This window comes from Panicum virgatum, chromosome 8K (assembly GCF_016808335.1).
Source record: "Panicum virgatum strain AP13 chromosome 8K, P.virgatum_v5, whole genome shotgun sequence".
Classification (NCBI taxonomy): domain Eukaryota; kingdom Viridiplantae; phylum Streptophyta; class Magnoliopsida; order Poales; family Poaceae; genus Panicum; species Panicum virgatum.
The window spans coordinates 29,607,950-29,680,038 of record NC_053143.1 but is presented as its reverse complement, the minus strand read 5'-3'; the positions used below and the strand labels follow the sequence as shown (position 1 = coordinate 29,680,038).

The following is a 72,089-nucleotide window of genomic DNA, read 5'->3' as shown; positions in this document are numbered from 1 at the left end:
CCTCGAAGACTGCCCCGAAGGCGCCCCCCTCGTGTCGGCCCGGTGGCTCGAGGCTGCCAGCACGGACGACTCCTCTCCCGCCGCAGCCTCGTCGCCACGGATCAGCACCTGGGGCGCGGGCGTCTCCTCGCCAGCCGCCGGCGGGGAAGACTCCCGTGCCGCACCCTCGAGGGCGGGATTCGCCGATGACCCCACTACGGCCCTCGGATCCTCTGGCGCCACGGTCGCTCCCTCTTCTTCGTCCCACAGGTAGAACGTTGGGGGGCTCGCGCCCTCCCCGTCCCTCCTCAGAGTGTGGTCCTCGGCGTCCGAGGTCTCATCCTCGTCCTCCTCCGAGGACTCGGGTGTGGCGGGCTACGGCTTCCCCTCTGCGCGAGCGAGCTTGCATGCCTTGTCACGCCTCGCCTTCCTCTTCCTTTTCCTCTCGGCCTTCGTCTCCGCCGCGTCCTTCCGCCTCTTCATCTTCTCCGCGTGGAGGCGATTGATCAGGCGCTGTTCTGGGACCGGGGGCCTCGAGGTGCCGCACCTCAACCCCTGTAAAACACACCCGAGATAGGGTCAGGAAAAGGGAACTACACGACGCATGACGAGTTCGAAGCCAAAACTTACTAGGGAAATATACCCCGGCTCGGGGCGCATCTTGATCCTCCAAAGATCCACGGGATTTTGGGGAAACTCCGCCACCGCGTACTTTGCCCTCTGGGCGGCGTTGGTGTGGGAGAGAAGCTTGCTCGACGTCATCGAGCCTTCAACCTTGCTCGAAAATCGGCAGGGCCCTTTCCACGAGAGGGATAACCCTCTGCCGGTGGAAGTTCGCGATGACGGCCGCTGCCGTCAGCCCCTTCTTCGCCAGACGCACCAGCGCGTCAGTGAGGCCCTCGAGCTTGGACTGTTGCGCTGGGGGCGACACCCCCCCAGTCGCACTTCGGCAGTCGCTCCCGGAGAACTTTGTTAGTGAACGCCGGAAGCGCGCCCTTGTGGTTCCGAAGGTAGAACCACCCTCGGCTCCACCCGGCGTTGTTCGTCGTCATCTTGCTCGATATGTAAAAGTTCCTCCAGGTCGGGCGGACGTGGAGCGTCAGGCCACCGGCGCGCGCGTACCGCCTCGGCTAGTTCCACGCGTTCTCGACGAAGAGTTCGCCGCGGAACAGATGGATCCAGAGGTCCCAGTGGGCTTCGATGCCGAGGTACCCCTCGCAGACGGCGACGAAGACCGCTGCCTGCAAGATGGAGTTGGGGCTGAAATTGTGCAGCTCCACCCCGTAGTACTCGCATAAGGCCCGCATGAACCTGCTGACGGGAACGCCGAAGCCTCGCTCGTGGAGGCGCACGAAGCTCACGACATAGCCTTGCGGGGGCTTCGGCTCGGTCTCGTCCGGGTGCGGGGAAATCCACGCCGGCGCCCCCAAGTCGGGGTTCCGCGGCAGCAGCCGGTCAGCGACCAGCTGCTCCAGGACCGCCACGGTGGCGGAGGACTTCCCCCACAGCAAGGGCTCCTGGATGTTCGACATATCTTCAATTCGAGGGGGAATGTGGGAGCGAAAGCTCTGGATGGCTAAGGTGTTTTTTCTCCCATCTCTATCTCTCTCTCTCTCTCCTTTCTCTTCTTCCTTCCGCTCTTGGCTGCGGGCTCAGGATGCAGGGAGGCGGAGAAGGCGAAGCAGAATGAAGGCAAATGGCCAGGTGAACCCAGAACCTCCCCTTTCCCTTCATATTTATTCACCTTGACGGGCACATCCGAAGCCTGGCCCAAATCTACCGCATTGAATGCGGTAGATTTTGCTATCGCCGACGGATGGGCCCCACGACCGCGGAGTCTCCCACGCGCGCACGCGGCAATAAATGCGGCACGGTAACCGGCGGGCGCGGCGCGACTGTTGCACTATCCCATCCGTCAGCCGCCGCCCACGCCGCTTCGTCTGCCCGAGGCGGACGCCTGAAAAGGCGCGCCCACACCGTGCCGCACAAATCGGGCCACGTCGCCCGCTACCGGCGGAAGACCCGCGCACGCGTGGCTCGCGGCTCTGCGACGTTTTCATATCACGACGGAATATTCCATCATAAGGTCTCTTTACGCTCGAAGGAATCGCATTTCTAGGCCTTACTGATCAGGGGGTCGACGCCTGGCCCTTCAGGGGGTTCGACAGGCGCCCCAGATCACCAGAGTCAGGGACTGCAAGGATGTGCCGTACAAGCTACCCTCGAACGCGGAGTTCGAGACATCCTACGCAGTGTTCAAGGCCAGTCGAGGGTGCCTAGAAGGGGGATCCCATCGAGGGAGAGCATCGAGCCCTCGAACCCTACCGAATGGGTTCGAGCCTCGCCTAGCGAACCCTTGCGAGCACTTTATAGGACGTGTCTGTGGACCACGAGCCGACCCCTATCGAACGGGGCACGGACGTCCGCTTGAACAACCCGCTAATAGCTCACTGAAGCAGCCATAGCTCGCGGCCCGGGCATGGGTAGCATGGTGCGCTTCACCCCTCCTCCCTGCGGAAGGGCGACGAGGGTCGTAATCGAAGTCAAGGGTTTCCCCTGAACGCCTTCACACGGGCCTGGGCTCGGGGGCTCCCCGCACACCACGGTTCAAACCACACCCTCGAATAAGTCGACAACCGTCCATTGTGAAGCTCCACGTGTCTAACCAAATCCTCCGTTGTTGACGTGAGCTCTCCTGAAGGTTAAGCTGAGCGCCGGGCCACTGTACCAGCACTGAGAGTGCCGAGGCCGACTGAAAGAGTGCCGATGCTGGCTGAAAGAGTTGCTAGACGGCCGCCCCAGTAAAGCTACCCAGTGGGACAACGTTCATAAGCCCTTGGTCGAGCACAAACTCTCCTCCAAGGCCCCGGGGGCTACACCCGCGGGTGCGCTGACGCGCCCCCGCGAAGGTGACTTCACACATATTCGAGGGTCGTAACTCTATGTACGCCCCTATACCCTCGGTAATCCTCCCCGCAGAGGAGAAAGGGAACTTTATTGCTCAAATGCAGATAAAGATTACAAACGGTTACCGGTGCAAAGCCATCGAAAGATACAAACATGTTGCCACCTACGTGGCAATTTTCCCTGTCTTGGGGAGGAGTGAGCGACGAAGAAAGGCACCGAGCCCCTAGCTGACGCAGCAGCGAGGCTGCTAGGGATGCGAGGAATAGCCCCCAGACCAGACGAGTCCAGCGGGACGCTTTCCTCGCAAGTCTTCTTCTAGCGTCTCCTCCACCGAAGACGATGTGGGGGGTCAAGCTGGCGGACAGCGCCCTCCGCACCGTCTCCCCGAGGGCAACCTCGTCACTTGGGGGACGATGCAAAGAACAGCCGCCCAACCTGGCACTAACGCCATGGTCAGGCGCCCCCATCCCCCTTCAGGCTAGGGGACATCGCAGAAGCATGACCCCACGGGCCCAATGCTCTTCTGCTGATCCCACTGAGCCTGGGGGATGGAGCGCACGCCCACTCCGGTCTTCCCCTACCGCTCGCAAGCATTCTTCTAGCGCCAAAAGCCTAAAAAAGCCAGGCCACCCCATCTGGGGGCCGGTCACAAAAAGACAAAGGAAACATTACAAGATTTAGTCAATGCTGGAAGAAAGAGTTGGGAGATTGGGGAAGAAAGGGAACCCCACGACCCCTATTTATAGCTACGCCGGGCACAAAGCTTCAAGCTTGTCAAAGAGCGGAGGCTTGTATCGCCCGTGACGAAGTGGCGCTCCACGAGCAAAAGATGTCCTCGGTCCCCGTGTCGAGACACGACCGAACGAAATAAAGCAGAGCTGAGCCCCTGGACGCCAAGCGGTGCAGCGTCGGCTCTGGCCGGCTGCCCTCGAACGGCACGCCGCAAGGCGACCGGGAACGCCGGGGCCAAGGCCCTACGTGCGGGACAGCGCGACGAAAGCGCCAGCTGCCAAGCAGCGGGCGCCACCGTCGCCCTGGCCCCCCTCAGCGCGCGGACACGTCTTGTCCTTTAAACAAACAAACAAAGAGGCGCGTGCCTCGAAGTACTCCCCCCACGGGCGTACTATCCCGACCGGCGTGTTGTCACATCCGCCGGGCTGGTGCTCAGGCGCGTCTGGCGGGTGCGCGGCATTGACTGATCACGTCAAAAGGGAAACCCCCGAATTACCCTTTGGCCGAACCCACTGATTCAACCAAAGCCTCGGGGGCTACTGTCGGGTATCACAATTAGGGACACCCTAATCGGGGTACGAAGACCACTTTTAAAAACACAAACACCTATTAAGGCAACTAGGCCCACGGCCTCCTTCCAATCTGGAAGAAAGCAAAGGACTCAATGAAGCCCAGCACGCGGCCCATTCACATCCCCCTCGAACCCGCGGAACGATCTCCGCCTCGCTCGAGGGTTCCTCTCGGGCCCGCTGGATAATCTCCGCCTCGCTCGAGGGTAGCGGATCTACCCTCGAGCGGGTGACTCATTTTCGGCCTCGCTCGAGGGCTCCCTTCGGGACCCTCGATCACGCAACGCACCTCCGCCTCGCTCGAGGGTAGTGGATCTACCCTCGAGCGGTGACTCATCTCCGCCTCGCTCGAGGCCGTCTCTCAGCACAAGGGACAAATGGCCCCGCCGCCCAACCACTCGCCGTACGAAGGCATTGCAAGCCAGCCACTCTGCCACGGCTCAAAGGACAGGCGGCGTCAGGCCACCACTCCCACAGTGGATGTGACCGGGGTCCCATTCACTGACTTCGGTCACCGCTCTGCCATCCAGAAGGCTGTAGCGGCACTGTGGGACATGCAACGCGAGACAAGACGGGCCCGGCACGTCCCCCGTTCCTGTTCTGCCGACACCGACCATCCGGACTCACCTCCCACAAGGGAAGGGGTCCGGTAACGTCACGTGTCCTCCCAAACGGAGCGCTTAGCGTACACGGACGGGGCCCCGGACCTCCCCTTTTTAGGAGCCCGGGACCTCCACGTGTCCCCCGGACCTTCTAGTGCGTACGACCGCACTCCGACCAGGGGATCCGGGGCCGTCCCGCACCATTTCTACCGCCGGGACACTACCGGATGACCGGCGTCATCTTCGCTATACCAAGGACGAAATCCGGACGATAGCGACGCACGCCGCCTTCCCACAGTGTACTTCCTACAGTGTCCGACCACTGTACCCCACGATTCAGGGGAGGACGGCGACTTCCATGCCCCACTCATGTACACCGCCCCTCCTTGTGACTATAAAAGGAGGAGGCGGGCTCCCCTTAGCTGGGGCTGGACTCTGGCTGCTGCTGGCTGGTTAGGCTCTCTCTGGACTCTAGTCCGCTTGGTCTCTCTGGCTTCTCTCTTCAAGAGGACATTCAGGGACTACTGAGTACTCATCTCAACCGACTCCACTCCTAGCTGAGACTTGGGAGCTTCTCTCCCTCTCTCGCCTTGCTTGTATCCCCTACTACAAGCACTCCGGGTGCAAAGATAATACAGTGCCCTCGCACACCCCCTTTGCTAGACGTACGGCCCCGCGGCCGGAACCAGGATAAACCGTGCGTTACTGTGATTGCCTCTTGCATCATCATCTGGGACGAGGAAACACGCAGCATTTACTAGTTGGGATCCGGGCCCCCGGGTCGGGACACCGACAGCTGATTTATTAGTATTTTGTGAGAGAGAATAAGTCGAAAAAACCGGCTGGTGCCTGCTTCTGTTTATAAAGACTTTTTTCTCTCTTTTTTTAATATATATTTAACCAGTAGGGGATACTCATCCCCTCCTGTTGCTTCTGAAAAAAAAACAAAGGAGTAATGCAGAGTATGGACGAGACATTGGCCCTGTTTGAAACCGCGTTCTTCGCATTCGCAACGGACTTTCAACGAGATAAGCAGAATAATTCCGCCAAACATCTCGAGACAGACACACGACAGCGAGTCGCATGCGGTTTGGAGTTCTAAAAAGCAGATGAAGAGCCGCGTTCGCGAAAACGCGTCGCGCACAATCGGAGAAACAAACACCGGACGCACACAATCGGAGAAACAAACACCGGAATAGCTATACATCGCGCGCGTGATGGAAGAACTTTTATCACCTGAAGAGTCTGCTCCGCATGCGTGGGCCGTGGAAAAGGGTGCGGCCCAAATGCCCAATGCCACGCGCCACCGCAATGAATCAACAGATGTTGGGCTCCACAGCTTCACGTACGGAGTGAACATTAGAAAACAATAATTTTTAAATTAATACTTCATGTTGCATGCTATGCATGCATGCCGCATGCACATGCATGTAACAGACACATCTTTCTTTCTTTTTGTTTATTTTGTTTATTTGTCTTTTATACTGATTTCCTTTCTATCATTTTTACTCTGGTACATATTTCTTTTATATTAATATGTTCGCAATATTAAATTATTTGTTCACTTCATAGATTAATTTGTTCTGTGATGTTAAACTATTTGTTCGTGATATTTATTTTTATTGTTTATACTATACGCCTAAAAGTTTGTGGTGTGTAATATTTTTTTATTGCATATTATTATTTATTCGTTATGTTTAACTTTTTTATTCGTATAAAATAATTATTGTTCGTGCTCTAAAAATATTTATTTCCAGTAGCTGAAATTAATTATTTAGTATTAGAAAAATGTTTTACAAAAATGTTTTGCAAATATAGGAAAGTGTGGTCTTGTTTTGAAGATCTAGTTATAAAAAAAAATTGATGGTGCAATTTAAATTTAATTTGAATGATCAGCCTAATAGTTATAGCTTTTTTTTAGTTTGAGAATTTGTATGAGGTGGATGACATCAGCATTTTTCGTCTGCTTATGCATGCATGCGTGTATGTTTTTTTTTCGAGGGGCATGCGTGTATGTAGCTGGCAGCAACAACCAAATATTAATGGGCCGGCCCAAAACAAACTACTGTGGAATTATATGGCCTTCAGGTGATGGTATGGGAAATCATCACCTGAAGTGATGCGTAATCGCACCCAAACACGGTCATGTTCACTCCAGTCAACGCCTTTCCAAAAAAAAAACAACCGCGCTCTATTACAGCCCAGTTTTTTTTTATTATTGTTTTTACAGCTCGCTTTGTCTCCTCTCAAAGCTATAGGTGAGCGTGCTGTCGCAACAGCACAACAGTCAACAGAGCACGCCCAATGATAGCCACTTCTGAGCCTTTTTCTGCGTCCTCCAAAGCGAACCCGCCGACGGTCATGATCTTGCGAAGCACGCTCATGCGTACAGTACAATCTGTGCATCCAAAACCATGCCAATTGCTCGATATTCCAGGCTTCTACAGAGGTCAGAGGGACACAAATCACGCAAAAGGCCAGCCCGGCCATCTGGAGGAAGGCGAAGCAAAGGGGAACGTAAAGAAAAACAGGCATCATATCAGAGAGAAGGACAGGAGATGATGGGGAGCCCGATGCTCGAGTTTCACCCCCAAGGGACACACACCGGGCAAAGCAAACCTCCCTTCTTTCTAGAAAAAAGAAATACTAGTATGCATGTCCTGACAATTCGAACGCTTTGGTTGACCCACATGTCAGTGGCGGATGATCACGAGCTTGAAAGGGAAAATAAAAGATAGGATGCATGGGAAGATCCATGTATAAGTGTGGAGACGGTCGCAAAGGACAAGTACGCCTCGAAAGTTAAAACTTGAGATCGACTCAAGGATGCTGCAAAGTCCAAGCTCTCGCCAGGTGGACTTGTAAATTGCAAGCAAAGAGAGTTTGGACGGGGTAGCTAATTAAGAATTCTAGTGTAGGATTCAAACCTCAAAGAATGTACTCGCTTCTATCCAAATTATAATTTGTTTGACTTTTTTAACCTCAAATTTGACCGCTCGTGTCTTATTCAAAAATTTATGTAAAATATCACTTCTTTTATTGTGGCTTGCTTTGTTAATATAAGTTTTTCAAAAACAACTTAAATTTGATGTTGTTTGCATAAATGTTTTGAATAAAACGAGTAGTCAAATTTATGGCTAAAAGAAGTTAAACGAGCTATAATTTGAAACGGATGGAGTAGCTATGAGGTTCATATTCCCGTTCCCGGCCGAGCACACATGGTTTGATCGTCGTCACGTCTCTGGAACTACTCTAGCGTCGTGGTCACATCGGTCGGGGTATACGCAATTAGTTAAGAATCAATATTGAGATCTTGATGTACACTGTCGGTCTAGGATTGTTAAAGAGCAAGTTGCAATCGACTTCAGGGAATATTGTCACTGCCCTCGCAGCCTGCACTCCAGGGCCCAATTTCAGCAGCAATCGCTACCGAACCGAACAGGCCAATATATGTAACCAGTAAGTGTATTTCCAAATAGCGGCAGATATACTCCACAATTTCTCAGCCAAAAAAGAGCACAAGCAAAGTATTTCCCAATTATCTTTTTTTAACCGTGGGTGTTTATCCTTTGACGTAGCAGTAGGGTATCTCAAAGGAATAAAGAGAACTATTATGTGTCTAATTAACATAAAAATTGCAGTACTACATATGTTCTGTGCAGTAGTGGGACCCACCCCACCTTAAAAACTTCATAAACAAACATTACAAGTTATTAAGATAAGATATATGAATATCTGAGCCGATATTTAGTAGTTGTAACATGATACATTGACTTTACGCGGTACTGGTTTAATTAGCCAAGAATTTCTTCTTCTTTTTTCTACTTGATGATGCCAACATTTGTCAAAAGGAGGCAGACACTGGACTGTGAGGGCAGTGTTAGCTACAATTAAATGAACTGTTACATCACTATCCATAATAACTCGTTCACTGGCTACCATTAACTGCACAGGTCGTCCTCTCTCCCGCTCAGAAAAAAGGTCGTCCTCTCTCTCACACACCCTGTTTTAGTAAAAAAATTCATGTCAAACTCAAACAATTAGAAAATGCTATATTTATGTACCTATTTGTACGACTATTAGGTTTCCATATATCCATTGCGATTTACAACAATTTTTTGTAAAGATCCGGAACATTAGGCCGGTATGTATTAATAAGGAGAGAATTGATACAATTTCTGTGAAATTCGGGCCCAAAAAAATGAACATTATTACAAACCGCTAGGAATGAGGGGCTTTACACTAGATGAGAGGTTGAGAGCCACCAAAAACCCACTCACACCTTAGATCCAGGCTGACAGACTCTTGATATCCATCGAGACGACAGATCCACAACCCCCAGGTCAGAACTAGCACTGCAAATGCCAGCATGATCGTCGAGACGTAAGATCAAGAGGCGGCAAGATGGGAGTAGAGAAGCCAAGAGGGGAAAGGCCAGGTTATCACAAACCTCTCTCCTCGTAAAGACATCAAATTTACTTTTAATTTGTTACTAAAGATGGAACACCTTGAAAATTCAGTGCAAGGGAAGCAAATTAAGCTCGGGGTACTAACCTAGAGCCCCACAGTAAAAAATCAAACCTCGAAGAATTTGGCTTCCAAACTTTGAATTTTAAACCACGCCTCGATACCCGCACGCGGTTTGCGCGTGGCCAATTGACGCCACGTCTCTGAAGGACCTACGCTAGCGATCAACTCGAGCGAGATGCTGCCGTACGGTATGCAATCCCATTTGTTAACAGGCAAGTTGTAGCAACAGTAGTCAATTCCCAAAAAAAAATACTACCACATTGTTACATTTTCCCTCCATTATCCTTGAAAGAGACGAAAACGAAACGATTAGTCCATCAACTTGGTGATTGGAATCAATGCCGAACGGCAGCGCCGCCGGCCGATGGCGTATTTGCAGGGTTGATTAACTAACAATATAATTAATCTAGCAGCAAACATACAAGAGGATGCGAATCTCGAGATTAGAAATTAATTAATATTTGGTGCTACATTTGTGTAGTTCCGGTAGCGGCCGTCCAGATGTCATCCGAGTCACTGACAGGTAGGTCCACCGCGGGCGAAGAATCAAGAATAAAAAAGCACATGTTAAGCTGATGAGGTCTCCTCGCCGACATATGGGCCCCACCATAAATCATGGAGTGCCGACGCCCTAAGCAAGGCATTATATTACTTGGAGATCATGATGCAGATACGCTATCATTGTACATATATATAGACGGATTCAAACCGGCATGTGGCAGTTTTAACATGCTAGGTGGACCTTTTGCATATGATTTTTTATACATATTATTATTGTATAAACAGACAGTATATTCTTATATTCTTCAACGATCAAGAGATTACATCCTGACCCGTGGGCCCCAGCTGCAGCAGGATATAAAATTGGATTAGGTTAGATTAGCTGGCCCTGGTTGTGTGCTCCTCGATTAAGCAAGTGCCATCGGTGTGTGTGGCCGGCTGCTAGCTGATGCTGATAGCAACACTACGACATGGGAGATCACAGGAGTCCCTAGATTATCGACAGACAAGGGAAACCCTCCAAAACCTTCAGTCTAGCAGCGTAGAGATGGGTGCAGGCGTGCAGCGACATCGATCATCTCTACTGCTGGCTGCTCGACATACAGATGGATACAGTTGCCCAAGATTGGATGGAGGGAGGGCGGTTTTGGCTCCCTCCCCGTAAACTGCCAACAGTTGTGGTTCACAAGCTGAGCTTGCAATAACTAGGTAACAGTTGGTGTCTCATCTCACCGTCCGGAGGAGGGTGACCGGTACGGAGCCACATACAGCGTCTTCAATTCTTCAGACTTCGCAGCTAGTCACACAGTTCATGGCGAGAGCTGCACTGTTTGTCGACGTTTTGGTGTATACTGTCCTGTTTAGTTCGCGAAAAAGTTTGAGTTTTGATACTGCAGCACATTTCGTTGTTACTTGATAAATAATATCAAATTATGAACTAATTAAATTTAAAAGATTCAACTTGTGCTAATCAGTTAAACTGTGTAATTAGTTATATTTTTGAACTACATTTAATAGTCCATGCATGTGTCTGAACATTTGATGTGACGGGTACTGTAGAAAAGTTTTTGGAACTAAACATGGCCTAGTGGCGGTGGCAATAAGAGCAGTAAACCCTCTTTGTTCGGTGTTTTCTAAAATCAGAAGATGCTCAGGTCCAGGTGGAGTTTCCTTTCTTTCTTTCTTTGTTTCTTTTTGCTTTTGTATTTTTTTTTACGAAGAATAGCAGAGCACTGCTGTATCATTTAAAGAAGGAAGCAAGCAAGTTGATAAAAAGTCTGATTATACAAATAAATTAAGAAACTCAAAGAACTCAACAAAACAAAACCATAAAAGTCTCGAACTCTTCTTTTCTAAAAAAGATAAATTTTATTCCAGTCCCTGCACTTCTATCTCTCTCAGATGATGAGCTTCAAATGGGCCATGCTAATTAGCGGCCGCTCGCCAGGAGGTCTCCGAACGAGCGATTGCCGACAGCAGTGAACTTTCCACTTTTGGAATTTTTTTATTACCGCATTTAGAATATAATAACTTATATATATATAACTGTAACACATAACTTGTTACTAACATTTTTCTGGAATATGATTTTAGCATACTTTCAAAGCATATATAACTTATACACCTAACTTTTACATGCAACTTCTAAACAACATTTGATTTATACGCATAACTTTGTCCTCCCAACTTGTTACATAATAATTTTGTAACAAAATTTTTATGACGAATATAAATTATGCATATAGCTTTTGTTATAACTTGAATTAGAATTGAATTAGACAACTTACACATATAGATTTTGCACATAAAGGATCCACATGAGTACAAATGTTAAATGTTACTATGAAAAAAACTATAGAATGGAAAAAGAAAAATGGAAAAACAAAAGAAAAAAGAAAAAAAAAAGTCAAGTACGAACCTGGGCTACCGTGTGCGGCACGTGAACGGTGAACCCGTCGTCTGTCGCGCGCTAGCAAGGCTCGGGACGAGCGACTGCTAATTCAGCTTTGCGGCTTCAAATGCCGAGTCTAGAGTGACACTTTTCGTGTCTAACGTACAATATGTTAGATTACTTGTGAGGGTGGCGGACACCGCTAATGTCGTTAGTGCTTTGACACCATTTTCTCATTTTTTGTTTTTCACCTTTTCTTTTTCAAAAGAGAAGTCCCTAACGCGAAAAGTTCTCAAATCAAAACCCACATGTCACATTCCAATCCCAAATCGATTGGACGGTACGGTTCATAGAGGAGCTAGCTGATCACACGCTATCTTCTTTTCTCTGTCAAACGAGCACATCACCTTTATTTTTATTTTTTTGGATAAAAAACATTTGGACGTGAGATCTTCATTATAATTTCTAGAAAATGATTAAGAATTGTATCTGCACTAGAAAAATACGCCGGCCAAAATCTGAAAGGCACGGTGGGGCACAACAATCATACCCACATGCTCATATGCTAAGGAATATTGTTCAGATAGAATGAGCAGTTGAGCACCATCATCTATCCTCTGTGCTTGCAGCAGCCAGTCTGCACTTCTGCAGAGCACAAACAAATCCCCATTTGCCCAAGCACAATAAACAAAAGCTGCATTGGTTAACCGCTGCTAAACTTTACATATCACCAAGCATTAGCCTTACAAAAACCGGTAATTGCTAGCCTCTTTTTTACATGTAATGTACCAGCCCTCCATTACAGACACATCATGCCACTCTCCATCCATCCATCCATTTTTCACCAACAAAGTAATAAAGAAAGAAGAGAAAAAAGATAAAAAGGGTAAAAAGAAAAGTTACAAAGAAAAGAAGTTACTACATGAGTCATTAGAGCCCCAAGGGGGGAATAGCAAACAGGCTCAATGCACCTTCTTGGAGAAGAACCCCTTGATGCCGAACAGCCCGCCGCCGCCGGGGCCGCGGGCGGCGCCGACGTCCGCGCGCCGGCAGCTCACCTGGTGCCGGTACCCGATGCACGAGTTCACGCTCAGGTTCAGGCCCCGGACGCCGCCGCCCAGGCCGGGCTTCCGGCCGGCGGCGGCGGTGGCGCCGCCGGGTTTCTCCTTGTGCGTCTGCGGCGCCGGCGCCCGCCTGTCGGCGAACGGCTGCTCCGAGGCGGAGGGCGCCGGCGAGGGCCTGGCCGCGGGGCGCCGGATCTGCCAGACGGGGCTGGACCGGCCCACCGGCACGCCGGCGCGGCCCGGGCTCGCCGCCCAACGCCGGGGAGGGGCGGACGCGGCCTCGCTGCGGGAGTTGCTGCGCGAGCACGGCGCGCTGCTGACCTTCCGCGCGGGCGGCCGCGGCTTCGACGACGACGACCCGGACCCGCCGCCGCCGCCGGCAGAGCGGCTCCGGGAGAAGGGCCAGATGTTGATGTTGAGCTCCGAGCCCCCGCCCGCGCCTCCCCCGCCGCCGACGCCGTGCGCCGCCTGCTTCCGGCCGCCGGCGCCGCCGTCCTTGCGCTTCTCCTTCTCCTTGTCCTCCGCGGTTTTCTTCGAAAAGATATCCGTCCAGCGCTTGGACCCTCCGGTGGAGGCGGTGGCGGGAGGCGCCGGCGAAGTAATGGAGGCCGTAGGCGGGGCGACGGTCGCGAGAATGGACGCCTCTACTAGCTCGGTCTCCGGCTCCGGCTCCGGAACTGGCACGCCATGGTTGCTGCTCCTTCGCGCGTGGGACGACGCCGGCTTCGGGGGCAGAACGGGGAGCGGGAGGAGGACGCCGCCGGCGAAGAGCTCGTCGGCGCAGGACGGCGAGGCGGCGGGGTTGGGGTGGAGCGGCCAGAACTCGAACTCCGGGGAGGAGGACGCGCTGCTGCGCCTCCTCGCCTCGGCGGCGTCCATGGCGCCCGGGCACGAGCTCCCTCAGCTCCGGTTGCTCTGCGGCTTCGTGGGAGACGGCGGTGGAGGGTCGGAGAGGGAGGTGGGGAGGTGGCGAGCAGCGCGGCTTTGTATGGTTGGAGTTGGCGAGGCGAGGCGAGGCAGGAGGAGAGGCCATTAAGAGGGGAGCACATGGGGAGGTGGGCCCCGCGCACGCCCTCCCAATTCGGCCACGATCATAAGTAGGGGGTGGAGTGGGGCCCGCCGGTGGTGGTGGGGCAGGGGTGGCGGTGGCCGGTGGAGCCCGAGGGCATTTTCGGGACGTTCAACTGATGAAGCCCGTGCACGTCACCCGAAACAAAGAAGGTTGAAACACAACCCGATCCTACTGCCACGCAATTTCGATCTTTCACTCGTTCGTCATGTGATCTGATGTTTCCTTTTGTTTTTTTGTCTATTTCTAAATACTTATTTACAAGCTAAATTACAACATATTACTCCATCTTATTAAATGATTATATATGTATAACTATTCATCAATCTTTCGCTTATGTTTGTGATTGCAAAAATGGAGAAGCAATGTGCTCGAACACATTTAGAGATTATTGGTGATATTTTTTTGTTCTACCATTTTGCTTGTTGATGCCTTGATGGGGTCATCACATTCGATCTAATTCATCTCTTTGCACGCCCCTTGGTAAAGGATCCTGGTCCCACTGCCTTCACGCATAGTCCAAAAACATGTACCGGGACAATTGGCGCCAGCAGCACCCGCTACTTTGCGATCGTTTGATGAGTTCATCAGTTGAAGATCAGCCTCGCCAGGCCAATCATCAGTTAAATACAAGAACACTCTAAACGACTCTATTAGGATTAATAATTCTGCGAAATAAAAGAGTAAACACAGCGAAGTAGCTCGACGATTTTTTTTTCTCCTGCAGCATACTCCAACTGTATGATCTAAAAAATGCATGCATTTCCATAGATGCTTCTTGAATTGGGAGTTTGGCTGGCACGGATTGACAGACGCCAAAAGCACGCACGCACGCACAGTTCCGTCCAGCAGCAGATACTAGCTAGTAGCAAGCAGCATGCAGGCAGGCCCTACACAGGGACAGTTGACGCGTCAGCCGACGGCTCACTGCCGCCATGCAATGCAATTCAAGCACAACCATCCGTGTCCGTATCTGCCCCTCTCGAGCCATGCAAGCACCGTGAGGCGTGAGCGTGTACAGTTCCCGCCTGGCCGTGGCCACTTTTTAGTCCTAGTTGATACGGCACAACCTGTCACTAAAGATTGGGATCGGATTCGCAATTCCGGTTGGAAAATCGGTAAAGATTTCCCAATCAGCAGGACTACTTGTGGTGGTACGTGCACACAGTTTGCAATATTGACATGTGAGCGATCATTAGCTAAACAAAAGAAAAAAAAGCATATATATATATATATATATATATATAGTAGGTCTATTGGTACCCTGAATATGAAATAAGATATTTCATACCCGAGCTATCCACCCAACGTGCGACCGGACCACCCCACGCACCCGGTTTTGCCCGCCCGGCCTCGCCCCGGTCTACGTCCCGCGCCGCTCACCCCCACCCACCCACCTACTCCCACGACGGGTTTAGCACCCCAAACCCGCCCACGCCCGCACCACCCTGCCGTCGCCACTCCCTCACCCCGACGAATCGCTACGCCACATCACCCTCCCGCGGCATGCGACGCCGCGCTCATCCTCCCGGCGCGCTCGACGCCGCACCCTCCTCCCGACGGGACTCCCTCCTCTCGGCACCTTACCCTCTCCTTCCTCCCGACGGGGCTTCGTCCTCCTGCGCAGCTCGACGCTGCTCGTGCTCCTTGCGACCTCCTCCAGCGTCGGTGGAAAATCCAGGTACAAACTCTTCCAGCCCTCCCTCCTCCAACTCCTCCTTGCAACGCCCCTTCCCATTCTTTCAAATACCCTATTCATCTAGATCTGCTAATCTTGATCTAGGATTTTGGCGGGGGAGGAGGAGGGTCCTAATGGAAGCAAACTTTATGCATTTGCAGGCTATGGATAGATGATTTAGTAAATTTTCAGTTACTCAGAATTCAGAAAGTTAGAGATTGCAGTATTTTTTTGAAGAAATAAACCATATCGATAGATTGAATCATTTGAAAAAAAATCAGTCTGAATACTAAGGATGTCACTGAAGTAAATTAAGAAAGCAATTGAACTATCCTCATGATAAGGAGGTACGTGTGGAGACATGCTGATTAGGTACTAAGCACTTGATCGCATATGTACTTGTGCTTTGTCTAATAAGGTGATGCAGAGGGACACTCCTTTAATTTTGTCAATCTTATATTTTAGCAGCACAAGGCTTCAAGTTTTTTATACCAATTTTAAAGACTGACACCATTCTCCACTTCACAAATTGTCCAAGTTCTAGAGTTCATTGGGATGAAAGAAAACATGTTTTCAATGTGCTTTTGCTACTGAACTACTGATAATCTGATGTAATGACACTTTTACTGTATTACAATTTGTTCATGTGCCTTATGAATTTTGTTCGATTTTTACTCCGAACATTCCGGGCTATTTGCTCTGCACCAGAAATTCTATGAATTACTCGTCAATTGTATCCTACTAGAAAGTATTTTGAACGTGACTTAATGCTTCTAATCACCACATATGTATTTCTGCTTTATGGCAACAGAACATAACTACAGATTAATACCTCTACTAAATTTGGACTCTTCATGCCTTATCAACGCACTGACCTTATGGCTTTAATTCTTGTTGGCATTACCGATGGAGAATATATCAGAGTTGATAAATAAAGGTGCTTGCAATCTTTCAACTGAAGCCAAAATCTTTCAAATTAGTAATCGGGGAGTAGGCTAGATTTTTATTTTATATATAACCTTAAGTGTAGCTACATCTCTATGCAAATGGAAGTTCACTGAATGAAGGAGCTGACTTGATCATATGTAGTTCTTAACATGACACAGCTCGGTTGTTCATATATAGATCTTCAGTCAGTTTACATCATTCTTGAATTTGATTCAGTTTACTCTAGAGAGGGTAAGCATCAATAGTTTGTTTGTCTTAATGTGTCCTTGTCTGTTGACAGTTCAACTATTTTATGATGATTTGGCAGTGCAGCATCTTCATGTGTGTCCAGCTGAAAGGGGTCAGGTGTTTGAAGGGTAGTAGCTAGACCTCTTTTCAGTAATGTGTACTAATTTTTATTTGAATACCACTGTTCTGTGAATGCTGATGCTGCCCTGTCCTCTGTCTGCCACATAACCTTAGGTGAATATCCGGATGCCATGTCGAAGCTTACAGAGACGGACCTCAAGTTTCTTTTTCCACATCTAACTGCTGACAGATATGTACAGACATTAGTAGAGATGGGAGTTCTTCTATTAGGACATGATAGGAGTATGCTTTGCTTCTTTGCAGCATACTATGTGGTGTATTAGCGATATACATGATGGACTTCTTGTTTCACGAATTGTGAGGCCTGCCATCGGCATCTGAGCTCGCCAATAGCTGTTGTCAACCTATACTAAGATTTCAAATTAAAAAAATCATGGTGTTGATGCATTAATGATAGATCCTGCATCCAAACTGCATCACTAACCTGTTCAAGCAATCTCTTGACCCATTAATGACTACCGCCAGGGACAGCCTCGTGAGATACAGGTACAGCCTCTCCAGTGGCTGCTCTGCGAGCGGCGAGCCTATTTCCCATTCTAATATTCCTCTTGTGTGCAGATCAAAGATTCTTGTAGAGATGGATTGGCTGGGATTATCATTCACTGAAGGCAAATCTCTCAATTATGGGTTGGGATTTATTTTTCAATATCTGCTGTTTTACTCCCTTATGTGGTGACATGGTTTCACTGCTGGGTCGACTGGATCGACCCTGGTGCGGATGCCAATTACCAATTAACGAGCTGTGGCAACGAGCATACTTGCAACAACGTGCCATGAGGACCCCAATCTTTGCTGGCTTCAACCTGAATAGGCCCTGCAGAGCACCTTCGGTCCAGGTGCTGAACGCCAGGAGCCTTGGATCACATCTTCTTGTGAAACATCAGGTGCTCGTTCGTTTTCATTTCCAACTGTGATCCTGCTGATAATTTTATTTTCGCTCGTGCATTAGATGGGTACGGCAGCCTTCTTGATATTTATATTTATATTTATATTTTTTAATTACAAGTTCAAGTGTTATGCAGTAAAGGCTAGATCAGAGTGTCGATTCCATGGTCTTCTTACTGAACTATCTTTGATTAGTTTATCGAAATCCTTTCAGTATCACTTATTAGATTGCACCTATTAGACTTTAGGCAAAATGTAGTAGTAATAGTCTAATATATCTATCAAACTACCTGTGGTTAGTTTTATGAAATCCTGACAATATTTCTTCTTAGATTGCACCTATTAGACTTTTGGCATATTGTGGTACCACTTTATCTGTATATGTAGGCGTTGATATTTCAGATTTGAGATTTATGATTGTTACAGTATATGGTTGTCTTAGTACAAATTCTTGCGGTACAAACATTGCAGATTATTTATTTTTGAGCTCTTTAACATTTAGAAATTATTCCTGAACTTTGCAGTGCTCATTTTTCTGGCAAAACCTGAGGCAGAGGTGATTGTGTCACATCATTTGCTTAATTTCATAATAAATCCAGCCCCGATTTATATGCATATTAATGCTACTTATTTCCCAGAGCTATACTGCATGCTAATGTATTTTCAGTTTGCCATTAGCTCATGCTATCAGTGTTCTTTCTTAAATATTGGAAACACTCATTGGTGCAAATATAACGTTTTCCTCTTGAGTCAACATATACTAGTTAGGAATCACAACATAGCAATGCACCCCACTGAGCTGATCTTTGTGCTGCATTTCAGATCAAGCATAAGTTCTCTTTTTGTACAGTTTTTGCTGCATTTCAGATGTCGTATCATCTATAGTTGAAGGCCATAGGAAGCAGGTTGATTGCTTGACGACGACGCAGATCAGCAGAACGAGGACTAAGCTTGATGTTCGTAGCTGGTCTGGATTTGTCTATGAGCAACGAAATGGTCTTGGCAGGGACAGGGAGGTCTATCTGTATCTCTCTTTTATTCTAACTAGTACTGATAGTACTGAGGCTAGCGCAAAACCGTTGTATTCAAATTGGAAATATATACTTACGAATGAGATGAACCATTTGCGGCTAAGTTATTGTATTTACATTTCCAATTTCTAGTTTCTGAGACCACGCTAATGTTGGTGTAAAACATTTGTATTCAAACTGGAAAAGCTATTTATTGTATTTACAGTTAATGCTAGTATGGAAAAAAAAACAGTCAATGCTTGCTAGAACATTGATGAGCACGAAGTGTTTTCCGTATGTATACCACTGCTCAAACACATCTCTGCATCAAAGAAAAAAGGTCCTCACCGTGCCTATTGCCAGCTTCGTCGGGTAACGCAGTGCAGACTCTCCTCAACCTCTGACCGATACGTCATACGTGACGTGAGCACGTGGGGGTAGAAATCAAAGGTCAGCCAGACGTGCGCGTGTGGAGACATGCGTGCGGCCTGGAAGAAAACTGGGCCGCGCTGGGGCCGCCCGAGGGAAAACCGGCCGGGAGTGGCGCTGGCGCGCGTGCAAGTGCCTGCATCGCTGGTTTGCTCGGGTATGGAATAGCTATTCCATATCTAGAGTAGAGATTAGCCCTATCTAATATATATAAATCCCTACCCTGAATATGGAATAGGCTATTCCATAGCCGACGCAGCCCACCCACAGTCCGCGCCAGCACACCGGGAGCCAGGCAAGCGCCGGTTTTCCTCCCTCAGGAGGAGGCGCGCAGTTTTCTTCTCCACCCAACCCCTCCCTGGTTTTCTTTCCCACCCAGCCGCTCCCTCGATCCGAGGCTAGCGAGCGGGGTCGGCTCCTCCGTTTTTTTTTTCTCTTGGCCATGTGCGCCTGCACCCATGCAGTTTTCTTCTGCGTACGCCCACGGCCAACACAGGTGCGTTTTTCACGGGAACGTGACTACGTGAGACATGTCAAGTGTGACTCAGTAAATTCTTTTTTTTCAGCCGTTGTAGCTTGCGCAACAATGAGAGTACTAGAATTATGTGATGCGACAACTAATTGAGTTCCCATTTTTTTATCAGCATGTCAGCTCATGGATTAAATTAACTATTCTTTTACATCAATAACCGTGAGACAAAGCGAACCTAGATATAACTAATAATATGTTGGATCAAAAGACACAATGTAATATTTTTAATGAAGCAGGCTAAACTTTCACCCCCGAGGAAATACATCACTACAGTTTACAACCTGGAATCAAAGAGACAGCAGCCATGAAGAGAACAGGGTCAATAAGTTCTGCATCTCGCTTGAACCGAATACTAATACAACACAGCGATTTTGCAACTCAAGGAATAAGTTTTTGCTGGCACAATCTGTTTCCTGGGCAGCCGACCCCTGCAGTGCTTGCCATTGTCATCAACCTTGCAATGGCCACGGAGCCTTGCTCCTCCCTCTGAGATGCGCCAGCAGCGAGCTCCTTGCTCTCCTGCAATTTTACTTCCTGAAATCCAAGGCCCTGTTTAGTTGAAACGCAAAATTTTTTTGCGAAAGAATCTTGCAAATTTGAAGTATTAAATGAAGTCTATTTACAAAACTTTTTGCACAGATGGGTTGTAAATCGCGAGACGAATCTAATGATGCTAATTAATCTATGATTAATCTATAATTAGCGGATTGTTACAGTAGCATCACTATTGCAAATTATAGATTAAGTAGGCTCATTAGATTCGTCTCGCGATTTACAGCCCATCCATGCAAAAATTTTGTAAATAGACTTCATTTAGTACTCTATGCATGTGTCGAAACATTCGATGTGATGTTTTTTTTGCGTTTATGGGGTTTATGGGGTGGGAATTAAACAGGGCCCAAATCTCCTGCAGCTTGTTACAGTCAGAATGGGATTGGCAAGATGGCAGCAGGACCGATCCCTTCATCACTGCAGAGACAGCAACTCACAATTTCCGTATTAAACACGACTACACGAAGCCAATCGGGGATACCGTAAGCATTTCACCAGCCTAGTTCACAGCCGTTGTCTTCGGCTACTGCGACTTTGGTGGTGGTGGCAACCTGCCGTACTTGGCAACGACTACGTCTCATGACAGCATCCTCCCCTCATGCCCAAATGTGCCACGCCACACCTGCCGCAGCAGATGGAGGTGGCCCCAGTCGTCGTGCGACAATTAATCTGCAAATTTCAAGAAAAAAGAATTATGCTTACGCATCTGTATAGCTGAAGTTGAAGCTCTTAGATCAATTGTGCACTGGAATATTAATCCATCAAAACATGTGGCTAATCTAGCATTATCATCAGTTGCACAAATCCGTAGAAAAAAAGTACATAAGCATGAAGTTTATACGTATGTAACTTAAGAAGAGAGAAACTAGTATACGTACGTAACTTAAGAAGAGAGAAACTGACAGCAAGATTTCAAAAAACTAACCAAAGGCTAGTTCAGTAGCAAAGCAATGGGATCGACAACCTAATCCACCATTTTACTGCATAACTTGAAGTAGTATTCAATTAAAAAATAATTTCCATAAGAGAGCAGTTCGCAGAACACATCTGATGCAAGAGCTAAAACAAAATGAACGAGAGTTGAACGGATGGTGCTGGCGCTCAGCAGCTCAGCATAGGGTGTTCTACAGGTTGTATTCAGATCAGAGCCGGTTGAGGTTGGGGGTGCTCATTGCCTCTAGCTCGTTGGTCAGAGACGTGCGTAGGCACCAGGATCAATCCCCGCATCTCGCAGAGAGACACCAATCAGTATGACCTGCTGATGATTTGTGGATGAGGGAAATTGACCAAAAAAAGAAGAAAACAATGGGGAAATGATAGAAGGGCTCACCGAAATAACTTAATGCTAAAGGAAAATTTCTTCAAATCAGTGTTCAATTCATCATCGCAGAAATAGACGGAATCGCTAGGTCAATCAGTGCTCAAATTAGAATTTCTTCAAATAACTCTTTTGCCCAATCAGAACTGGGGGAGGATCCAGGGCTTGAGGCGAGGAGACGAACAGGAGGGGCAAGGCGCAAGAGGAGGGGGTGCTGACCTTGCTGGTGACGACGAACACTGGGGGAATCGGCGGCGCAGGTGTGACGGGAGCCGACGGCGCAGGGAGTCACGGGAGCCGGCCACGCAGGGGTGGAACGGGAGCGGTCGGTGCAGAACCTCACCGGGACGGTGTGGGGCGGGGCACGGGTCGCCGGCGGGACGCAGGATCGCGAGATCGGAGCGGTCGGCGCAGGGCCGGCTGAAGGCAGGGCCGCGGGATCGTGGATGTGGGCGATCTGTTACGAGCTGGGGTAGGGGAAAAAAAACCTTCAAAGAGGAACCGGCAGGAGAGAAAACCGGATGGAGGTGGCTCGGCGCCGTGTCGGGTTGGGACCGGGGTTGGGCTCGGGTATGGAAAACCTTATTCCATATTTAGAGTACCCAATAGATCTACTATATATATATATATTAGTATATATAAAATACTTATGCATTAATATATATATATATATATATATATATATATATATATATATATATATATGGGGCCACTATGTAAAAAATGACCTATAGTGACGTTGTACAAAGGTGGCATGTTATTGTTGTACGTCACGTTTGTTATCTGGGTGACGCGTGAAGATGATGCACGTCACCTTTTACCTCTTGATGGCCTCTCTAAAACGTTATCTGTCACCTTTGTTATGACATAGGTGACGTGCAATATCAAAATACGTCACCTTTGTTATAGGTGACGAGCCACATTTATGTCCCGTCACCTATAAATTTGATATAGGTGACAGACAACATTAAAACACGTCACCTATATGGTTAGTATAGGTGACGGACTTTGATAAGTAAAAGGTGACGGGCAACATCAAAGCGCGTCACCTTGGTGATGACATAGGTGACGTGCAAATCAAGGCGCCTCACCTTTGTGACTTTTATTAATATTTGAACATGCGATTTTAGAAAAATTCAAATTGTCTCAAATAAAAAATTGGTCTATACAAAAGTTGTAGGCCTCAACTAGATCTACAACTTTGTAGTTCAAAATTTTTTCAGTTGAGGTTGTTTTGGCACTCAAATATATAGTTTAAACTTTGAATTTCAAATTTTCAAATAACCTCAGATGGAAAAAAAGTATATACGAAATTTGTAGCTCGCCACCAGATCTACAACTCTGTAGTTGAAAAGTTTTTCATTTGAGATTGTTATAGTTGTGAAACAGATTATATAAGACATTAGAAAGTGATGATAAAAGAAAAATATCTTATTGTTGGTCACATCTGTTGGTGTAGCCCAGTGGTAGGGAAGGGTACACGCGAGGCTAAGGTTGTGGGTTCGAATCCTGGTATCGCACGCACGTATATTTGCGCAAAAAATTGTGCGACTTGCGACTCATAGGTGAAAATATTTTTTTTATTTCAACTGCAAATATTTATTTTAGCACGCAAAAGAATGATGCCCGTCACCTATGTGTTGACATATGTGACAGACTAAGAATACCATAGGTGGCAGCTCATAGTGATGCCCGTCACTTTTTAGGTACATAGGTGACGTGCTTTTGCCCGTCACTTTTCTGTTCTGATCAGTGACGATGTACAGGTGCCCGTCACCTTAGGGAGATGACGCCCGTCACTATTGACCTCTTCTTACATAGTGGGCGGATCCAGCAGTGGGTCTGGATTGGAGGGGCTCAAGCCCTTCCTACCGCTGGAAATACCATAGAGCCCCGAAGCACCTTTTACAAATTTGAGGAAGAAGAATGAGGGAAGGGGAGGATGGAGGAGTAACAAGAGGAGGAGCCCCAATTTGAGGAAGAAGAATGAGGGAATGGGAGGATGGAGGAGTAACAAGAGGAGGAGCCCCTCCGAGCTCAATCCTGCCTTTGCTACTGTATATATACACATATATGCAGTGTAGATATATAGGTACCATGTCGGCAGCGTATACGTGCGCGTATGCATGCACGAGCAGATGATGAGGAGGAGCAGGAATGATTGGGTGCCGATGCAATGGCATGCAACAAGCTAAGGCTAAGCTCCACGGCCGGGCGTACGTCCCATACCTGCGTGTGCCTGCTCGGTGTACCGTCCCACGTGGCTATACGAACAGGGCCTATGTTATGCGCGCGTGTAGAAAAAAATTATCTCGCGTGCGTGGAACGAGGATATATTATTACTAGAAAAAAATAGCAATGGGTCATCAGAATATAAAAGTGAATTGTGCATCTTCTTAATACAGCCTTTTAAATTTTTGAGTTGAACTAGTCGATACCTGATACCTGCAGCTCGGTTCAAAAGAGAAGCGAAATTAGGAGTTGGAGGCATCCCCCAAGGGGTCCCGTAGTTTTTCTAAAAAAAAAGAAGAATAATCAGGAGTTGGAAACATGCATCCCAACCACTAGCTAGCTACAGTCACGTTTTAATTCACTCATGTGTCGGATCAAATTCAGCTGCATACATACATACTCCCTCTGTTCCAAATTATATGTCATTCCAAGAATCTTGTAAAGTCAAAATATTTTAAGTTTAACCAAATTTATATGACAAGATAATAATATTTATGATATCAATTAAGTATCATTAGATTCTTTATTTATTAGCTATATTTTCATAGTGCACCTATTTGATGTCATAAATTTTTATATTTTTCTCTATAATTTTGATCAAACTTTGAGATGGTTTGACTCTCCAAAATTCCTAGAATGACTTATAATTTAGAACGGAGGGAGTACATACATTCCCTCAGCAAGCTCCGCCAAATTACGATCACTCGACGTTCCAAAAACAAAATAAAGAGATCGAGCTTTGGAAAAACAAACATGGGGGGCATGGAGAATATAATAGAAACTAGAAAGCTTGGCTTCATTGTCAGAGCGAGGGGTGCCTCCCAACCACTGGGGTTTTTGTGCGCGTAGAATCTAAATAGCTAGAATCCAACGGCACAAGCACGAGGTCAGGGCTACGATGCAAGATGCATCATGCATGCAACAAAACACGCGTATATAGCTCCAGTCCGCATAGGGCAAAGAGACGAAAGGTAGTGATGACGCGTCTCATCATCACTCGGCTAGCGGGCTAGCTGATCGATCGGATCCATCGTCGACGGCTCACTGCCATCTCGACCGTCGATCATCAACCCTCAACGCTAGAGAGAGAGAGAGATGGCATGCAAGCATTAAATCGGCCGTCCTGGCGTGCCGGACGTTGCCGGCGCGCGCACCGTACTGCCGGTAATGGCGGCGGCTGGGCGGCTGGCTCGGGAGATCCATGCATGGCCGGCCGGCCGGCGGATTTGTCAGCTTGCCGGTGCGCGCATGATTGCAGCAAGCGGTGGAGATCGATCGACCGGCGGCGACGGCCGGGGACCTCTCGCTCGCTCGCTCGTCGTCGTCGCTGGTACGTGTACGACGTGTGCTAGGCTCCAGGGGACCGTGACTAGCTCCGTGACTGATGTGCGTGTGCGAGCCTGGCCTGCTGGCTGTGTATAGGTAGCTAGCTTTATTTGCGGTGTGGTCTCTGTCGAGCTGGGTCGATATGATTTCAATTCGCTGGTGTGATGGCAACAGCGAACCTACTGCCCATCATCGTGTGCGGCCATGCATGGCAGGCGTGTCCATATGCAAGGGCTGCATTGCAGGGGGCTAGGGTTCTGTTTAGTTGCCACCTGTAAAATTTTTGAAAGAGTATTTTTTTATATTTAAAATATTAAATATAAATTAATTATAAAATTAATTATAGAACTCGTCTGTAAATCGCGAGACGAATCTAATGAGTCTAATTAATTCGTCATTAGATGTTGTTTAGTGTAGCATTACTGTATCAATTTTGTGTCTAATTACGGGCTAATTAGATTCATTAGGTTCGTCTCGCGATTTACAGGCAAACTGTGCAATACGTTTTTTATTTCGTCTAGAATTAAATCTCCATGCAGGTGGCGGAAATTTTTTTTGGAATTTTGAATTTGGGAACTAAACACGGCGTAGATAGATGCATGGACAGATGAGACGTCCGGTCGTTTCAGTAGTACGGTGCACGTGTGTTTGTTTGCGTATGTACATGCAGGCGCTGTCAGTTTGAAGGAGGATTATTGTTTAGTACCAACCTCCGTTTTAAAATAACCGACAACTTTAACTTCACTATTCAAAGTTTGACCATGGGTAATATTTGCACGCATAGATAGAAGTGTATTACATCAATATAGTACTTCTTGTCACAAATCTAATGATGCTTGTTTCCCTTTATGTAGTTTTATAATTAAAGAAATATTATTAGTCAAACTATAAATAGTAAAAGTTAAAGTTTTATGTAGTTTTATAATTAAAGAAATATTATTAGTCAAACTATAAATAGTAAAAGTTAAAGTTGTCAATTATTTTGAAATGGAGGTTAGTACTTATTAACAGGGAATTATAACAAGTGTTTTTTGGCCAATCATTATATAATTTTACTTAGTAAGGAAAAAGACTTCAATGTTAGTTGTTGTATTTTTAATTTTTTTCATTATATATTTTTACTTAAGAAGAAAAAAGACATCAATATTAGTTGTTGTATTTTTAATTTTTTTGCACGATGTTAGTTGTTGCAATTAGCAAATCTAGCGACTCTTGTAGTTTGTCAGCGGATCGCATTGGGCGGGGAACCTCCACGCCGACATGAGCAATATGCCATCATCACCCTGGAGCCGGAGCCTATCCAGGAGCAAGTGCATGATCTGATACATGATGTTTCTGTGATGATCGAGCAGGATTTCCCGGTGAGGATTGTGTCTACATTCCCCTCCCCTTTTGGTCTAGGCCTCTTTTAGTTTGGTAATCCAGAGCAGAGGCAGACCATGTTGAATGCTTCTCCTATTCCGTTTGGTCACGGTTTGCTTAGAGTGCACAAGCATGACGAGGCCTTGAATCTAAGAGCTTGCAATTACACTCGTCAGTGTTGGATTATGTTTCTAGGATTTCCTCTAGATTACCAGTTGCCTGACTATGTTAAAGCTGTTGTTGCTCCATTTGGTCGGTTGCTGCACTGGTATGAAGGTCCTAACAAATCGTGAGTACTTACTCAATGTCTAGTGTTGACACCTGAAAGAGTGCCCAGATCATTAATTGTCTCTCAGGGCACCACTCTTGGAGGTGCTGGGCGATCTTGGTCAGTACCAGTGTTTATACTTGATGGTCATTTTCAGATGCCTTTCCAGCAGAAGAGGACCCTGTTCCAGCCAATGGCAATCCACGCCCTCTTCATAATGTCGGTGATGTTAATGTGAATGTGGACCAACATTGGCACCATGATGTTGCTGGGGCTGCACAACATGTTCAAAATGACTTTGGCATTGACAATAACCAAGCTCAGCAATTGGTACATGACTTGGCTGTCAATGAAGATGGTGATGCCAATGCAACAGCAGAGCAAGATGAATGGGCACCATGGATGGCAGAGGGGAATAATGACAATCTGGATCAGCTTATGGAGGAAGTAACTGTTGTACATGTTGACCAGCAAGAATCTTTTTCTTTGGATCAGTCTGGGTCAACAGCATCTTACATGAGGGCGAGTGGTGCTGACTATGTGCTCAATGTGCAGGATTTTTCATCCTCCTCCAGTGAAGCAACCTTTGTGTTGCCTGTGCAACCTTCTCAGATTTTTCAGGAGGTGGAAGTGAGGGCTTTTAGATTCCTTGTTGAGCCTTCATCTCTGATTTTGGCTAATGCTTTTCTAAGTAACAGATTTATGCAGCAAGTGCAGCCTAAACCCCTTATTTTAGCTGAGCCAAATCCCCTAGCTATTGTTCCTTTTCAGCCAACTTTGAATGCTGTGCTCTTAAGAATTTGGGCATATAGTGATCAGCAAGTTTCTGAGGGACATGATGAGGATACCTCAGAGATGGACAGGGATCCAGTGCTTATTGACCAGGTTTCCCTGACTGGACAAGAAGCTGTGCCAAAACACTCTGATGAAATTATAATGGCAAAAAAGAATCTTCTTTCAGCTTTTGATGATGTTGCTAGCTCAAAGCATGCTGGTCTCCCTCCTAGGCCTCCTAGCAATGTTGTCAGCCTCCCAACAGTAACTTCAGCCAAAAGTGTGGCAATGCCTGTTGTAAGCAGCCAAGTGAGGTGCAACTCTCGTGCTAACAAATACTCTAGGGATTTTAAGAACTGTCAACTGCCAACTAGCCAGAGAAGGAAGAGGAAGTTGGTGTCTGATGCTATCTCAAGTGTTGCAGTTCCAGAAGGTGGTGTGGGAGACATTGTTCCAGGTCCTATACCGGTTGAAGTCCTGCAAGGCTGGGGCATTGAATGCGGGGTCCATTCTAGCGAGGTCTCCGAGGCTTCTCTTTTGAAGAAGCCATGCAACAGCATGTCCAATGATGCAAATGCTTAATTATTTATCTGTAATTGGGTTTGGGTGGCCTAAATGCTGCTTTTGTGAACTAGTTTCTTTCTGGCTTGTGAACCTTAACTCTGTGGTTTGGATTATGTTGAAGACTATGTCTTTCCAATTCTGTTTCTGGATGCTAGTCTGGTCCTTACTCCAGACCGTTTGCTTTTTGGTCTTGCTATGCATGATCATAGTCTCCCACCTCTGCTAGTTTTTATCATGAATAATAGGAATTGGAATATTCTGTGTTGGAACATCAGAGGCTTAAATGATTCTAGCAAATGGGATGCGGTAAGGAATAAAATTGAGGAGAGCTCTTGTTCCATTATTTGTCTGCAAGAAACTAAAAAGGAGTCTTTTGATTCGGCTTTCATAACAAAATTTGCCCCTAGGAGGTTCGATAATTTTGTCTATGCGCCATCAGTAGGTGCTTCAGGAGGGATTCTGGTATTGTGGAATTCATCTCATTTCTCAGGCCAAGTCATGGATATTCATCCGTTTGCAGTCTTTTTAAATTTCACTTCAGTGCATAATGGAGATAGCTGGAACCTGGTCTCTGTTTATGGCCCATGTCAAGAACCTGCAAGATCCTCCTTTGTTGAATGGTTAAGAAACTTGGTGATTAATGATGAAGATAATTGGATCATCCTTGGTGACTTCAACTTCTATCGGTCTTTGGAAAATTGTAATAAGCAAGGAGGTAATGTTCAGGATACCCTAGTCTTTAATGATCTGATTGGGTATCTTGGTCTAATTGAACTTCAACTCAAGGGAAGAGCTTACACTTGGAGCAACATGCAAAATGATCCCCTGCTTGAACAGCTAGATTGGTTTTTTACATCAGTGAATTGGACTGTGGATTATCCCAATACCTTGGTCCTTCCACTAGCAAAAATTACCTCCGATCATATCCCGTGCAAAGTTATGATAGGCACCAGAGTACCAAAATCAAATTTATTCAGATTTGAAAACTTTTGGCCAAATCACCCTGGCTTCCTTGAGGCAATGCAGCGAGGTCTGGCGTTTGCAGTAAGAAATCAACGAGACTCGGCATCTATTGTGCCAAGAAAGATAAAGAATGTACGGTATGAACTGAAAGTTTGGAGCAGAAAGTTGTCAAACCTCTCCAGGCTCATTGATAACTATAATAAGGTGATCTTTTTCCTTGATGATTTAGAAGACCATCGAGTTCTTCAGACTTTGGAGAGGAATTTCAGGTCCTTGATCAAGGAACACCTGCAAACACTGCTTAAGTTCAAAACTGAATATTGGAGGAAGAGGCACACAGTTAAAGGATTAAACTTGGTGATGAGTGCACCAAGTTCTTGCATGCCATGGCCACAGTATCCTTTCGAAGAAACACAATCACTCAGCTGAAAAATGATCAAGGGCAAGTAATTTCTGATCATGATGGTAAGGTAGCTTTGTTATGGACAGCTTATAGAAATAGAATGGGCATAACCTCTTCCCCTGCCATGAGCTTTGATCTCTCAAGCTTGATTCATTTAAATTTGGACTTCAATAGTCTGATTGCCCCCTTCTCCGCAGCCAAAATTGATAAGGTCAATAATTCTCCGTCTTTGGATAAAGCACCAGGGCCAGATGGGTTCAATGGTATGTTCATAAAAAATGTTGGCCCCTAATTAAGGAGGATTTTTATAGATTAAGCACTGATTTTTTCAACTGTGAATTGAATTTGGAGAGCATAAACAGCTCCTTTATCACCTTGGTTCCAAAAAATGGTGCTCCTAAGACTGTCAATGATTTTAGGCCGATCTCATTACTTAACAGTAGCATCAAGTTGTTAACCAAGCTCCTAGCTGAGAGGTTGCAAGCAATAATATTGAAATTCCTACATCAAAATCAGTATGGGTTCATTAAGAATAGAACTATTCAGGATTGTTTGGCTTGGTGTTTTGAGTACATTCACCAATGTCAACAAAGTAAGAAAGAAATTGTTATAGTGAAACTAGATTTTGCCAAGGAATTTGACACTGTGGAGCACACAATAATTTTGGGAGTTATGAGGCATATGGACTTTCCTGACAAGTGGTTACAATGGATTACTATGATTCTTTCATCTGGTACTTCTTCGGTTCTTTTGAATGGAGTACCTGGCAAGCAATTCAAATGTAAAAGGGGGGGTTAGACAAGGAAATCCCCTCTCTCCGCTTTTATTTGTGCTGGCTGCAGAGCTTCTACAATACATTGTCAATGATGCCTTTTCCAATGGTTCTTTGCCAATGCCTGCTCCTCAACTTGCAACTGATTTTCCTGTCATCCAGTATGTAGACGACACACTTCTTATCATGAAGGCTGATGCTATAGAGCTACTGCACCTTAAGAATTTGTTGGGCCAATTTGCCACATCCACTGGTCTTCAAGTGAATTTTCATAAGTCAATGATTCTACCCATCAATGTCCCTGATGACAAGATGCAACAGCTGTCTGCAGTTTTGGGATGCCAAGTGGGTACCTTGCCATTCACCTATTTGGGCTTGCCAATGGGAACAACCAAGCCAAAGTTTGTTGATCTTTTGCCCATGATGGACAAGATTGAGAAAAAACTTTCTTCTTGTTCTAATTTCCTTTCTTACTTAGGAAGGTTGGAGATGGTCAACACTGCTATTACACCTATAACAACCTATGCTATGTGTACAATTAAGTTGCCAGTAGGGGTGATTGAGAATATTGATAGAATGAGAAAACAATGTCTTTGGAGAGGCAATGATCCTAATAAAAAAGAAGGTAATTTAGCTGCTTGGCCAATGGTTCAGAAGCCGAAACACAAGGGAGGGCTGGGTGTGATCAATTTGCGTTTACAAAATGATGCTTTGCTACTCAAGCAGCTCCATAAGTTTTACAATCATCACAACATACCCTGGGTTCATCTCATTTGGGCAAAATACTACACCAATAAAGTTCCTCATGGCTCAAGGAAAGTTGGATCATTTTGGTGGAAAGATATACTGAGGCTTAACCCAATTTACAGAAACATAGCTACATGCGCACTTGGAGATGGCTCAACGGTTCTTTTTTGGGGAGATACTTGGTCCCAGGACATCTTAGCTATGAAGTTCCCGAGGTTGTTTTCTTTCACACTCAATGCAGACGCTTCAGTTAAGAAAATGGTTGAAACTGGGTTTTTAGATGAAGTCTTCCAACTGCCTTTATCAGAGGAAGCAATGTTGGAATTCATGATGCTACAGCAGCAAGTTCAACAGACTGAACTGTCCACGGGTGCTGCAGATTCCTGGACTCTGTTTGGGAACTCTGTTAAATACTCCTCTAAGAAGCTATACGACCTTGCTTTTAGTCGCTTAACTCCCGCGCCAACTTTCGAGTGGATTTGGAAATCAAAGTGCTCTCCAAGATTAAATTTTTTTGCTTGGCTTATGTTCATAGACAGGCTAAATATCAAATCAATGCTTCAATGACGTCATCTTAATGCTGCTCACAACACACTCTGTGTTCTTTGTGGCCAACAAGTTGAAGAGGATATCTAACATCTATTTTTTGGCTGTGGTTTTGCCCAATCTTGTTGGCAGCGAATTGGTTTCAATTGGACAAACAGCGATGACATTCATGACAGGCTGGCAACCACGCAGCCACAGATGCATTTGCCTTTCTTCATGGAAGTTTTCATCATTGCAGCTTGGGAGTTGTGGAATCACACGAATGGGATAATTTTTGATGGAGATAGTGTCTCAGTTCAAACTTGGGCCGTGAGGTTTAGGCAGTAGCTTCTTCTTTAACTCAATAGGTTTAGAGAAGAGTCACAACATTTAGTTAGACAATGGCTTGAGTCTGCTTTGTAAATTCTTTCCCCTCCCTTTTGTAAGTTTCTTCCCCTGCACATAATTCTTTTTTTAATGCAATTCTTTGCTGTGGGGAAACCCCCCCACAATCTTTCGGTCAAAAAAAACTAATGATTTTAAATTTGTTATCCTTATATTATTTATTTTGCGAGAAATAAAGATACGCCATGTGGTGGTTGTACTATTGGAAACACTCTGATATAACAGTCCAGCAAGATATGTGTTAAAACGAACCTTTTTTTGACAAAATACACCCTGAGACATTTTATACTTTATTTATATTGAGGGAAGCATGAACCAGTACATATCATAGACCACGGAAAAAAGAAAGGAAAAGGAAAAAAGCATAATATAATGGACAAATTAAAGCTTCGATCTTCTCCATTGCATCTGCCATAATCTTGGCCACTTTGTGGTGTCTCAATAACCACTGATCATATTGCTAATAGAAGAGAGGACGAATAGATAACCAATCAAGATGTCGACAAATTCTAATGCCACAATGGTAACTGAAGATCGCAACAGTAGTCCATCTAATAGAACGGATCCAAAGAACCATTGGAGAAACATTGATGAGGCCACACCCAAAGCCTGATCCAAATCTGCTTCTATGCTACCATCTGTCAACGCAACCACAACCTTCATGAAGGCCTTCACTAGTTCCAAGTGGAACACTAGTGAGGCGAGGAGAGAACCAAATGCCCGTTATTCTAAAGAACATCACCATCAACTCTACCCAAATAATGGCGTGATGAACATGAAACCTCATTATCAAAAAGAGACTCCACAAAAGTAACACTAAAACAAGACGGTTAAAGGACCAACATTAGAAGATCCGCTATCATCACCACCAGAAAATGACCAGGAAAGTATGTGTATCCTCCTCTTCACCGATGATGGCCATGATAGCAAATTTTCTGATGCAAATACCCCTAAGTCAATTTATCAATAATTGAAAGTTTGTTTCTACGTTTCCAAATAAAAACACAGTGTTTGTACATGTTGTGTCTATTCATCAATAAATTAGGAAAAGTTCATTTTACTCTCCTCACCAATCCACTTTATCCACTTAACCCCCTAAACAAAATTTTAGGCTCAATTTACTTTCCTAATATATTTTAGTTGGTCCAATCTACCGCACTAAGATTTCTCTTTTTTTATTCCTCCGCGTATAAGTGGAATTTTAACTTCAAATATTGCAATGTAACTTATAATTAATATGATGCCATATGCTAGAAAATACGTTATGATTTTTTTCATGACTAATTTTCATGTGGAATAGTTTCTCTATGATAAATCTCATGTCAAATGTTTCCAAGCTATGAAAATAAAAAAAATTAGCGTATTTTTGAACAAATGGCATCATGTTCTCCATCACCTTACAAAATTCGAACTTAAAATTCATTGTACGGGATGAAATAAAAAAGAGATATTATTAGGGGTAGATTGGACTAACTAGAATTGTAGGGGGGTTACATAGAGTCTAAATTTTGCTCAGGGGGTTAAGTGGACAATGTGAATTGGTGGGAGGAGTAAAATAAACATTTTCCAATAAATTAACTAAAGATATATATACAATTCGAAAAATAAATAATCATTCGACATTCTAAATGTACAAACTAAAGATAATACGCAGGCCGCAGACAATGTAAGAGCAACTCCAATAGTTTGATCTTCATCTTTCCCCTTTCTCACCATATGGGAAAATCCCCTTTCCCAATTTCAACATATATGAAAGAAGTGCTCCAGCAGATTGATTTTCCCTCTTTCTATATGGAAAGGGAGATGCGATGTCTCCCCTTTCTATTAGATATTGGAGAGAAATTATTGGGGATTGAGAAAAAATAAAGGGGAAAGAGAGATAGAAAATCAATCTGCGGAAGTAGATTTTTTCAACATCAATCCCTTATATTGAGAAAAAAATAGAAAGGGGAAAGGGAAGATCCATCTATTGGAATTGCTTTAAGCAGCCGTACTCGTCGTCAGATGGGCAGCCCCTGGTAAAATCCAAGAAATATTTTATTTGGATGCTGGCGGTTAGCACGACACATGTACTGTACTGACAGTTCAGGCATTTGTCAAAGGCATGTCATGTGCTCGATCTGACACGGGAGAGAAACAGATCAAAAGATAAAAGACACACGGGGTTTGCTCAGCTGTTCACACCTGACATGTTGGAAAACGAATACACATGTTTGTCAGACCGACTTTGCTGCATCGCTGTTTTAGCTCCCCGTAGCCGAAACTTCAGACTGGCAAAACAAATCTAGCTAGCCTGTTCGCTGACTTTCTGAACACAAAATCTTGACTACTGAGCTGTGCACATACTGAAATTTGTTCCACATCTAGAACTAAGAAGATCATGGAGTTAACTTCAAAAAAAAAAGAGAAGAGAACGTGATCAGGTTTGAGCCCTTGTTCGTAATGGTTATGGAAAAAAAATGCAAAATTACTAATATAATCCTACTTTGTGCATAAGTTCATCCCTGGGATTCTCCCTCGACGTCTCTACCTGCCAAGTATTATATGACCTTCCCTGGGCTCTTTTTGTTGGCGGTGATGGGCCATACCTGATCCTCACGCGCTTTGTAGATGAACAGCACACCTTTTCACACCCTATTTGATCTGCATAAGCAAATTAATCTATGGGATCAAATAACCTTTTCTCCCTTGCACTGCACCTTCCTCTTCTTTATTACCAACTTTCCCTCCCCTTTTCAAACTGCCCACATTGATGCCCTGCCTTTGGCACACTTGTCACAGCAGCCATCCATGCATTGGCAGCTGGCTGGATCTTTGCCACCTTGATCCCATCCAATTCCTTGCACCACCTATCAACTTATCATTGTTCTACTCTTGTGTGACAAGCTAGGTTATGGTACAACAAATCATTAACTTTGGTTGCACAATTTGGTGGAGCAGCTAGCTAGGCTAGGTCCTGCTCTAATTCACAACACTACCCACACTTTTCTTTTTCTTGAGCAAATCATTGATCAGATGGATAGATGGTACTAGTAGCACACACAATGGTCATTCCCTTTAGGATTTATAAAATGGGAGGATGTGATATATGCCATGCATGTATCTGATCCTAGCTACCAATGCAAGAATCATTGCACTATGCTTGGGATCTACTTAATGGCTAAATCATACAGTAGGACCCAAATAAAGGGGAGCGAGGAACTTATAAGAAATGTGAGCTTATGATTGGGAAGGAGGCTGATAGCTAGAGGGGTTGTTGGTGATGTACCTATTGTATTCTAGGCATGTATTATTGTACAGGGCTCTCATCATTGGGATACTTTTGATGAGATGGATGTTTGGGTGCCTGGTCCCCTCCAAGAATAGATTTGTTTAACAAGACTTTGTTAATTAGGTAAGGCTGGCCTTTAATTTCTTGACAGAGTGGAAGAACGTCCGAGGATGGAATAAAGTTGATAACATGTACAGCTACTCCATACAAGTACAAGTGTGATAGAGCAATGATCTTAATTTTCTTTCCATCCACAAATTATAGCTGCAGGATTTTGTAGCTTTGTGGATAATTCTTCACATGTCACTGCAAAACTGCTCAATCCTTTATTCTTTCATTCATTGATGGCATTGTACCAGCTTGTAGCATTTCAGCGAACCTGAAATAAAATATGCGGCACACCAGTTGAATTCAGAATCCTCTGGCACAAGTTAAATTGCAGTATATAGTTTTCAATACATCAAACTGTTTTTTTTCACCTTTGGTCTGAGTGTGATTTTCCAGCAAAGATGATAAGATGAATGTGGCCACAATTTGATATGAACACAGAATACCTTTCTTTCATGTCATCAGATGGCAAATACCTTTCTTTCATGTCGATTCAGTTTACAATTGCATATGACCACATGAGATCTGGACCTTATGTTTCCTGATTGATCCTTTTTATCAATAACCATATTACATACAGATCAGAAATGAAGCCAACTGTGAAGAGACCACAAGGAATGCAGCAGCTACAGGGAAGAAAATGATATTTGAACTCAACTGGAATAGACTTTGCTCAGAAGTGACTTTGATGCAAGTGGTTGGGATGGCTACTTCACAGCCAGAAGATTTGATAGGCAAGTCCTGTCGAGATCTAATGCAGTGGATTAGGTCAAGAAGTGTCATCAGAGCCTCAAGGATAAAAAGTTCATTTGAATCTCAATAATACACCAGGAATAAGATTCACATTTCTGACTGGATCGAACTAAGTTTCTTATGTACCTTAACCAAATTCATCCAAGACTGCACCCAACCTATGATGAGTCCAAACTGAAAACTCCATATATCTGATCCACGAAAAAATATGGCAATTACTAGAACCAAACACTATAGTTGTTCCTGATCTGGTACCAGTGAAACTATTTTACAAAGCTGGCACAGACATCTGCTACACACATGCAGAGCGCCACTCAAGCAACAGGAACTGTAATCAAACATGAAACATGCAACAGTACACAGGCATGATGATATAGCTGGAGTAACTTCACCGCTATATCATAATTATTTCACTCCATTTTTTCCCAACCACTGCTACCAAATACGACAAAAGGGTAAAGAGACAACAAAGGAATCCATCACGCCCAAAAGCATGGAAACCATCCAGATTTCAGCTTGAAATTGTTAGTGCATACTGCCACGTTTTCTGCCTGATACAAATCCTAAGACACCACATTGGAGTGAAGTCAACTTGCCTTCTCACTTGGCTCCGAATCTAAGTTGCTACATGTTCGATGCTAATGAGTGGGTACAAGGATTAGTGAACCAGGAAGAGTTGGTAGTTAGGTAGCTGAGCATGTCAGTTTGCCGTAGGTGGTGGTGGTGGGATATCCTCGATGACACCTTTACCGTCAGCCGCATCAAAAAAGAAGAAATTCTTGATTGGATCACCCTTGCAGGATATTGATTTAATCACCTCCTGTTGGAAAAATGAAGATTAAGCACAGTGCTAACAAGAGAGGAATGTTACTACATGCTGCAGTTCTTTGTTGAAGTGCCATGTTATTTCCATCTGCTAATTAATTCGGTTCTGGACCAACCTAGAGTCAGACAAGAATCACAAGACCATAGTACTTGAATAAGATGATTTTGCATATACAGATCTGCTCTATAAGTGCATTTCATCAGAAGTTACAAAAAATCATCTTTTGTGTGCTACTCCCAACTCAATTAGCAATCTTTCTGTGTAATTAAGCTTGTTCTGAAGTAGGTTTGAGTTGTATAATTCTATAAAGATGGATTCGCTAATACAGATCATGACTTGACCTCTGTCCATATACACAAGAAGACAGAAAAGTACATACACCAATTTACAGAAGGTGCTTTAATTATATATGAAAATGACCGAAAAACATATACAATATACTCAGCAATTCTATACCCCCTCCCCTCTCTACTGACACACTATATACTTTGTTTATCCTTTTCTCATTGTTGTGGTTCCATATTTTAGGAAAGGAGGCTTCCCAGTTAGCACCACATATACTATCTATTATTCCACCAGTATTCACAAGCCAACCTAACAATAAAACAGAATATAGGTATACGTAACAGCCATAGTTTTAGGAGGAAATTCCTTATTTGACCCCAAATGATAACGCCATTCCTTCTTTGACCCTAAAAAGTTTTCTGTTCCCGATCATTTTCATCACTTCTCTGAGCTAAATTGGGCAAAACGAGCTCCAAATCACTTTAAAAAATCAAGGAATTTTTAAAGTGATAAAAAATTGAATATAACCCATTATTTTAAAAAAGCATACATGCACCTTTGTAATTTTTAAAATAAAATTCACAAAATTAGTGTACTTTTTAAACTTATCTGAATTTTATGGCACCAAAATGGAACACAACTATTATTCCTTGCATTTGATGAAATAATTTATTATTTTATTTTCTAGCATAAGTTACATAGGGAATTATGAAGAATGGAGTATTTGGAAAATTTTAGAAGAACCTCCTAATTCTCTATGTAATTGATGGCATGAAAGAATTTTATAAATTACTTCATCCCATGCGAGGAATGTTAGTTATTTTCCCTTTACATTTTGAAAGTAAATTGACGCCATAAAAATTCATAAGTTTTAAAGGTAGTTTATTTTGATGAATTTTAGTTTTCAAATTGTAAAGATATATGTGTGTTTTTAAGCATAATGGGTCCATCTTCATTTGTTCTATGACCAGAAAATGTTTCATGAATTCTGGAGATTATTTGGTGGTCGTTTCACTCGACTTAACCGACGAAAGTAACAAAAATGTCAAATAAAGGAAGAAAGTTAGAATGCAGTGTTAAGGGACAAAAATTTTTACAGGGTCAAGAAAGGAATTTAGTCATCTTCTAGTGTCAAATAAGGAATTTGATCTAGTTTTAGGAGGTATGCAATGCAAACAAATACTAGAAGTTCAGACTCGGTAGTTTATAGATTGGAATATAACCTACCTGACCAAGAATACCACCTAGGATGGCACATACAGGAGGATGTTCCTTCTTTCCAGCTGCTAGCAGTCGTTCCATGAGTGCAGTAGGAATTTGAGACTCACTCAAGGACTGCAGTTTACAATACCATGTAAATAATCAGAAAGAATATGAGTTTAACTAAGATAGTAAAAAACTGCTATACCATTTTATCACACATGTCCTTCCTATGAGACAAAACTGCAGGTATATCAGAAAGTGTTGTTTCACCAGGATTACACCCTTTAGATAATTCATAATTCTCCAGGACTGCAAAAGGATATGACCAAGAGAACAGAAACATTAGAGGAATCGAGAAGGACAAAGTTGTTGAAATCAGCACGTTTTAAGTTCCATCATTTGGGAAATTCACTAAAACAAGGACTTCTTTTTTGCAGTACTGTCTTAGGTCGTGTTAACCTCACCTCTCATGGCAAAGTATAATTTTGCTGTCTTCTTTGGTAGAGTTTTCCAACGTACCGAGATAGCTTCCTGCAAAAACAAAATGAATGGAATCATCACGTTTGATTGAACAAATTCTACTCCGTACTTTTTTAAATAAGCAAGTCATTGTATATTTAAATACAGGAGTAATAAATTTCACAATTGAAACATCCAAAATGGAAGTCTTCCAATAGCAGTATACCAGCATAAATAGGCAGTCAGTTAATGGATTTGTCATAGAAAAAACGACATATAGGTAGAGGCAATGCAGAACACTATAATGACAAGAGCTGCTTATATTGACCAAAAAAGCAAAGTTAAGATCCAAACTACTTTTCCACATTAGAACAAAAAGAGAACCAAAAATCAACAAACATCAGTTTTATTATTTTCATTTTTCTTCTCCATGGTTAAATTAGGTCAAGCTTTTTTATTTTAAATTAGGTCAAGCTAATTGTATTTTTGTAAAAAATATTGCCATACTAATCATATTCAAGTATAGATATGTAAATCGGATAGCTTCCTTTTATAGCATATAAACATAACAAATACTCCATAGCACATATGCCACAAAAGATTACTGTATTAAGTGGGGCAAAAATATGAACAAGGTATGGATAAGTCAAATGATTTTATCAACATAAGATCAATCACTCCAAACCCCTAAATCATCTACCTGAAGACTAGGATATGTCAACTCCTGCTGTTCAGTATCTCCTCCAGGCCTTTTCTGAAAATAAAAATGGACAGAGCTTTAGGAAGGCACTTTCAGAAGCTAACTTTATAATGAGGAAAACATATGAAATGCTAAAAGACCATATATGCCTCTCAATGATCTTGATTGGTCTAAGAAAACTATTCACCATGTGACTGAATCTAAACAGAATGCACATCAAAGACGGCTCTCCCAAATTTGATGATACGAGACTGTTCATGCTTTAAGCGTGACATGCCAGAATTTGTCTCTCTTTCCTTTAGACAGGAAAATGCAACAAACAGGATTTGGAACACCACCAATGAGAGGGCACATAACTAAAACTCGTAGCACAAAATACCAAGGATTTACTATGATTTCAAGACTTTGCAATGTAACCGGTCAATCAAGGAAAACTGCAACTTTGTTCTGATAATTTTGCTGTTTGTATGACAGACACATTTTGCTATAGAAACGTAGAAGGACAAGCAAATACTTAATTATAAACAATGTTTTAAAAAAAATAGGCGCTAGGCAGGCAATCAAGCTCTGTCTGCCTAGGCGAGACTAGGCTGTTGTACTTTATGCAGGCAGCTAGAGTAATGCGTTGTTAAATAGAGGACATTTGATATATTAAAACACAGTTAAAATTATCTTGCAACCATGAATTCTATGACAATAGTGCATCTTTCTCCATCTCTAATTTATCCCACTTCCACATTTGCATGAGGTTCTAAACCACCCTAGGCAGAAAAATAACATTTTGAAACAGAGATTGCACAGCACATTGGGGGGGGGGGTGATCTTATCATCAACACATGCATGAACAATCAGTTAAAATGAACAAATATTATGGGCACAAAGTAGCTCAATTGCAAGTTGTTGTGCCCTTGTGCAGGGATGCTTAGATCGTAAAAGTATAGCTGCACCTGGAAAATTGCATGTTTTAAAACTGCTGCTATTTGACAGATCTGTAGAACAAGAAATAAATACATTATGATATGCAGTGTACCTGAACATAACTATGCTTCTGTAAGTCAACAAATATTTCACCACAGGAGTCCTTGCAGTCTATAGCGTAAAATGCAATACGCTTGCTTCTCTTCCGGCAGTTGTCATTAATAAACAGCTAAAAGAACACAAAACAAATACAAAAAATCATGAGACCAACGAACTTTATGTAGAATCATGGAGGCAGAGTAGGAAATAAGCAGCGGTAATAACTAGTTCCGGAGAAGAATCTGCACCTTTGTTTTAAGAGATGCACCACTAACTACGACGATGTCAAATTTGTCGAGGAATTCTCCATCAACCAGTGATGGATCACCTGAAGGAAACAACAAAATAGAAAAAAAAACTTGCTCAAATCAAACTCATTTAATATCATAGGAGCACAATAATATCATAACCGCTTGCATAGTTGCACCTATTTAGAAATTTTCTAGGAAAATCAAACTTTTTTCTTACAAGAACTTTTTCTTAAGAATAACCATCAGTTCAAAAATACATATCGAAATAGTATCTCCCCCCAGTACAAGATAGGCTAGGATCACAAAAATTCAAGAATGCAAGGAAGATGCCTTTCTTAATTCTGACCTCAAAACTATCAAGTCAAGAAGTTAAAGCTTTAACTTACCCTTCTCGACAGAAACTCGAACCATAGGATTGAAATCTTTCAAGGACTCACAGCAAACTTCCGCTCGAGATCTACCACCATATATGCTCGCATCCGGAGGAATCAGGAAATTTGCATTCAGATCGTCCTCCGTGACCATGTGATCATCCATTAAGGATAAACTACCAACTCCTGCTAGAACAATATTCTTGCAGAACTACAGCATCCATAAAGAAACAATTTTCAGTGCATGATATGGCAATGCTTTAAATAAAAATACGAAAAGTTACGAGTGAAATTCGATCAATACAGAAAAAATGATGACCCTCAATGCTGTGCAAACTCAAATTTTAAATGAATACACAAAGTTATCATGCTTCAGTTATCTTATTTTTCATATTCAACATGTTCTCTGTAAACACAATGATATTAGTCTGATGCCTTAAAACTTAGTGCCATCTTTTACTCATAAATAACATCAGAAAAGGAGGACACAGCAACTTCACATTTAATCACAAACAAAAAACATCATAGATAATTGAAATAAATTCCTGAACTTGGTTCTATCTTAACATTGAGGTACCATATGATATTAATTCTACTAGATAAGCTAACAGGAGGGCAATAAAGTAGAATTTCCAACTAAAAAATTATCAAACAACTGAGATTTTTTTCCACTAAATTCTACACAACCTGGAAGGAATAAGCAAACGAAAATCAAATCAACAGTGAAGACAACCAACAAGCTGTGCCTAATCAACAAGAACTAGCAATATTATATTTTCAGATGAGATGAGATTTTACAAGAAAAAAAAAGTATGATTCTATGAAACAGAACAAACACAAGAACATAATAGCATTAGTCAAATGCCAAAATAAATTACAAATATTTCTTTTCTTGAAACGAAAATTTACAACTGTTTCAAAGCAACTGCTAAACTTAGAATAGGTTCTAAAGCAACTTGAGCCAGTTTCAGCACAATATAGTCACTGATTGAATAGCTAGCAAAATACAAGTGGCGCATGGAGGTAACGATGTAACAGGATTTCACATAGTAATAGTACAACTGCAAAATCAGTTACCTCAATGGTGGTTCCGTTCATGCCGCACACAAGCACGTGCGCCTTACTTAGCCTGTTCCAGGAAACACAGATATAACAGTTAGCTCAAAAGAATGCGGATGCATCATGAAAGTGACTTCGGGAGGCAGCAGAAATTGGGGGAGGGCTCCAGCAAACATGTGAAACGGCAGCAATTAGAGTTTTTCATATAAAAATGCAAGCTTTAGGCCAAAACCTCGATGAGAAGGCAAACATAAGCTTTGCTACAAATCCGAAGTAAATCATAAACCCCCCAAAGATCAAATTTTTATTCAAAAATAACCAACGCGTGCTTGAAAAAAAAGGCAAAATAGAGAGAAAATTAAAGTAAACAGGAACAGAAGGAGCGGAACAAAAGGCCAATAATCATATAATAAAAGTGTGGGTTCTTGAGCGGCGGCGCACCTCTTCTGGGCATCGACGCCCCAGACGCGGATCTGGCGGTCGTAGAGCGCCGTCTCCTGCGCCGTGAGCTCCCCCTCCGCGCCGCCCCCGCCGCCGCCGTCCATCGCCGCGAGCGCCCGGATCCCGAGCCTGAGAACGCGGATTCGGGTCAGCCGCCGGGGAGATCGGGAGAGGGACAAGGGTTTTGGCAGAGTTCTTGGGAGATAATTTTTTTCCCGTTTCTTTCCATCTTGCCCTTTTGACTTCGGTGAGCAAATGGACTCGGTCCCCTCGGCTCGGCGGGATCGTGGAGACTGGAGAGGAAGCACAGCCGTCCATCTCAGATGAACGGCTTAGATGAATGGCCCGAAAGCTTAAGCGTCACCACCGTTGGTGCAGCATGATGATCATCAGAGATTCAGAGTCAAATTTGGTGGAAAATTACCTAGCTCTAACTTCATGCGAAATTAAAGGCTCCCAAATTAGATTATTTGATCCCGATAACGTTAAGAAATCTTGCACTGATCGAACAGGGGGAAAAAAGACGCAAAACCGTGACAAAGGTGCTTCGATTTGGAAACTAGGATGGAGAAAATCGATCACTTTAGACGTACCTACGGAAGAAATATATCAAATCAGCCATGAACTTGGACAGATGATCCATGAGAGCTGCGAGGAAGAATTTGACGGTCGCTGGCACAGAAACAGTAGTAGTTCATGTACACAAAACGGGAGAAGAGGAGACCTGCCAACACTGTTTATAACTTTGGTTTGCCCCTTGGTTACCATCGATCGAGTGCTTCTTGGCATTCTGCACTGAAATAGATTCTATGGCGGCGTGCTTGCATTGCATTATGTCTGTCCATTGATGAAAACGGAAGCAGAGCATTTATCTGCATGGCACACATTTTTTATGTGGTAATAATGTTTGGCGAATAAAGGGTCAAATTGATAATCGATCACCCTGAGAAAATGGCTACAACCTTCGTGATGCATCCTCTTGAAAATTATCTTCAAGGAAAAACGAAGCTTATTCTTTTAGTCACTTATTTTTGGCACAATTTTTTTTCTCGCCAACTGTCTCAACTCTCAACTATAGTCACAGAAATCGGGGTCGAGGGTACCGTTCCTCGACCCGGAAACACTGATCCCATCTCAGAAATGCGCGTCATTTTCGCCTCCGCCTTGTAAAAACATCTCACAAGAACCGTATTCCAGTATTCGATCCCATCCCTCGACCCTGTCGACCCGAATCATTGTGACTATGCACTCAACCAAACACCAGGGTTATTGCTCGGGTCAAAGGTAGTTGGACTAAAGCCCAGCAGCGCAGGTCAAAGGTCTTAGAGCCCAAATTCCACACAAGCCCAACCTCAGCCCACCCAGTGGTGCCTTGGATTGTGGGCCTGGCCTACGCAACTAAACTGCTGAAAGGCAGGCGGCGTGTGGGTCATGGGTGATCTTTTTTCTACGATGGGTTTATTTGTTGGGCAAGGACTTTATTATATTTTTACGTTCTCATTCGATTCAAGTCTAATTTAGATTTATAGCATAACGAGTTCAAGATATATACAGGTTTACCCAATGTGGCGTATGTTTAACCAAATCAGAATTTTCAGTGAAAGTGCTGCATATTTTTAAAATACGTAAGGATACGCAAGTTTGATTCGTAAAGGCACGAAATGTATAAGATATAGCTGACACGTGTATTGGCCCTTTGCTTAATTAGTTGGAGTGTTGTATTTTATTGTGATGGTGACTTCAATTAGATCTAGTTAAAGATCCGTGTGATTGATCAACCTTTAGTTGCCTCCATCATTGTCCTTGACGGTAGTAGCAGTGAACGTACTTTTGTTTTTGTTAAACACATCGCACTGGTCCTCATATACTTCCACGCACATTCAACTCCTATTAGTGTGCAAGCACACTCTACCTTTAGCACCTTCAAGGAGATATTAAAATTTGATAAACTCACCATATACAACCAAGAATAATTAGACATAAATGCAAGCACCTATATTGGTCGAATATTTGAAACTAGGTGGACATCTTGCACAACAAACCTTACTGCCCGTGAACACACTTATAGTGATGTAAAAAGAGCTCGGTTGGTCAGCCGAGCGGGGACTCATGCTTCCCGCCCGTGTTCGACGCTGAGGCTGACGCGGGCGCCTAAATTCGGAGTTTAAGCGCCCAAGAACACTCGGGAGGAAGTTCCACATCACAGGAAGGAGCTGTTGGAGCCTCCTTCGCTCCCCTCCGACTCCTACACTCCGCCTCTTTTGATTCCGCAAAAAACTCAGAAATCTCCCCAAATCCCTCGGCTTCGAGTGTAGATCCGAGCTGCCCTCCTCTGGATCTACCGATTGATGGGGCCCTCGGCTCATCTGTGGGTGCTGCGGCGGTGCGCCGGCCACCACCTCCTTCAGCAATGGGTGTGAAGGTCAGGGAAGGGGTCACCCCCACCGCCGATGCAGACGTCGTGAGGTGGGGGGGCCAACTGCGCCTCCTACGCCATTGGAGAGGTCGCCTGCGCCGCCGGGGTCGCCACCGTCGAGGAGGTGGGTGGAGGGGTGGATGAAGGGGCAGCCGTCACCCCATCCGCCGCCCCCACCTGCGCCGCCGAGGAGGCCACCGTCACCCCGTCCGCCGCCTCGCCGTCTCATCCTTCATCTCCTCCGACAGCTGCCGCTACAACGACTTCGCTAGTACTCACTCCAAGGTCCACCCTCTCTGCTGCTGCCCGCCCCTTCTTCCCCAGCGAGATCTCCATGGGGCGCTCCAAGGAGCTCCGCTGGCTCGACGACGACGATGAGGAGCTGGTCGACTACAGCTTCACCCCTTCCCCGTGGCCTACAAGCTATAGGGACATGGTCTTGCGACCCCCCAGCCCGTCTGTGGCTGCGCCCGCAGCTGGGTTGCCAAGGGTGTGGTCGCCTGTCGTGGGGCAAGACGTCACGCCGCCGCCGACACTACCCATCGTTGTCGCCGGTGATGCCCCTCTCAGCATGCGCGCTGCCGGCGGGCCCCTCTCCTTCGGGCTGCGGCTCCTCCTATCCACTCAGCCCTGCCTGAGTCTGCGCCGGACCGCCGGCGTCCACGGGTTGATGCTGATGGCTTCCAGGACCGCGCTGCCCAGCGACACCTGCGTCGCGACGGTTGCAGCAGCGGATGCCACCCCCATCGAACCAGTCGCATCCCGCCAGAGCTGGCCGACCGATACCTGAACTGCCTTTCATTCAATCATCGAGTGGCAACTTGTAGGCTCCCTAGACGTTGTTTCCGGTGTCATGGCTTCAGGCACCTTGCGTGAGACTGCCGGCGACCATGGGCACCACGGCTCATTCGCGAGGTTGTCGGTTCTCGCATCACCGCCCTCCCTTGCCGTGATGGTCGGCAGTCCGTCGGTGGTACTGCTGGGCCCACCTCATCGACGGCCGGTGGCTACGTTGGGCATCGTGCTGGGGGCAACACCTCGAGCCACGTGTAGGAGGCGGCTGTGAACGTGAATTCTTCCCGTTCTGGCAATGATCATGCACTGCATAAGCGCTCTCCCAGAGTAGCTTCAAGACGATGTGTGTTGGTGGGTGCTGCATCCACAGCTGCCACGGCTGGGGCTATCTTCTTCGAGTTGTTGCGGTGCACGGAGGAGGCGGCCACCCAGCTACAGGATCCGATGCTGCTAGAAGCCAGCTTTGTCTATGCCAAGTTACTCCTGGGCCGCTCCCCAACCTGACCCAGGCCTGTGTGCTGGGCTGACGGTGTCTACGCCTCCAGCTGAGGGAGCACCAGTTGGGCCGCCAATGCTAGGGCCTCACCCAGTCTACAACATGGAGGCCAAAACTACGGTGATAGTCAACCCAACACCGGAGGACATTGCCCAACTCGGTGCCGATCTTCAAACTGAGATCCCTCCATACTCTGAGGAACCGCGAACGCCCATCGTGTCAGGCTGCGTTGCGGCGGAGGATGTTGCGAGCTATGAGTGTCGGATCAAGACTTTCACTGTGGAGGTCAGGCGTCCTATCCACTCACCTCTGCTACCGCAGCCAGTCAAGAACAAGAGGGCTCCCATCCCTCCTCCGCAAGGCCAACTCGAGCCGCCGAAGCGCAGCGAGCGCTTGCCAAACCATCCTTTGGCCAGTGTCACTTCCTCCAAGCGCGCGGAGGTGATGCTGATGCGCCGCTTCAATGTCATCCCAGATGTGGCCGCGCCAAACTCAGACTCTAAGAAGGCCTACATGCAGCTGTACAAAGGAGAAGCTCGACGCCGGCCATTTCGAGGCTATGAGGGACCTCCTGCCGGCGCTTCGCAGCTCCTCGGCCATGGGCTTCACTATTGAGTGATGTGCTCGTGCTGCCGCCTGTTGAGCGCGTGTCGCTTGGGTTGTTTTAAGTGCGAGTAGTCTATCGAGGGTTGGCCCTTTAGGGTATTATTTACTTCTTAGCGCTAGTTTAGTGTCTAATGTGTTCCGTGAGCTCTTGCTCTACGGGTTGTAAACAAAATTTTATTCTCTTCTTAATACAATGATGCGCAGCTCTCCTGCGTATTCGAGAAAAAAATTCAGAGTTTTCCCATGTGGTTCTCCTATAGGTTAGGGTACGCACACACCCACGTGCGCATTCGGTGGTAACGAGCATTCCCCGCACATTGGGGGTTGTAGACCCTCCAATCTCTCCTACAATGTGTGAGTGTGCATAGGACGTGCACGCGTCAGTGCGTGCGTCAGTGCGTGCGGTGTAAGTGGTGTACACATGTTGTGTACATCCTAATAAGTTGTACCCTCTAAAGAGAATATTATGCCTTAATAATTAGATATCCAGCTGAAGTACCAACAATAAGCATAATAACCATGATTAAATCTGTACTAACAAAAATATAAAATGTCCTATTAGTATTGTAGAGGTACTGATCATATGGCAGCTTGAACTGGCCAACTACCAAGCTCAATTTCTTCCGAGGAAAAAAAATACTCCTAGCTAGGATGGACAAAGCAGCACCTATACTTTCTCAACAAATAGGTGTCATACATCTGTTAGGTTAGTGTCAGTGCATAGTTTCATTATACTGTTGCTAATATTAGAGACGTGGTAACTATATCTGGGTGTTATAGGAATGAAACTCCTTTCATCATCCGATGAAACTACTCTCTTATCTTTCTTTATAATTAATGATCTTGCCAAGTCAACAATTATGTTGATGTGGCATAAAATTTAATATCTATAAAACTCCTCATTGAGATTGGTCTTACTTTTCATCCTGATTTGTTCATTAATAGCTAGGTATAGGGTTTGGGCCTTACTCTATGCATCTGTATATATATATTTTCTTCCGTCTGGTGGTCTAGTGTATTGTCAATTCAAGGCCTACTCAGCTCCAAATCTCCATGGTCCCCATCTTTATCTGTAGATAAACTTAATATAAGCTAGTTGATTGATTGATGAATCAGCAATTTAGCACAACAATTCAGTTCATGGAGATGCCGATCTTTTTTTTTTGAAGGAGAAGATGCCGATCTTAGTTGACACTCAATGGACTTATCACAACTGAGGTAACCCTGATGACACTGGGAGGCGTTACTCGAGGTCATGGACTATTAATCTCCATGAACACCGAACAGCCAGACTTAAAAATTAACACATGGAACGCGTGCAGAATAAATCAAATAAACCCTACTCGCAAAAAAAAATCAAATAACCCTGCCTTAAGAAACAAACAAATCTAGTGCTATATTCCGAATTACACTAATAGGCAAATATGTTCGTGCTTTGCTACGGGCACAGCTAGTATAAGTACAGGATATGTACTGTTGTTCGTGCATTTGTTGGGGTCTATGTGATCGAGTTATGGACGGAAGACTAGTCTGACTCGCATACGGGATGGACTAAGGTCCACCTGTCAATGACACAAGACGAACCAAACAAAAAATTTAGGTGAAAATCTTACTTGCTTTAGAAATAGGTATAGATTTCTCATTTTAGCCCGCTCACACTTTGCAAAAATCAATTAAATATAACTCAAAGGACAACTATTATAACGAATTTAGGTTTCTTGAGGTAGAGCTAGCATATTAGAGTTCAAGTCCTAGGCTTACCATGTGTTTTCATGCTAGTTTAACTTTTAATCTTGGGATAAATATGGCTATTTTTTTCAATGGTAGGTGACATGACCATCAACATCGAGAAACATATGGTGACTTCATTGATTTATGGATTTGCTAGCTTGACTCTTGAAGGTGTTCATAGGGATAGGATGTGAGTACAAGCTGTCAATAATAAACAATGTTTCTTTTTCATGATATCGCGCTCTAGATGAATTTCTTTAAATATAGTGTCACACCCGGTTTTAGGAAGAAACCGGGTGTATCTCATATGTGCGCAAGGATAAACTTCACATATATATAATAGATGTCCATAGTAAATATCATTACAATGTCACAACGAAAGAGAGTACTAAGTACTTTATTACATGACTGTAAGTCCCTAAATTAAGAAAACAAATAAACATCTTTATTCTAGTAGCAGAACTTCATCTTCATAGGAAGATGACGGGGAGACATACACCTTGCAATCCTTGAAGTCTTTAGGAAACTCCGGACAATTATCTTTTTCAGAGCAGCATTTGTTTTAATAAAGGAAGTGTGAGTACATTTATGATTGATACTCAGCAAGTGGATTAAACTATATGACATGCAAGTCCAAATTCAAGGAATAGCTGACATGGTTTAACTGTGATAATCACTTTTAGTTGATCAATTTTTATTAGCAAGCATTATAAGTATATACCAAACCCATAATTAAGCAATAGATATAAACAACAATAACATAAATAAAGAACATCAATTTATATCATCTTCAAGTTCAATTATCATGTGAGTGTCTAAGCTTCTCTTAACAATGAGCACAGATGATATATCAGTTTAAACTCTGCAGAGGTTACATTTTACCCATAATTCATATTTTCCTTAATGCCCGGGTTCGCAAGGCAATTAAACACTTCCAAGGTGAGTGGCAGGGATTCACTATGATGCCTTTAGAAAGATTCCTAACTTTTAACAATCCGCTAAGATTTTAGGCTGCAGTGGTCATAACCCTCACTAATGAGGCGGTACCTTTGCCAAGGACCATAAACAAAGCCTCGAAGAGGACCGGGCTATACCCATCAATGCACTCCCCTCTTGCCTTTTCGGTAATAATATTACAAGCTAAAGTTTCTAATTAATTAGTTAAGGCCAGAGCCATATAGTATTTTCCTGGGTGGTTCTCCATGTTCCAACTAAAGAACATGATCTTCTTGTTTGACAACATTAATGAACTGAGAACATGAAGTAAATCAGGTGTAGAATTTGCCTCAATTAAACGAACTATAGCCCAGTTACATAAGCAAGCAAAGCTGCCCAACACAAATTAAATAACCCAAGTTTAATCAAGGAAAGATAAAAAAAACTAGGCATATCCTTAATTGGTACCCACAATATTCAAAACACATGCATGCATATAAAAAGTAAATATGTATATTTAGTGATTATTAGTATATCAAGTATGATCAAGGGCACTTGCCTTCCTTAAAGCACTGCTGCTTTAAGACACATGCATGCATATAAAAAATAAATGTGTATATTTAATGATTATTAGTATAGCAAGTATGATAAAGGACACTTGCCTTCCTTAAAGAACTGCTGCTGCTTACCGTTTTCAAGCCTTGGTCTTGCGGATCCTCGAACCATGCACCTTCTATTGCATCAAGCAAGCACGTACAAGCAAACAAATGTAATAAATAAAAGATAGTACAACAAACAATGCAAACAGAATAAAACAAGGTTATAAAGCTACTGCACATGTTCCAAGGATCGTGTGAGCATAAGAATTGATGAAAATGGAGCTAAAACGAAGAAGTTATGGCGAAAACAAGATTTGAATCTAAAATGGGCCTGGGCGAAGAAACCAAGGGGTCTAAACAAGATTAAACCTGTAACTCAGGGACTAGCATGCAAAACTAGGGGTACTGGATGGCGGGTTGTAAATTTAGAAAACTCAGTGGATAAAACAAAAGGAAAATTGCTGTTTTGTAATTATTTTTGAACTAGGTTGGACTATGGGTTGATTTTAGTTAAACTGAGGGGCTATTTTTGCAAAACATGCAAGGTTCGACTGGTATAGGTTAGATTGACTTGGACTAGATTTAATTTAGGCCCTCGATGTGAGCGCCAAGGCAGCGCGGGGAGTCAGGCACCGGCCGGACTCGGGCAGTCCGAGCTAGGCTTGACATGGAAGAGGGATCCGACGGCCGGACCCCACCTAGCGGTGGGAGTGAGAGAGAGCAAAGAGAGGAGGCTGTTGACAGCCATTGCTTCATGTTTTTTGTCTGTCAACTTCTCCGGAATAAATAAACCTTTGCACTATGTTCCATACATAATTTGCTTATTTCTAACAAGTGCAACTGGTTTTGGGTGAGTTGTAATTGCAGGAACAAGTGGTACAAAAATGAGTCAAAATGGGATAAATCCCAAGCCGGACAGCCTCCCCTAGGCCGACCTAGGATTGGCACGTCTCGGCCCTCTATTGCACCGACTTCTTTATCAATGGGTGCATGAAGTCCAGAGAGGTGGTTTCAAGCCTAAAGATCAGGGTAAGTGCTGTAGGTGGGTCCTTTTTTAATCCATGTGCTAGGCCTTTCGTTCCATTTGATCAAACCGACATTGATAGAGGCCAGTCTGCCTCCAACTGTCAAGCTTCGGGCAAACACAACTTCCACCATATTCTAGAGAAGATAAGGAGCATCCATGAAAAGGGCATCGACAGGTGGCAACAATCCCAGGCCGGCTGGCCAACCTCCCACTAAAGCCCCACGTGTCCAACTTTTGAGGACAATTTCCTCAACCTCCATACCGATGTCTAGCATACACAACCGCACCTTCACTATTAACACACACAAAAGGAGTTCTCTTCTCTCTTTTCACTTTTTAGAGTAGGTTTAGTAGTTTGGGAGCTAGAGTCGAGTCGATCTTGTCTTGGGATTCCGGAGTTGTCAATGGAAGTCTGGTATAAGCTCTTGTATATTTCTCTTTGACGTTGATCAATTTAAGTTATCTCTGTTATCTTTTTGAGTCAACTTTACTTTCCACATTTAATTACCTTTCCATATTATTGTGCTTGTGTGCAGAAGTAAGTTTCTCGAGCTTAGGCTTTGTTTTCTGTCTTATTTATCAGGATCTTACCTTGTGGGTTTTCTCACCCAAACTAGGAGCTTGTTGATGGCCATTATACACTCATTTTGTCTGCCAACCATTGCCATTAATGAGGGAACTCGAAGTAGTTTTGATATAAAGTTCTATTTAAACTAATGAGTTCCTCGAGTTTTGTGTACCACCATGTTTTGCAAGGAATACAGGTAATATGTTGCACAAATACCATTATTGTTGAAGTAGCAATTGAGACCACATAAATGAAGGTTCATTCAGACACCTTTGTACAGATGACACATGGACATGGTACAAAAGTTACTCAAATAACATATTTGATAGCACCATGTTGAAGAGCTCTCTGAGATAATCGAAATGGACACTTGGATGACCCAATTCGGAGTTTGGACATAAAAGTAATGCCTCCGGGAAAATCACAGACGTGGCCCTGTCAAGCCGGTCGGCCTGGCACCTTTCTCAAATCACTCTCCACTCAATATCATTGCATTGGGGACTCACCAATGGACCCCCAAGCACTTGGATACATGCCCAAAGCGAAGCTAAGACCTAAAGGCCTCATATGCCCCTCCAATGGGCTCCCAAAAGCCACTCGATGTTGGGCTGGTCATCCAAGGTTGGACCTGCACCTGCATGCAAATAAACACAAGGAAATTCAATGCCAACCATTGGATGGAAGTTAACACAAGTGACAGATGGAAGAGCTTGTTACATGGATCAAAGGGCCCACCTTCTGCATGAAGAAACGTCCAACCGACTGGAAACCGCCATGGAAGAGCAACACCACGTTGTCCATCACACAATGGCGGTTGATCCAACACCAAGGGCCAAAATCCTAGGGCGTCCGGCCTCACTTTTCGACCAATCGGACCAAATCAAGTTGGTGGTAACCCCAACCGACGTTGCAAGAAGGAATATTGGGCGTTCGATCAAAAGTCGGTGGATCGGGAGGCCGGCCGGCCTGACATTTTTGTGCCACGTGCTCAACTTCATGTGGAAGTTACCTCAACCGACGTACATGCATACAAGCCACGCATTGGTTCAAGTACCGACCTCCAAAGCAATATAAATAGCAGCCCTCACCTCACTTCCAAAGCACGGAGAATTGAAGCAAGTCCAAGGAGAAGCGTAGCGCTCCACATATCTTTAGAAAATAAGGAGAGAGGTGAGGTGAGAGTTCGGAGAGGAGTCAAAGTGTCGGCCCCTTTCCAACTTTGTGCCTCCGAGGAACGAAGCTCCAGTTCGAGTAATTTCTTCTTCTTTCGTCAATAATATTGCTTTCTCTGCTTTACTTTATTAGTACTTGAATACTTTGTCTCTCTAGTTGTGGGATCCTTTGTCTGCATGGGTAGCAAGTTCTATCCATTTGGAGTTTCTTCTTGCCTTAAATGAGGTAGTAGTGACTTGATAGTGTAGGCATGGTGCCTAGGCTTGATAGTTACCTTGGGTTGTGTTCCACCCCACGGAATCGCAGTGGTAGGCGGCAGGTGGTGACAGCCATGTCTATCCTTCGTACTCCACCATGTTCGGTTGCTTTCATAGCAGTAGTAGCCGATTGCTGTTGGACTCCCTTCTCATCCATTTTTGAGTCCTTCCCCGAGGCCGCCAAAGCAACTAGAGTACAAGTCAAGTATTCTTGATAAGAGTAGTTAGCAAGACGATGTTAGATCACCTCTACCTATCTTATCTAGACCTCGTCACTCCCATCATATCCCATGGATAAACAAGAGTCACTACTAGTACACTTCTTGTTCCTCGCGGATTCGATACCTTGGAGTACTCCAAGGTGAAAGCTACATCGGTATCCGTAAGCTTGTGGATTTATTCTGTTAGGCTAAGGACTGCTAACAGAGCTCAAGCTAGTTTTCTAGGTTGAGGGAGATTTCTCTTGAAGGACACAAGAGAAATTCTAACACTGTGTGCATACATGGTGTCTAGCTTAGCGTTATCTAGGAAGTGTGTTCCACCCCACGGTACCGTAGTGGTAGGCAACAGGTAGTGACATCTCTATCCGTCTTTTGTAGTCCACCATGTTCGGGGGTTTTCATATCAGTAGTAGCAGGTTGCTGTTGTACACCTCTCTCACCCCTCTGTGAAGTCCTTCCTCTTCCCGCTGCCGAAGTAAGATCTAAGTTCTTGATAATTAGTTAGAGGCAAGGTTTAGTCTAGAGAGGCTAGCTCGATATTTTAGAAGTATTTTAGGAGTCTTTCTCGCTCGTTGTCCTCCCAGCTGCTTTGCTCTCTAAAGTTTAGTATCCTATGTCAAACTATCATCGCTTGGCCATTACCTTATCTTATCTAGCTTACTCCCACTAAGTTTGCCAATTGACATAACTAGTAAAGGTTATCATTTGATTCCTTGGTATTTTTATGCTTTCTTGAGGAAATTTTCGATATCCTAAAATACTCTAAGTGCTATATCGGTAATTCTATGCACTTGTGGAATATCCAGATTCTATTGACCAAAAGAAGCACCAACAGGGGCGTACCGGGTTGGGCTAGGAAAGGGAAACTGGCCAGTTGGGCTGGGCTGCTCGATAGAAAACAAGAGGATAGACATGGAGAGAGTTGGGCTGGGTTAGCTGGAAAGAGAGAGAGAAATGAAAAAGAGAAAGCATTGGGAGAAAAAGAAAAGCAAACAATCTCAAATCAAATTCAAATTAAATCTAAACCTCGAATAATCAAATAATGAAACCAAGGTGTCCTTATCTTTCTTTTTATAGCTAAATAAATTATTTAAAATTCACAATAAATCAAAATAAATTAAATCTTATAGAACCTGCAATAAGTCTAACAAATTTTAATTGGATCCCTAAATTGAAAATTAGGATGTTACATATAGATCTCTTGACAGGAATACATCTCAAAGTACAACTCCTATTTCCGTGTGTATACATTGTAGTTCCAGCATTTCAGTGAAAGCACTTAAGCCAATTGAACCCTGCTGCCTATAAGAACTCATAATGTCATCACTGTAGATTAATTCCTAAATTCCTAACATTTTAGATTCTGAGTTGTAAAGTATCTTCAACTCAATTTGATTTCTAACACAAAAATCAAGTGTAATTAGATTCAACACAAGAAAGGCTATATAAAAAAGAGAGTTTACTCATGTAGGCATATGGATCTCCAGTAATAATAACCACTTTAATTAGGGCTGTTGAATTTTTCATAGTTTAGATTCACAAAAAGCTTGGATGTTTTGTAAATCCATAAATTTAAGCAGAGACCATGCATGCGCCGGATGCACGCAATGGAAGAGTAGGACAACATGTATGTATATATCGCATCTGAAGCAAAGGAATTGTTGGAATTTGGATTTGGCCATTGATTATTTCAGCTATTCCAAATAAAATCTCAAAAGCCCATGTGGGCATGAGGAAGTGGAGGAGTGGTGCAAACCTTTAGTCTAGCATTGCTAGTGAAAGTTGAGGATGCCAACTTAAATAGAGAAAGAAAAACCCACATGCGCGCTTGCTCACTCGCCTCACCCAAGGCGCGTGGCACCCATGTGAATGGTCCACCAAAATCCCCCCCCCCGCCCTTGTGGGGGCACAACTTCCTTTTGCAATTCTCAGCTTTGGTGACTTAGCCTCTAATAAGCCTACGGGATTTTGGAAACCATCCGCGGGTTGTCACCAAAGAACACATCTATTCGAGTAGGTCTCCAGAACCTCCGTCCTTGTGATCCTACACCGGGAGGGCGAATGAGGTTATTGGGAAGCACCTGACGTAACTGCTGAAAGATCTTCACCATGGCTCGTCCTCCATCCAAATCAGGCATTGCAGCGTACCGTCATCATCTTCAACGTCGTCTGCTGTGCTCCATCTGTAACACTATCCCTGTTTGCACCACTGGTGATTGTCACGGCATCCTCATCTGCAAACCTTAAATATGTGTGCTATGATCTGATCCTTCTTTTAATCATGTTTCCTGAGATTATGATGCTGCTGTGTCTGGTTGCTAGTATGATAGAGTTGTTCATGCTAGATCTTGTCATGTTCGTGATTTATTTATTTTGGAATTTAATCATGCAATTGCCTAACTGTTCAACAGGAATCAGAGGCATTTGATGTGTGCCAATTATTGATAACTTGCAAGTGGCTATTACTAGAACATTTGATATGCTAAGATAGCTCAGAGTAGTTAAATGTTTATGTATATTTAGTTTAAGTTGATTTGCTGCACCATTTGGGAAGGTTTTGGTTGCTAGATCTATATCATTGAGTAGGTGGGTTAGATTGCTATTAGGATTTTTAAGTTATACTGGGAATTGCTTAGTGGATTCTCATGGTGACTGCAGGCAGGGGCCTTGTTGGAATCATTTGGGTTAACTTTGACATGAAGCATAAACAAACTGCAAGCAGATAGCTAGAGAGTTGTTTTATTTTCCTTTTTGGCCTCATTCATTACCACACAATTTATGCGACTAGATACTGCAAACTACTATGAGGACCACTACAGCTAACACCTACCTAATCATCCAATCCAGATTTTCCACATTTTTTCTATTTATACTCACTAACCTTTTGCCAGTGTTTCATATCTAAGTGGGAGAAAAGCTGGAACAAAGGAAAGGTCAGGAAAACTTAAAACATACCTTTTTCAAATTATTAGAATCAGCGACAACCCAAAAGTTGACTTGGTTTACTTCAGTGTCTATATTAATCTAGCCTTTTGTGACCATGAAAGAGTAAGGCAAGATCTCTATATACAATGCAGGTGCTTCATATTACTAAAACACACTTAGCTACTACATATGGCAGGAAAGGACATCAAGTCCGCTCCCTTTTAGACAACAGACCTCAAAGTTTGAGAGACTATTGTTTAAAATTTAGAAAATTATGTATTTTATGGTATATTTTATAATTTTGAAACATATGAGGTAAATCATTGTGTTGATTAGTGATCTTGTGACAACAAAGTAGATGCTTATGTTCATATTAAACTCGAAGGATAAACATGAACAGAAAAATAAATCATAAAGGTTTAAGACTTTGTTGCCACAAAAATAAACATGAACGATATGTCTTTGAGATTCGCGGCGTACCGGTCAATTTTACCTCCAATTGACAAGGAAGAGTAATTGAATCAGTAAATAACAGGAAACCTATGGACTGGTGTCCCGAATAGTTTCATAAAAAATGATATCGGCCAAGCAGTTCGATACGCCAATGGGATCATCGGCTATAAAGCCGATTCACATGCGACAGTGGAGCTAAACACAAACCAGATCATAAAGAGACACATCTAACTTATTAAACTCAATTTAACGTCACCATTAGTTGGATCGAACCTAACCGAGACATCCTTAACAGCCAGGGTGATAAATTAAATAAAACTTGCTATTGAATCTAATTATAGTAGTTTGGATCGAACCTAACCGAGACATCCTTAACGTCACCATTAGTTCGAGACTCTCCAATGGCTGGACGGAGATCCCACTAGGTACATGATTCCTTAGTTTTCTACGTCATGTTTTGGATGTACGATATGCATCAGGGACCATCTGGATATCCTTTATAAATCTTCTCGCCACCTGGAGCCCTTTATAACCTAAAGCATACGGGAATATACATGATCTAAATATGAGTTGCCTTATTCCTAATGCTTCCGACGCCTGCATTATACCAAACATAGCTGAGAATTACACTGGTATTAGATGCCGTTGCACTCTAATGGAGCCATGTATTTTATTTCCAAAACATTGGCATGTTTAAAATGGGCAGAACTCATTCTCTGTGAATTTAGGTTCCGCTGGGGTCAGTCAAGGAAGTGATGCGATCCCGAATGACTTGAAGTTAGATGATAAACGTCTTGAAAGAAATAAGAAGCGGCGTGAAGCCTATCGGAAGAAGAAAGACCAAACACGAAGCAAAGCAATTTCTGCAGGTGGGCGGTTAAGTAGATCAGTATACTAACACTACTTTTTGTCTGTGTGCTGTTGCATCGTATGAAACTACATCTATCTTTTGTGGTTGTTGTAGCCGAAGAACAGGTTGCACCCATCACCGTCGCTCCTACAGTCAATGAGCATCCCACGACTCTGCCTTTCGGAGAGCATTCCACAAGTATGTCTACCTCATTAAAACGTGTGCAACATTTCAAATTCAAACACATTCTCTGCGGCTTTAGGTTTCGCTGAGGTCAGTCAAGGAAGTGACTTGAAGTTAGATGATAAACGCCTTGAAAGAAATAAGAAACGACGTGAAGCCTATCGGAAGAAGAAAGACGAAACACGGAACAACGCAATTCCTGAAGGTGGGTGGTTATTTCTAACACTGTGATCAGCATGTGTGTTGTTGTCCCGTTCGAAACTGCTTTTATTTATAAACTTTGATGATTATCGTCGTAGATGAAGAACATGGTGCATCCACCACCTATTCTCCTACAATCATCGAGCATCCCACAAGTCTACCAATCACCGAGCAAACGGCAGGTATGAGTGTCCACCCTGTTAAAAATTTCGTTTTAATTAGTAGTGGATATTATACTGACGACTGTTTGTAAGTACATTATTTCATCTGTATTATGACTCACCACCGTAGCATTCTGTTTGTGATATCGAGCCAATGTAGATCTACATATATATTTGTATATATGTAAATATAAATAGGAATAATTATATGGAAACGTCTGGTGATGTGATGGAATGCTTTTATTTGCAGTACCTGGCTATCAACAATTGACCGCATGTGCGGATACTTCAAGTGTGTGTATTAATTACTGTAATAAGACAAAAGCTTTAAGTGATGAACAACGGTCTCGTATAAATAAACGTCGTCGTGAACTATGGGCTGAGAAAAAACAGTCGGCGAAGCCGTGTGACGTAGATCGAACGAAGAGCATGAAGCAACCCAAGACCGGTGCAGAACGGAATCGAGCTTACAAGAGAAGATTAAAAGATTTCAGGGAAAACAATCTACACCCGGAATCCATCGCCATGGAAAACCTGCAATTTACACCTCAAATCATATTCTCAACCCAAGGTCCATCCAAATTAACCTTTGAAGAGTTTGAAATTGAGATCAACAAACCGCCGCTCTTCATTCCGTTTCCATCAGATGAAGGTTTAGATAACAGTGAGATTGCAAAAACCAATAAATTGCCATCTGCACACCAACCTCGACGACAGCGTGTTCCTCTCGGAGAGAGACAAAACCATTTAGCTCATCGCAATCTCTTATTTGAAGCCACAATTGGAAGAAAGTACTTGGGTCCCACCAATGAGATCCCCGATGTGGCGAATGAGATCCCCGATGTGGTGGATGCTCCAACACAATCTACCGTAATAAACACTGGTGAACACTTCTTATTTTTTTACCATAATTCATTTTTAACACTATTTCTATTTGAATGCTAAATCAGCATTGAATATATAGGAGCAACGGACCCGAAACGAGCGCAACACGCAAATCAACCAACCCAAGAATCCGTTGTTGGTACATCAATCGTTGAGGATGGTAATTTATTACAAGCTATATTTAATTTTTCAAACTCGATAAACTATTCAGCTAAACCTCTTTATAACTACCAACATGTCACATAAAACACTCCAAAACGCAGATGGTGATGATGATGTTGTATTTGAGGAGGACGAGGAAGAGGACGAGGGTTATCTATTTGCGGGACAAGGTATTTTTTTATTAAAAAATGTTTATTAGAAAGTAACATTTGATAATTTAATTAATAATAATATGTTATTATCTATTGTATTAAATATAGAAGAAGATGATGAAGTCGACGTGGAAATCAACCTTGACGATGAAGATAGCGGTGTGCCAGATGTGTTGGATCCTTATGACGTGGTCTATGCTAATGTTCCATCTGAAACACATAAGTTAGAGACGGTGGAGAATTGCAAGCACTGCAATGCTAAGAAGTTTGAGTACGAAACTCCAGGGGTTTTGTTGTCGTAGTGGGCAGATACATTTATCCACACCCGACACACCGCCTGAGCTTATGAGGCTGTGGACGGCTTCAGATGCTGATGCAAGGCACTTCTGTTCTAACATCAGATTCTTCAACGGTCATTTCTCATTTACTTCGCTATATTGTCACCTTGATCGCATGACCACGAACATGCGTATATGTTCCGTGCCCATGGTCAAATTTACCACAATGTACGTTCATTTGGTAAAGAGGAGGGTGCTGAACCAAGACATCTTGAGTTGTATTTCCATGATGATGACCCTTCGCTCGAGCTTCGTTATCGAAGATGTTGAGAGGAGTGCCTAAGGAAAGACAAGGAAGTCATCGATAGGTTGGTTGCGATCATGCGGGGCAACCCATACTCTGAGCATTTTAGGACTATGGGTGCAGTTGATAATCTAGAGGATTATCATGTGGAATTAAATCTTGTATCCTGTGTGTTTAGGGCGAAGCTGGAGGTTATGAAAATAAAGTTGTTGAAGAATGATATACTTGGAAAGGTTCGAGCATACGTGTATGTTGTGGAATTTTAGAAGAGGGGTCTACCACATGCTCACTTCTTGCTCATAATGAAAAGAAAATGGAAGCTCACATGCCCGGAGCAGTATGACCGACTTATATGTGCTGAGCTGCCAAACAAGAAGAAATATCCAGAGTTGTACATAATGGTGACTAAGCATATGATGTATGGGCTGTGCGGTGTGCTAAACCCAAATTGTCCGTGTACTAAGGGTCGTTCTTCATGCAAAAATCATTATCCGTGTCCCTTCGCGGAATCCACCTCATAGGGTAAAGATTCTTACCCAATATATCGTCGTCGTGACAATGGGTCTAAAGAGAAGGTTCGAGGTTATGAGCTTGACAATCGGTGGGTTGTCCCTTATAACCCACACATACTGTGTGCGTTCAATTGTCACATAAATGTTGAGGCATGTAGCAGCATTAAATCGGTAAAGTATTTATTCAAGTATGTGTATAAAGGTCATGATCGGGCTTCAATAGCAGTTAGGGAGTCTGGCCAGGCGGATAAAGAAGGGAACATAGATGAGATCAAAGCTTATAGAGACGCTCGATGGGTGACACCTCCAGAGGCATTGTGGAGGATATATGGTTTTGACCTTAGTAAAAATCACCCCCCCGTACAACAACTTCAGCTCCATCTTCCTGACATGCACATGGTGTCATTTCACAATCGTCAAAAGATTGAGCATGTTGTTAATAAACCAGGTTCCGATGAATCAATGTTGACTACATATTTTAAAGCAAATGGGTTGCACGAGTCTGCTCGCAACATATTATATCGTGATTTCCCAGAATTTTTCACATGGCAGTCTGATGGTAAATTTTGGCGTCCAAGGGAACGAGCTAACACTGGGCAGGTTGGGAGGATCGTATCAGCTCATCTAGCTGAAGGTGAACGCTACTATCTCCGGATTCTCCTAAATCATGTGGCTGGAGCAACTTCATATGAAGATTTGAGAACCATTGGTGGCGTGATACAACCTTCTTTCTGTGAAGCTGCTGAGAAAAGAGGGTTGATTGAGGAGGACAGCTCACTTGATGAGTGTCTTTCTGAAGCTGCCTTGCATCAGATGCCATCATCACTACGAAGGCTTTTTGCAACAATATAAGTATTTTGTGAACCAAGTGATGTATTCGCACTCTGGCAAAAACACTTGGACACAATGTCTGAGGATTATCGTCGCAACAATCCATCAGATGCTATCATTGAGCAAATGGTCCTAATTGATATTAGAAATATGCTGCAATCAATGGGGAAGGATATAAAATCATTCCCTCTTCCTGAGATTGATAACACTTACGATGATGCTTGTGGTGTTCCACGGGAGATATTCGAGGAATCAAATATAGGGAGCACCGAGGATGACGTGGCCTTATTAGAATCCCTTAACAATGAACAGAGGGCTGCTTATGATGAGATCTTGTCATCTATTGATTCCAATGATGGCGGTTTGTTTTTTTTGGATGGCCCTGGTGGCACCGGAAAAACATTCTTGTATAGGGCTTTGCTTGCCAAAGTCCACAGTCAGAACAAGATTGCTGTTGTGACTGCTACGTCTGGGGTTGCTGCATCCATAATGCCCGGTGGGAGAACAACACATTCACGTTTCAAGATTCCACTTACAATTGATAGTGATGGATATTGTAGTTTCACTAAACAAAGTGGTACAGTGACTCTGCTACGCACTGCTTCTTTGATTGTTTGGGATGAGGTTTCTATGATCAAGAAACAAGCAGTGGAGGTGTTGGACAATAGCATGCGTGATATAATGGATAGGCCAGATTTGCCTTTTGGTGGGAAGACTGTTGTGTTTGGGGGAGACTTTAGGCAGGTCCTACCGGTTGTCAGAAAGGGGTTGAGGGCTCAGATAGTGGATGCTTCGTTACACAGGTCATACCTGTGGGATTATATGCGACACCTAAAGCTTGTGCGCAACATGAGAGCGCACAGTGACCCATGGTTTGCTGAATATCTTTTGCGCATTGGCAACGGAATAGAGGAGGCCAATGCTGATGGTGAAATCCGTCTCCCAGACGAAATTTGCATGCCATATACCGGAGATGGCAATGATCTTGATAGATTAATCCAATGCATCTTCCCTAACCTTAATGAGAACATGGCAGACACGGACTACATCACTTCTAGAGCTATTTTGTCCACACGCAATGATTGGGTTGATAGGATTAATATGAAGATGATTGGATCTTTCCAAGGTGGGGAGGTGGAGTATCATAGTTTTGATTCTGCTATAGATGATCCACACAACTATTATCCATCATAGTTTCTTAACACCCTTACACCCAATGGATTGCCTCCACATGTGTTAAAGCTAAAGGTGGGTTGTTGTAATGAACATGGCACCATTTATGCCATTTCAAGTGATTTTGGTGATCGAATGACAACACAACACTTGGACTAATATGATTGTTAAGATGATCATTCTCAGGCTTTTAGGTTCAAGTGATGACAAAGAGAAAGAGAAAATAGGCGTAGCAAGGCCTGAAGGGCAGCCCCTACGGGGGTTCCGCTTCGGATCAGGAGCACCGGAAGAACCGACGCCAGGGGCATCGGTGCATCCGACGCTTGTCGGAAGAACCAACGCTATGATATTTGGTGCAGGAGGGAAACGAAGCCAAGTCAGCCATAGGCACCGGTTGGACCGACGGTCCAAGAAAAGGCATCGGTGCATTGGGCGTCCTATGTTCTAGAGACGATGTAAAGTGCCCAGGAGAAGTTTCTTCAGCACCGGTTGAACCGACGGTGCATCGGAGTATTGCATCGGTGCAATGACGTCAGCGCCCAGGAGAAGATTCTTAAGCACCGGATGAACCGGTGATGCATCGGTACAAAGCATCGGTTCAACCGGTGATCACTGCGTCAGCTGTCAGAAGCTCAACGGCTACTTTGGGTTGTGAGTGACCGGATGAACCGACGCTACCCCTACCAGAGACATCGGTTCAACCGGTGATACGCAGAATTCTGCTGACCGTTGGAGCAACGGCTACAAGACTTGGTGGCCTATATATACGCCTCACCCCGGCCATTTGAAGATTGCTGGAGTCCCAAGACACCTCATACACATCCAAGAACATCTCCAAGCCATACAAGAGCTCATAGATCATATCCTTAGCTTATAGCACTAGCTTTGTAAAGTGTGAGTGCTAGATTAGCTCTTAGTGAGTGTGATTGCAAGGCCTTGAGCCTTTGTGCTGTGGTTCTCTAGTGAACCAAAATAAGAGCTTGGTGCGCCGGCACCTTGGAGCGTGAAGCTCGCCGGCAACGTCATCGACCCTCCGACTTGGTGTGGAGTGGCGACGACACTTTGTGCGGGGGACGTGGAGACCCCCATCCTTTGTGGAGAAGCTCCTTAGTGGAACCCGGGGCCAAGGTGACCGTGATTGTGTTCACGGAAGAGACTTGGTGGCCGAGTAGCAATACTCTTAGTGAGTGCTACAACAACGTGGATGTAGGTGTGCCTTTGTGGCTAACCGAACCACGGGATAAACACCCGCGTCAAGAGTTTGCTATCTCCTATCCCTCTCTTTAAGCTTCCGCATTTCATACTAGCAATTTGTGTGCCTTTACTTTCATAGAATAGTTTCTTGATAGGAAAGACTATAGGTTGCTAAACTCTTTTGGGATAGGGGTTTCACACTACAACAACCTAGTTGCACATCTAGATAGCATGTTTTAGTTTAAGTTTTGTGCAAACTAGTTGGAGCCATAGGTCTAAGTTTTTATTAGTGCCTAATTCACCCCCTCCCCCTCTTAGGCTAGAGCACCCGATCACTTTCAGTTGTCCAATAATATTGCTTCGGAACATTGATCCTACAAATGGTTTATGTAATGGTACGAGGTTAGTTGTCTGTGGTTTCCAAAGAAATACTATAGATGCTGAAATTGTGTTGGGCCACCATGCTGGAAAATGAGTTTTCCTCCCTCGGATACCCTTATGCCCCTCTGATGACGAGTGTTCCCATTTCAGTTCAAAAGAAAACAGTTTCCTATCCGGCTCTGTTTTGCCATGACGGTGAACAAGTCACAAGGTCAGACTATTCCTAACATCGGTGTTTACCTCCCTGACCCCGTGTTCTCGCATGGACAATTGTATGTTGCAATGTCAAGGGCAACTGCTAGAACAAACATCAAGATTCTAGCACTTCCACCGAATGCCACTGAGCTTGAGGAAGAAGCTAAAAAGGAAAAGAAAAATGCTAAAAAAAAGGGTAAGGACACTGTCAATAACAAGAAAGAAAAGAAAAAGATCCCAGTATATACATGTACGAAGAATATTGTATACAAGGATGTCCTAACGGGATAATACAGAGGTATTATATAGTCCTAATTATTGCCTATAATTAATGTTGTTTTCCAAGTTGAGTCTTTATGCATCTAACACTTCTCTTTGTTTCATCACTGCAGATTTGTGTGACAATGTGTTCATCTGCCTCCGTCCGAGAAAATCATATGCTTACTCTTCGAAATGTGTCTCAGGTCTGGTCATGGATATATTGTGGCTAGAGAGCTCCATACGAATATGTTGCTGCTCGTGCTTTTGTTAATTTAACAGAGCAGAGTCCTATGCGTATTCTAGTATTCATGCAATTTCTTTGTTACTTTCTGAAGTTGGCGTGATCTGAATAATGCTTCCTTGCATTGTCCTTGCCGCCACTAGCGCTAACCACATAAGAGAGGACATAATTCGTCCAGCCAATTCAATATTTTGATCTGTTGTGAATGGTGTACCAATGTTTTTACATTGACTGCTATTTAAAGAGTGTCCAAGCAGTTAAGGGATGACACGTGAAATCTATGTGGGGGCTTATTGCCTTTTTATTTGTTGTTTTTCACCTTAGTATTCTAATATGGTGCCCTTCCCAATTATAGGACAATGTACTTTTTTTATTTGCCCATTTCAATGTTCAATCAGTGATGTGAAGAGAAGTGCTAGGGCAGAGTTTAAATATCTAAATAGTTGCATTAACAAGCCATCTGACTCAGTTCATTTTGGATCTACCTTAGTGGGAGCTACTAAAAATTAGATGCGTACCAGAATTGTCATTTTGGCTTTATTACTGTTGTACATTGACAGCTAAAATTGTCATCTCTTTCTCATGGTGGATTTTGGACTTTAGCGCAAGATAGTTACAATCAGAATTCTCTATGGAGCCCAAACTGATGAAATGGGAGTATCAGCATTCAACCATGAATATTAACTAGCACAAGATAAAAGGGACATCCCTTGGTTTGGTATCATCAATGGGAAAACTCTATCATGTGCTGTAAATAAACGCCGAGCTGTTTATAAATGTTCTGTTTATCTTGTTTCATGAACCAAGTAACACGGTGGCAATAAGTTGGATAAAGAAGCACAACCAACTGACCAGTTGGAAATTGCGTGCACTATTGTCTCCACTGCATCATGGTGAAAATTAGACTGCTGGTTTGCATTGTCTTAAGACGGCGTAGTACACAAGATATGAAATTGTCGGTGTTGTGACAGTAGTAGTAGGTAAGCTTTGCAGCAGCCAAGATCTACAGTTCTGTGCAGAGCTAGGCTTGGTCGGACTAACCTGCAACCTAGTTTCACAAACTTAATCATATTTACTTAAATCATGTAACTGTGCTGCTGCTACCGTGCGCTTAGAAAGTTTGATGCGAAGTTCTAGAGCTGTTCAGGTGTGTGGTTGTCGTGCTGAAGCTATGCATGCTACTTCATTTTAAAAGTTTTCAAAAGATTGTTATTTTCTAATATCTACACATCGGTTTATTTGACGCCCATTGTAATGCTCAAAATAGGATGTTGTTAATATATTTTCGTACTCAATATATGTATTGCATCGGATATCTTTTGTTGCCCGTTGCAATGCACGGGCACGAACCTAGTTAGCCCTAAAATCTAGTAGTTACTATTGCAAATGAGGAAGGCCGCGCCCTAGGTCTCGGACCAGCGCAGACTTTGATCGTTACCCTAAAAAAAAAAAGCAGACTTTGATCGCAGTAACGAAATCGTGATCGACCTAGGTCTCGGCGACAGGCACGCCCCGGCAAGCGCAGAAGGCCGGGCGCCATCCATCCCAAACGCGAGCGTGCGTCCTGGCAGCGCCGGTGGGGGACGTGATGCGCTTGCTTCCTGCCCCTTCACCTCTTGAAGATCGGACTCGTAGTCATCCGGCTACCTGCCGGCCGGCGGAAAACGCACGCCAGTGAGTACGGAGGGCTCGTAAATGCTATTTGCATTGTCGTAATTAATGTCTCATGGCTTATGATTTGTACCAAGTATTTGTGCAATTGTTTTATAGCAGTAAGATGTATCAGGGATTTACGCTTTAGCCTTAATTCTGAATCAAAAAATTTGACCTTTGATTCTAATTCTAGGCAGTCTGCATGAAAGCGTATTAAGGTTTGATCAGGAAGAAAATTGTTGCACTACTCCAGCGCCCCCATCACCACCGGTTCAAAATAGCTATCACCGCCGGTTTTGGGGGGCGTTGGATTTAACTCGTTGGTGATGGACAGGGCCATCACCGCCGGTTTCAGACCCGACGGTGACAGTCCGAACCATCACTGCCGGTTTGAGACCCGGCGGTGTTGCCCCGTTAGGAAACAAAAAAAAACAGGCTGCGCTGCTGCCATTGATGCTCGCCGTGCCGCTCGCCGCTCGACACGCCGCTGCAGCCGCCGCTCGCCGAGCTGCTGCAGCCGACGCTCGCAGCGCCGCGCTGGTGCAGCTGCCGTCGCAGCGCCGCACTGGTGCAGCCGCCGTCGCAGCGCCGCGCCGCTGCCGCTCGCCGCTCCCCGCGCTGCTGCTGCCGCCGTCGCAGCGCCGCAGGCAAGGCCAGGGCGGCCGCGGCCAGTCCCTACCTGCGGGGGGAAGAGAGGGGAGGCGAGGTTAGGGGCAGTTGTGAAACGTGAGGAGGCGAGGGGACGGGCACCGCACCTCACGGAGTTCGATTCGCATGGCACCGTGCCAGATCTCACCGCTCCCTCCGCCGCCGCGCTCGCCGCTCCCGCCGCCGCTGCACGCACACTGCGAGCCACCGCAGCCGCAGATCCGGTAGGGAAGCAGGGGAGAAAGGCCGGCGATGCGTTGGGGCAAGACAGGCGCCGCCGCGGCCATGCCCGCCGGCAGTCACACGCCGCGCGCCACCGCGCATCCGCAGCCCAAGCCCCGCTGCTGCGTGGCTGCGCGCCGCCGCAGCCCGCACTGGCGGGGAGGAGGAGGAGGGGAGGGAGGCCGGAGATGGGGATGGGAGGGAGGAGTGGGGAGAAGGCCGGGGGAGAGGAGCTCGGAGGGGGAGACTGGGAGAGGAGCTCGGAGGGAGCAGTGGGGAGAGGATAAGGTCCGGCGGGGGAGGAGGAAAAAAATCTAAGGACCGGAGAGAGAGAGAGGGGGTGGGGAGAATGAAAAAAATAGGTGGAGAACACATCACCGCCGGGTCATATTACAACCCGCTGGTGATGCTTACATATCACCGCCGGTTCGTAATACGACCCGGCGGTGATGCTCTGAGCATCACCGCCGGGTCGTATTACGAACCGGCGGTGATATGTAAGCATCACCGCCGGGTCCATTTGGAACCGGCGGTGATAGACTATCACCGCTGGTTCTAAACAAACCGACGGTGATGGGGCGTTGGCGATGATGTATTCTGTAGTAGTGTTGTGATATTGCCTAGAGGCAGCAGAGAGCAGCGTGTGTATGCAGGTGAGATTAGATGAAACTTGTGCCTATATTATGGTTGGTGTATATATATAGGAGATGGTGCATATAATAACTTTATTTTTATATCATTTGTAGTTTAAACATAATTTGAAACCTTGCACGGTAGCAAGAGGAGGAAGGCAAAGGACAATCGTCCGTCTTGGGCTTTTCCTTTCCAGTTTGTTTATAATACACATAGTCAATATGTTGGGTGCTCTACTAATAAAGTTTAGTTTGTTACCCCAACCTTTTCCAGAAGGCTAGCAATAGGAACTCAAAAAACCGTAAAGAGAAAAGGACTAATCATTCAATGGGTTCCGTACCTTTCTCCAAAATTAGCGACGAGCAGGTAATGCTAACATATATATTTTCATTCCTTTACCTATGACATTCTGTTTAGTTGTCTTCTAACAAGGGTCAAATCATGTGTTACATTCTTGTCATTTTAGAGAGACCTAGAAACAGGTGAAGAACCACCTGATCTAAGACTTTGGATGCATACACACATGCGGAATCGGCAATGGGCAGATAAAGCATCTAAGGATGTCTATGTGAGTAACTAATTCAGTTTAGTACTCACAGCATTATTCAATTTATTTGAAAATGTTTTCTGCAGAATACAAACTCCACTGTTGTTGTTTCATTTAGGATCATGCTGGCTTCAAAGTTGCCGAGAAAGAAACCATTGATGGATCAATAATAACTTCGAATGTGGTGGAAAATACTATTTTCCAGTCAAGCTATCAGGAGATTACAGGATGCAAAACAACCACCGTTCATGGTCGTGGGAACATGTCTAAGTGCCCAACAGAGATGGCATCGATGAAGGCTCAACTACAAGAACAAGCTCGTGCTACAAAAACAGCCAACCAGAAAAACATTCAGCTACAAGATGAGGTTGACAAGTTAAATGATAAACTTGCTGATCAAAAAGCTGAAAGTGAAAGGATATTGGAAGAAAAAATGCAGCTGTTTAGAGAGGAAGAGAGTAAAAAACTACAAGCATTTAGGGAAGAACTCCTGGCACAGTTTGCAGCACGTACAGAAACCCCATTAGTTCAGGTAAATCAATATTTGGATATTGATTGAACCGATCAAAATATTGGAATGTGATGTGATAAGTTCCATTGACTACTTTTTTTTCCTTTGCAGACTGCTGCAAGAAGCATTGACCAAAGTGAAGATACAACAACAATTGAGAAAAGTGTTGTTCCTAATGCGAGTGAAACCCAATCATTTCAGGTAAAAAAATAGATACTGATTACACTCATCATATTATTCGAATCTGAGCAAAGTTCCTTCCACTTTTTTTTCCTATGCAGTCTGCTGAAAAAAGTGTTGACCCAACTGAAGCTATGCACAGTGTTGAGAATGATGTTACTTCTACTCCGAGTAAAACCCCATCAGCTTAGGTAAAAAAAAGATATTCATTACACTCATGACAATATAGGAATATCAGCTTAGTTCCTATCACAATTTTTTGCCATGCAAACTGCCGCCAAAAACACCATCCCAGGAAAAGCAACACCAAACGTACAGAAAAAAGTGCTGCCAAAACTCAAGCTTCTAAGGCGACGTGAAGTGTCTCTCAGAACAACAAAAATTATATTTCTAGTGTTCAACTTATGAATGCTGCTACCAAACGTGTGTGGAAAAGAAGCCAAAAGGCATGAAAAGCAAATCTCATTTCTTCCAATCGCGCTATACATCTGATATTGATAGCTCGAGTCATTAACCATGCTACCTGCATTTTCTCTTCCTTTGTATAAATTCGGATTATAGCTAGATAGTTGAATTGTGATCTGAATTTCATTCTCTACCTCTGGATTGACACATACAGAAGCCCACCACTTTTTATTTCCATGAAAAAATATATATTTTCCTTTACATAAAAAATACTGCAAAATGTATTAAACATAGGAGGTTATTTTTGTTTGCCTAAGCCTTTACTCTACAGTATGATATGATACAACACTATGGTCATATATAGTAAAGCAACTATCTGATCAATGTTGTGCTGATATGGGTTTCTATCGAATTTTAAACCCTTTTCTATATGTATCCTATCTACTGCCAAAAGATGTGATGTATCAGCTATAATAATGTGACAAGTAATTACTGATTATAAAATAAACTAATCAGCCTTTGTTATTATTGAGACAACATATCTGCCTGACACTTGCTACTGAAATATGCTAATGCATATGCTTCTTTTTAATTCCGCAGGAAACTTAAACTTGAATGGATCACTCGGACTTGGAGTCATGCCATTGTCTATACAAGGAGTTATTAAATATCAAATAATGATTTCTATAGCCTACTTAGGATCTGGTTGTGTTCGCACAACACTATCTTCAATTTGGATCTTGTATTCGCCACTTTACAAATCTCCTTTGTCATGAACTATTTTTAATTCCGATAATGTACATGTACTGGGCACGTATAATGATGGATTCAATTCATATTCATACTGATTGAGTTCTAAATTTTTTATAATTGTTTTTATCAAAAAAAGGTTTATTATTGAAAATAAATCAAATGCATAATCCATTGCAACAAATACCTTTTTTGTTGCAAAAAAATGTATGAACGCAACAATTCTACTTCGTTGCTACAAGATATTGCCGCAATTCTATTTTGTATCGATACATCTTATTGCTACCAAAAATAACCGATGCTATAGTAGTTAATAACATCAAACAATATGTTGTTGTGGCATCTTTTTTTGCTGCGACCTACCTTTTGGTTGCAAAAATAATTGTTGCTCCCATATGTGTTTTCGTGGCAATATAATCTATTACAACAACCTAATTTCTGAAGCCATAGGATCAATTGCAATGTAATATATGTGTGGCAATATAATCTATCGCAACGATGTTGGTCGTGGCCATATAACGTGTTGCCACAGTAGCAGCCTGTTGCAACTCACAACTATAGCAATGCCTACTTGTGTGATAATACATTGTGTTGCCACGACATCGACAGTAGCAACAAAACTCTAATACAACGCTTTGTTCCGTGGCAATTATAATTATTGCAACATGACAACAAAAATTGTTGCAATGCACCTATTGCCTCAAAAATAATTGTAACGGGTTGCAACAAAAGTTCTATTGTTGCCATTTTAACCTGTTGCAACAATATTAGGCCTATTACAACATTTTTTGCACTGTTGCGACATCCCTAAAATCTAGTAGTGATCCTTGCAAATACATTTAAAATTTTAGATCTACACCCGAGGTTGTTTGAAGAAAATAAAAACTTTATTTTTGAAGTTATAGAACTTATAATAATTTTTTTGGACTACTAAATGACCTTAAATGAAATAGTTATCAACCATAAAATTTTAGGTCTTGTCAACCTCTACCAATTTGATATAAAGTTTGACTTCATTTGAGATCATATGAAAAAATTATGAACTTTTTTTGTCACCCTTCCTTAAAAATGCATTTTCAAGAATGGGGAATCGCTACAATAACCCTGCTCCATTTGTAGAAGTGGGTTATCTTTTGGGCCGTCCATACAAAAAAGGATGCAGTACAAATCATTTTTTGTAGGAGTGAATCAGTGTAGTCGAACAAAGTCATTGCAGTGACGAATTAATGCAGTAAAGTCCCCATGGATGACCTTCAGGGCATGCTAGGCGTTCGGGTTACCCCTAAATTTCAGGTCGGAATTTTTGGGTTTTAAAAATTTTGGTTTTGAAAAACTGGAATCCGAGATTCGCTGAAAATAATTGAAACCCAACATTTCGGGTTCGGGTTTACTTGAACAACCTGAAATACCAAACTAAACTCTGCAATATACTTGAGGAGGCCAGGGCCGTCGGGGGTAAGGAGAGGAGAGCGACGCCGAAGTCCTGCACACTCTCGCCGCGGTGCCAGTGATTGGTAGGAGGTGCGCAGTGGCCGGTGGAGTCATGCTGCTAGGGGGCGGTGCTGCGGTGGTCGGCCGGTGGGCGGTGGCGGCGTCCGTCAAGGTCGAGTCGCAGTGGCCAGTGGGTTGTGGGGGCGTGGCCGCGTGGGGTGGTGGCCGGTGGGCGACGGGCGACGTCCGTGAGCGACTGAGAGCCACTCTGCGTGGTGTCTCTGCATGGGCG

At 44.0% G+C, this 72,089-nt stretch overlaps 2 protein-coding genes across 2 annotated transcripts; one reads left to right on the top strand and one right to left on the bottom strand.

Moving 5' to 3' along the window:
* Nucleotides 1-36,230: 36,230 nt before the first annotated feature.
* On the bottom strand, nt 36,231-42,952 carry LOC120644377 (SUMO-activating enzyme subunit 1A-like). The gene is made up of 10 exons (XM_039921002.1): nt 42,651-42,952; nt 42,228-42,279; nt 41,166-41,361; nt 40,777-40,856; nt 40,542-40,658; nt 39,512-39,565; nt 38,817-38,883; nt 38,558-38,661; nt 38,377-38,484; nt 36,231-36,858 (listed from the first exon to the last, which is right to left on the bottom strand). The coding sequence occupies exons 1-10, from the start codon at nt 42,752-42,754 to the stop codon at nt 36,739-36,741; spliced, it is 1,002 nt and encodes a 333-aa protein (XP_039776936.1). The 5' UTR covers nt 42,755-42,952; the 3' UTR covers nt 36,231-36,738.
* Nucleotides 42,953-61,447: 18,495 nt separating this feature from the next.
* On the top strand, nt 61,448-62,566 carry LOC120645622 (ATP-dependent DNA helicase PIF2-like). Its single transcript, XM_039922394.1, has one exon. It carries the CDS (start codon nt 61,448-61,450, stop codon nt 62,564-62,566), a length of 1,119 nt encoding a protein of 372 aa, XP_039778328.1.
* The last annotated feature ends 9,523 nt before the right edge of the window (nt 62,567-72,089 follow it).

Coding starts and splice junctions, on each gene's coding strand:
- LOC120644377 (XM_039921002.1), bottom strand. CDS start 42,754: ATGGACGGCGGCGGCGGGGGCGGCGCGGAGGGGGAGCTCACGGCGCAG. Junction 39,566..40,541: donor AGAAGCATAGTTATGTTCAG/GTACACTGCATA, acceptor TTTTATTTTCAG/AAAAGGCCTGGAGGAGATAC. Junction 38,485..38,557: donor AGGACATGTGTGATAAAATG/GTATAGCAGTTT, acceptor TGTAAACTGCAG/TCCTTGAGTGAGTCTCAAAT.
- LOC120645622 (XM_039922394.1), top strand. CDS start 61,448: ATGTCTGAGGATTATCGTCGCAACAATCCATCAGATGCTATCATTGAG.